Below are 72,089 nucleotides of genomic sequence, written 5' to 3' on the forward strand. Positions count from 1 at the left end.
CATTGCTCTGCTCAATATAGAGAAATGAACTGGGCTTGGTTATATGAGGCACAAGATCAAAATCTCCAGATGAGACCAAAACTGGGACCATGGCCAACTGAAGAGATCCAAGTGAGTTCAGTGTGAATACACAAGTTGTTAAATTGGACAAGGCGATGTCAGTTGAAATTTAATGGAGAAATGTGATGTGATACATTTTGGGAGGAATAATATTGTAGGAAATATTCATTAAATGGCAAAAATTTAAAAGGAGTAGATGAGCAGAGCAAGACTCTGGATCAGTTCCTATGGATTGGAGGGTAGCTAATGTAACCCCACTTTTTAAAAAAAAGGGGAAGAGAGAAAACATGGAATTCTAGACCAGCCTGACATCGGTATTGGGGAAAATGTTGAAATCAATTATAAAAGATGTAATAGCAGCGCATTTGGAAAGCAGTGACAGGATTGGTCCAAGTCAGCATGGATTTATGAAAGGGAAATCATGCTTGACAAATCTTCTAGAATTTTTTGAGGATGTAACTAGTAGAGTGGACAAGGGAGAACCAGTGGATGTGGTGTATTTGGACTTTCAAAAGATTTTTGACAAGGTCCCACACCAGAGATTAGTGTGCAAAATTAAAGCACACGGTATTGGGGGTAATGTATTGACGTGGATAGAGAACTGGTTGGCAGACAGGAAGCAAAGAGTACGAATAAGCGGGTCCTTTTCAGAATGGCAGGCAGTGACTAGTGAAATACTGCAAGGTTCAGTGCTGGGACCCCAGCCATTTACAATTAATGATTTTGACAAAGGAATTGAATGTAATATCTCCAAGTTTGCAGATGACACTAAGTTGGGTAGCAGAGTGAGCTGTGAGGAGGGTGCTAAGAGGCTGCAAGGTGACTTGGACAGGTTAGGTGAGTGGGCAAATGCATGGCAGATGCAGTATAATGTGGATAAATGTGAGGTTATCCGCTTTGGTGGCAAAAACAGGAAGGCAAAATATTATCTGAATGGTGACAGATTAGGAAAAGGGGAGGTGCAACGAGACCTGGGTGTCATGGTACATCAGTCATTGAAAGTTGGCATGCAGGTACAGCAGGCGATGAAGGTGGCAAATGGCACGTTGGCCTTCACAGCAAGAGGATTTGAGTGCAGGGAAATCTTACTGCAGTTGTACACACCTTGAATATTGTGTACAGTTTTGGTAACCTAATCTGAGGAAGGACATTCTTATGGACTGGAGGGTAGTTAATGTAACACCACTTTTTAAAAATGGAGACAGTGAGAAAGCGGGTAATTATAGCCCAGTTAGCCTGACATAGTGGTGGGGAAAATGTTAGAATCAATTATTAAGGATGAAATAGCAGCGCATTTGGAAAGCATTGACAGGATCGGTCCAAGTCAGCATGGATTTATGAAGGGGAAATCATGCTTGACAATTCTTCTGGAATTTTTTGAGAATGTAACTAGTAGAGTGGACAAGGGAGAACCAGTGGATGTGGTGTGTTTGGACTTTCAAAGGGCTTTTGACAAGGTCCCACACAAGAGATTGTTGTGCAAAATCAAAGCACATGGTATTGGGGGTAATATACTGACACGGATAGAGAACTGGTTGGCAGACAGGAAGCAGAGAGTCGGGATAAACAGGTCTTTTTCAGAATGGCAGGCAGTGACTAATGGAGTGCTGCAGGGCTCAGTGCTGGGACCCTCGCTCTTTACAATATACATCAATGATTTGGATGAAGGAATTGAGTGTAATATCTCCAAGTTTGCAGATGACACTAAACTGGGTGGTGGTGTGAGCTGTGAGGGGGACGCTAAGAGGCTGCAGGGTGACTTAGACAGGTTAGGTGAGTGGGCAAATGCATGACAGATGCCGTATAATGTGGATAAATGTGAGGTTATCCATTTTGGGGGCAAAAACCCGAAGACAGAATATTATCTGAATGGTGGCAGATTAAGAAAAGGGGAGGTGCAACGAGACCTGGGTGTCATGGTTCATCAGTCATTGAAAGTTGGCATACAGGTACAGCAGGCGGTAAAGAAGGCAAATGGTATGTTGGCCTTCATAGCTAGGGGATTTGAGTAAAGGAGCAGGGAGGTCTTACTGCAGTTGTACAGGACCTTGATGAGGCCTCACCTGGAATATTGTGTTCAGTTTTGGTTTCCTAATCTGAGGAAGGACGTTCTTGCTATTGAGGGAGTGCAGCAAAGGTTCACCAGACTGATTCCCAGGGTGGCTGGACTGACATATGAGGAGAGACTGGATCAACTGGGCCTTTATATATTGAAGTTTAGAAGGATGAGAGGGGATCTCATAGAAACATACAAGATTCTGACGGGCGGGACAGGTTAGATGCGGGTAGATTGTTCCCGATGTTGGGGAAGTCCAGAACCAGGGGACACAGTCTTAGGATAAGGGGCAGGCCATTTAGGACTGAGATGATGAGAAACATCTTCACTCAGAGAATTGTGAACCTGTGGAATTCTCTACCACAGAAAGTTGTTGAGGCCAGTTCATTAGAAAAATTCAAAAGGGAGTTAGATGTGGCCCTTACGGCTAAAGGGATCAAGGGAAAGCAGGAATGGGGTACTTAAGTTGCATGATCAGCCATGATCATATTGAATGGTGGTGCAGGCTTGAAGGGCCGAATGGCCCACTCCTGCACCTATTTTCTATGTTTCTATGAAAGAGGTGCAAGATTCGAGCTAATGCATTATCATCATAGACAGTTCCTCGGAATCGAGGAAGACTTGCTTCCACTCTTAACATGAGCTTTTAGATGGCTGATCAGTCCAATACGAGAACCACAGACTCTGTCACAGGTGGGACAGATAGTTGTTGAGGGAAGGGGTGGGTGGGACAGATTTGCCGCATGATCTTTCCGCTGCCTGCGCTTGATCTCTAGCTAATGCATTGTCTTATTAATTAGCAGGTTTGAGAGTCCAGTCTCAGCAACATTAATAGCTTAAGATAAGATGAGCAGATTCTCTGTCCTCTACCGTATCTTACATTGATCCATCAATCAGAGTAAACATGCACGTCCCACGTGTCCACAGTAACTGACATGGCTGGATGGAACCTCAGGCGCCCTGAGCTTGATCTCCGGTGTCTCCAGTCCCGACTGCCCTCTTACATCAGTATCCCCTCACTTTTATACCCTGCAGTGATCCATCTCTGGCACCGGATTCTTTGTTGTCTTTTTTGCTGGGTTTTGGTAGGAAGCTGGGAAACACAGCTGGAACTTCTGTAATCTGTGATTTACAAGGACATTTTTTCTGGTTCCCAGCAGATACTTTGCTTCTGTAATTTTCTCAATCTCTAAACTACCCTGCCTGCTGTTAATTATGTTATTTCTTATAGTTTCACAATTATAGGTATAAACATCACACACATTGTAATCTAAGCTATTCTAATACTCACTCTGGTTTAAGCTTATATTGTGGTTAATAACAGACAACCCCTGTTCTTTCCTCTGATCTGAGTAGAGTTTCCAACCAGTGGGTTCACTGGAATGGAATGTCTCACCAGTATTGCCATGGTGCCTGTTTAAGTTTCTATCTCAGACTAAACTTCTCTTTCCCATTATACATATTACATCAGCCAGTTTATGTCAATGTATTTTCATCATTTTATGTTAAAACATGTTTGTCTCTGAACATTATTGCCCCCAAACCCTACACAAACTTTAGCTCCATTGGAGATGGTTTTCAGTATTTGAGAAACCCCTTTAAAGTGTGTTTGGTAAAAGTATCCATAAACTTCACTAGAGGCAAACATAATCAGCAGTATTTTACTACCCTTTTCAGGGGCAAGCGTCAATCTGACCTTTCGCCCTTTGATTTATTTGCTATGTATCCAGAATAGTAAACTCTAGCCCAGTTATAGGGGTTATTAATATCAGCAGAAACAAACCGAAACTGTCAGAATGAGCTTGGTTCGGTCCTGGATGTGATTAACAGCAGCAGTAACAGCAAAATCCAATCCCTGCAGTCAATTGTGAACTTGCTGGTGTTTTCGCAGGTTGGATAATCGAGTGAATCCCTTCCCACACTCTGAGCAGGTGAATGGCCTCTCCCCACTGTGAACTCGCTGGTGTGTCAGCAGACACATTTTACTCTTAAATCTCTTCTCACAGTCAGAACATTTAAATGGTCTCTCATCAGTGTGAACTCACTGGTGATTCATCAGGGTGGATGACTGAGTGAATGCTTTCCCACACACAGAGCAGGTGAATGGCCTCTCCCCAGTGTGAATTCGCTGGTGCAACAGCAGGTTGGATGACTGAGTGAATCCCTCCCCACACATGGAGCACATGAATGGCCTCTCCCCGGTGTGAACTCGCTGGTGTCTCAGCAGGTTGGATGAAGTAATAAATCCCTTCCCACACTCAGAGCAGATGAATGGTCTCTCTCCAGTGTAAAGTTGCTGGTGTGTCAGCAGGTTGGTTGAATCAGTGACTCCCTTCCCATATTCAGAGCAGGTGAATGGCCTTTCCCCAGTGTGAACTCGCTGGTGTGTCAGCAGGTTGGATGATAGGCTGATGCCTCATCCACACACAGAAAATGTGTACCATTTCTCCCCTCTGTGAACAGTGCTTTTTGCTTCCATGGCCAAAGGCCGATGATATTCCTATCCTGGTGAATCGAGTAACTCCATCAGATCTTGATGTGATGTTTGGCTTAAGCTTCAAATCTACAAATCCTCCACTTTCAACACCCTGTAAAATGAATTTCAAACAGGAAAAAGGGGGGGTGAGAGAGAACCCAGAAAAACAAAGGGAGGTTGTGAAATTGAGCTTAATGAACTTGATTATTTGTGCAGACGTCAGCAGAAAAAAGTGACCATGAAAGCTGCTGGATTGTCATAAAAACCCAACTGGTCACTAATGTTCTTCAGGGAAGTGAACCTGTCAGCCGGTCTGGGCCTACACATGACTCTGGCCTCTATGGGAGGAGAGGTGGCAGGGAGGTATTTTATACATCTGCAACTCGACCAGAACTTTGAAAGAACCTCCTAAACCTGTGACCTCCACCATCTAGATGGACCAGGGCATCAGGTGCATGTGAACAACATCACCTCCAAGATCCCCAGCAAGTCTCACACCATCCTGATGGACATATATCACCATTCCTACATCGTCGCTGGGTGAAAATCCTGGAACTACTCACCTAACAGCATTGTGGGAGTACCTTCACCACACGGACTGCATGGGTTCGAGAATAAGACCCACCATCACCTTGTCAAGGAGCAAATGGAAATAGGAAATACATGCTGGCCTTGCCAGCGACACCCACATCCCAAGAATGGATTAAAACAAATGTGTATATTAAAAGTCTCTGCAGAAATACTTGTTCCTAAAACAATACACTTTTACAATGTTAGGACAGGGTCTGATTAGCAATTTAATCTCCCCTAGAATCCACCTCCGTTGACAGTCTCACATCAGAATTTGTTGGGACTTATGGGCCTCAAAAATACTTGGGGTTAAACCCAGCAACTCTACCCCAGCTCAAACTGATGCAACAAACAGACCCACACAGGATCCCAGGGACCGACTTCTAGTGCCCACCCTGATGCAAACCGGCTCTGAATTGGTCGTTCTGTGTTTCCAAACTCGGTTCTGTGAGCAGGGATTCCAACCCAGGGTCTGTACATGGGGATTCCCGCCCCGGAACTGTGCGTGGGGACTCCTGCCCCGGGACTCTCATATGGAAATTACAGCCCATGGATTGTACATGGGGATTCTAACCCTGGGACTACATGGGAATTTTAACCCTGGGACTGTACATGGAGATTTCAGCTCCTATACTGTACAAGAGGGGCCAGCTCTGAGGCTCATCTGTTACAAAAGAAAAATACTGTGGATTATTGAAAGTGCTCGTTAAGAATATATTCTTTCCGAACACTCTCCAGTTCTGACGAAGGGTCATCGATCCGAAACGTTAACTCTGCTTTCGCTCCACAGATGCTGCCTGACCCGCTGAGATTTCCAGCATTTTCTGTTTCTCTTCTGTTACAATTGTGTGGGACAGAAACCGTAAGGTCGGCACTTACTCGCTCCTTCAGGAGAGATGTTGAGAAATCCGGTGTGTGGAGAATGAAAAATAAACCAGTCAATAATTTGCTCTCCCGGGCATTGAGATCGGGTTGGGAACAGACACTGAAGCCCCACCCAGTCGTGTCCTGTACCAAGATAGTCGCACTGCTGTACGCTGAACATTCAAGTCTTCCTTCTCAAAGATGGCGGCCGTTAATCTGGGCTTGTTCTCGGGAGAAAGCCCCGAAGCTGCAAACGCGAGACGTCGGATTTTGAGGCCTACACCAGTTGTTTATGAAAACTCCCCGTCACCCGCTAAGTCCATTACCCTCCAACGCGACGTCCCCATCAGGCTCTTTCTGGAGCCCGTCTCCAGCCTGTAACCTGCTTCACCACTCACAATGCGCATGCTCCAAACACAGCCCGGTCCCGCGCCTGCACTGGGTTCCAGTATTCTGGGTGCGGCACATTCTCCCTCCCCCCGGGGAACGCTGGGTAAAAGCGCCTTTGTGAAAGTCCACGTTAGTGAATAGAAAATGATTTTCTGTGAGCTACATTAATAAACAATTGATACAGAGACTTACGTGCATGACCACTCTGTCATGATTCAGCCCTGGATGTGATTATCCCTCAGAATCGAGGAAGACTTGCTTGCACTCATAACATGAGTCCTTAGGTGGCTGAACAGTCCAATATCCCCTGTCACAGGTGGGACAGATAGTCGTTGAGAGTGGGACAGATTTGCCACACGCTCTTTCCGCTGCCTGCGCTTGATTTCTGCACGCTCTCGGCAATGAGACTCGAGGTGCTCAGCACCCTCCCGGATGTACTTACTCCACTTAGGACGGTCTTTGGCCAGGGACTCCCAGGTGTCGGTGGGAATGTTGCACTTTATCAGGGAGGCTTTGAGGGTGTCCTTGTAACGTTTCCTCTGCCCACCTGGGGTTCGTTTGCCGTGAAGGAGTTCTGAGTAGAGCGCTTGCTTTGGGAGTCTCATGTCTGGCATCGGACAACGTGGCCTGTCCAGCAGAGCTGATCAAGTGTGGTCAATGCATCAATGCTGGGAATGTTGGCCTGGTCGAGGACACTAATGTTGGTGCGTCTGTCCTCCCAGGGGTTTTGTAGGATCTTGCGGAGACATCGTTGGTGGTATTTCTCCAGTGACTTGAGGTGTCAACTGCACATGGTCCATGTCTCTGAGCCATACATGAGGGCGGGTATTACTACATTATCTGATTAACAACAGAAGTGGCTCAGTAGCACCACCACTTACTGAGCTGGCCAAAGCCTGAAGGACGTATCTGACAGACTAGGCCTGCAGCAGGTGGTGCAATACACAAGGGTAAGACCCAATTGACCTCGTCCTCACCAATCTACCTGTCGCAGATGTATCTGTCCATAACAGCATTGATAGCAGTGATCGCCACACAGTCATTGTGGAGGCGAAGTCCTGCCTTCACACTGAAGACGCTCTCCATCGTGTTGTGTGGCACTACCACTGTGCTAAATGGGAAAGATTCAGAACAGATCTCGCAGCTCAAAACTGGACATCCATGAGGCCATCAGCAGCAGCAGAATTGCATTTTACCATAATCTGTAACCTCATGGCCTGGCAAATCAACAACAACACTTGTATTTATATAGCACCTTTAAAGTAGTGAAATGTCCCAAGGCGCACTACAGGAGCATTATGAGATTTTTTTAATTTGACACCGAGCACACAACTAATGCAGGTGACCAAAAGCTTGATCAAAGAGGTATGTTTCAAGGAGCATCTTAAAGTAGGAAAGAGGTTTGCAGGCAGGGGGTTCCAGAGCTTGGGGCTTAGGCAACAGAAGGCACTGCCCCACCAATTATAATCAGGGATGCTCAAGAGGGCAGAATTAGAGGAAGCGCATACAGCTCCAATCTGCTCCTGTCTGATATAAACCAATCCCACAGTCCCAGAAAGACTAAACTCAGCCTGTTACTTGGATTGAACATGTCTCCATTCCCATGCCGAGGGGATTGCTGTACCAGACGGAGGGGCAACATTTGAGGATCTCGATTTTCCACCAATTGCCATTCTCCTTCTGTCTGGTGGGTAATGGAGGGGCCACTGAGTGTAATGTGCAAGTCAGTAAGAATTGTCAGCAAGCATTAATCAGCACTTTCTCATTGGAGATGTGCATCAGTGAAACATAGAAACATAGAAAATAGGTGCAGGAGTAGGCCATTCAGCCCTTCGAGCCTGCACCACCATTCAATAAGATCATGGCTGATCATTCCCCTCAGTACCCCTTTCCTGCTTTCTCTCCATACCCCTTGATCTCTTGAGCAGTAAGGGCTATATCTGACTCCCTCTTGAATATATCCAATGAATTGGCATCAACAACTCTCTACGGTAGGGAATTCCACAGGTTAACAATTCTCTGAGTGAAGAGGTTTCTCCTCATCTCAGTTCTAAATGGCTTACCCCTTATCCTTAGACTATGTCCCCTGGTTCTGGACTTCCCCAACAATGGGAACATTCTTCCTGCATCGAACCTGTCCAGTCCCGTCAGAATCTTATACGTTTCTATGAGATCCCCTCTCATCCTTCTAAGCTCCAGTGAATACAGGCCCAGTCGATCCAGCCTCTCCTCATATGTCAGTCCAGCCGTCCTGGGAATCAGTCTGGTGAACCTTTGCTGCACTCCCCCAATAGCAAGAACGTCCTTCCTCAGATAAGGAGACAAAAACTGAACACAATATTCAAGGTGAGGCCTCACTAAGGCCTCACTGCAGTAAGACAGCCCTGCTCCTATACTCAAATCCCCTAGCTATGAAGGCCAACATACAATTTGCCTTCTTCACCACCTGCTGTACCTGCATGCCAACTTTCAATGACTGATGTACCATGACACCCAGGTCTTGTTGCACCTCCCCTTTTCCGCCATTCAGATAATATTCTGCCTTCGTGTTTGTAGAAGAAAGAATCTATGAACACCTGGCTTAATTTAGAGGGAAGGGTTAAATTCTGTTTTTTGCTATGCTTAAAGAAATAATAAGACTAGAAAAATAGCCACGCTTTTTAGCCTTGAAACTTAGAGATGCAATTAGGTGACCATCTGGTATTAAAAGGGAGTCTCCTTTTGCCTTTGCTTATCAGACTGTGAACAGAGAGAAACTATGCAAGGACAGATAGAGTGTGTACCTCCCGAGACGACCTTTGTACTCGCGGGACTAATGAATAAGATTCTTTTTCTATTTCTGTATTCAATTTCTGTATAAAGATAAGTGCAATTTGCTTGTACGACAGAGTTTTGCCTTGGTACGGTCCAAGCAGGCTCTCCGAGATATATCTTGCTTTTTAAAATAAATTCTCTCGAAGTGCACTTCTGAAAGTCTCCGCCCGAGTTAATTTAAGCTAAATATTTCCTCGACAGTGTTTTTGCCACAAAAGTGGATAACCTCACACTTATCCACATTATACTGCATCTGCCATGTGTTTGCCCACTCACCTGACCTGTCCAAGTCACCCTGCAGCCTCTTAGCATTCTCCTCACAGCTCACACCGCCACCCAGCTTAGTGTCATCTGCAAACTTGGAGATATTAATGTTGTGTATCTGTAAAGCATGCACTCCCATGTTCCGCCACCAGGGAGCGCATCCCCTGAAGTCCCAAGGGATCCCAGCATCCCTTGGGAGAACTGTATATAAGCCGGCCCCTAAGGCCTGTTACTCACTCTGGAGCGTCTTAATAAAGACTGAGGTCATTGTTACTCCCTGTGTGCAGTCTCATCTGTGTTTGGAACACAATAACTGGCGACGAGTATACGAATCCAACGCAAAGATGCAGCAAACTGTGGGCATCCTGGAGAAGTTCTCAGAGGGTGAGGACTGGGAAGCCTATGTCGATCGGCTAGACCAGTACTTTGTAGCCAACGAGCTGGACGGAGAAGGAAGCGCTGCAAAAATGAGAGCGGCTCTCCTCACGGTCTGTGGGGCACCGACCTACAGCCTCATGAAGAATCTTCTGGCTCCGGTGAAACCCACTGATAAGTCATATGAGGAGCTGTGTACACTGGTTCAGGAGCATCTTAACCCAAGGGAGAGCATGCTGATGGTGAGGTATCGCTTCTACACGTGCCAGCGATCTGAAGGTCAGGAACATAAGAACATAAGAATTAGGAACAGGAGTAGGCCATCTAGCCCCTCGAGCCTGCTCCGCCATTCAAAAATATCATGGCTGATCTGGCCATGGACTCAGCTCCACTTACCTGCCTGCTCCCCATAACCCTTAATTCCCTTATCTATCTATCTGTGATTTGAATACATTCAATGAGCTAGCCTCAACTGCTTCCTTGGGCAGAGAATTCCACAGATTCACAACCCTCTGGGAAAATAAATTCCTTCTCAACTCAGTTTTAAATTGGCTGCCCCCATATTTTGAGGCTGTGCCCCCTAGTTCTAATCTCCCCGACCAGTGGAAACAACCTCTCTGCCTCTATCTTGTCTATCCCTTTCATTATTTTAAATGTTTCTATAAGATCACCCCTCATCCTTCTGAACTCCAATGAGTAAAGACCCAGTCTACTCAATCTATCATCATAAGGTAACCCCCTCATCTCCAGAATCAGCCTAGTGAATCGTCTCTGTACCCCCTCCAAAGCTAGTATATCCTTCCTTAAGTAAGGTGACCAAAACTGCACGCAGTACTCCAGGTGCGGCCTCACCAATACCCTGTACAGTTGCAGCAGGACCTCCCTGCTTTTGTACTCCATCCCTCTCGCAATGAAGGCCAACATTCCATTCGCCTTCCTGCTGCACCTGCAAACTAACTTTTTGGGATTCATGCACAAGGACCCCCAGGTCCCTCTGCACCGCAGCATGTTGTAATTTCTCCCCATTCAAATAATATTCCCTTTTACTGTTTTTTTTTTCCAAGGTGGATGATCTCACATTTTCCGACATTGTATTCCATCTGCCAAACCTTAGCCCATTCGCTTAACCTATCTAAATCTCTTTGCAGCCTCTCTGTGTCCTCTACACAACCCGCTTTCCCACTAATCTTTGTGTCATCTGAAAATTTGGTTACACTACACTCTGTCCCCTCTTCCAGGTCATTATGCATATTGTAAACAGTTGTTGTCCCAGCACCGATCCCTGTGGCACACCACTAACCACCGATTTCCAACCCAAAAAGGACCCATTTATCCCGACTCTCTGCTTTCTGTTAGCCAGCCAATTCTCTATCCATGCTAATACATTTCCTCTGACTCCACGTACCTTTATCTTCTGCAGTAACCTTTTGTGTGGCACCTTAGCGAATGCCTTTTGGAAATCTAAATACACCACATCCATCGGTACACCTCTATCCACCATGCTTATTATATCCTCAAAGAATTCCAGTAAATTAGTTAAACATGATTTCCCCTTCATGAATCCATGTTGCGTCTGCTTGATTGCACTATTCCGATCTAGATGTCCCGCTATTTCTTCCTTAATAATAGCTTCAAGCATTTTCCCCACTACAGATGTTAAACTAACCGGCCTATAGTTACCTGCCTTTTTGTCTGCCCCCTTTTTTAAACAGAGGCGTTACATTAGCTGCTTTCCAATCCGCTGGTACCTCCCCAGAGTCCAGAGAATTTTGGTAGATTATAACGAATGCATCTGCTATAACTTCCGCCATCTCTTTAATACCCTGGGATGCATTTCATCAGGACCAGGGGACTTGTCGACCTTGAGTCCCATTAACCTGTCCAGCACTACCCGCCTAGTGATAGTGATTGTCTCAAGGGCCTCCCTTCCCACATTCCCGTGACCAGCAATTTTTGGCATGGTTTTTGTGTCTTCCACAGTGAAGACCGAAGCAAAATAATTGTTTAAGGTCTCAGCCATTTCCACATTTCCCATTATTAAATCCCTCTTCTCATCTTCTAAGGGACCAACATTTACTTTAGTCACTCTCTTCTATTTTATATAAATAAGTAGAAGCTTTTACTATCTGTTTTTATGTTTTGTGCAAGTTTACTTTCGTAATCTATCTTTCCTTTCTTTATTGCTTTCTTAGTCATTCTTTGCTGTCATTTACAATTTTCCCAATCTTCTAGTTTCCCACTAACCTTGGCCACCTTATACGCATTGGTTTTTAATTTGATACTCTCCTTTATTTCCTTGGTTATGCACGGCTGGTTATCCCTTCTCTTACCGCCCTTCTTTTTCACTGGAATATATTTTTGTTGAGCACTGTTGTAGAGAGTAGAAATATATATAGACTTAGGCATTAGGCACCTGCTGGATATTTAAAACTCACATAAGCTTAAATGGACACACACATAAAATGGCTGCCCAGGCATTATGGGAAATCAGGTAGTCAAACTGTGAACTGTTGAACGTTCACTGACCGAGCAATAACCCTGTGAGGCCCACTGTAGGAATGCCTGGGAAGACAGAGATAAGAAGGAAACCATCTCCTGTGAACAAGGCCATGAAACCAATTATTTCAGGAAGAAAGATAAGAGGGAAACCATTTGCTGTAAACAAGGCTATATACCAATTATTTCTCCAAGAAGAAAGAACTAGTGAGAGAACCTATATCAATCAGCCCAAGCTGACAAAAGACGAACACATGGTTCCTGAGACATAAGGGGAATTCTATTGGGTTAGAATAACCTATATGTAATCTATAATCATTGTGATTGGCTTGTGTCCAGCCGTGATGGGCTGTGTAGCTGCAGTAAACTGTTTTGTAACTGTTGTGAAACATATAAAGGTACATGTAACTCTTTGTTCTGTGAAGAGAAACCTGGATACGGTCCTGAGTTTTTCCTTCCCGCTGAGCGTAATAAAAGCTGCTTCAGCATTGGAACTGACCCTGAGTGTTGAGTGATTCTTCTAAGAAAACACTAACGCTAACAATGGCGTAGTCGACGGGATTTCCCGGAGTCGCTGGACGCCCTTGGAAAAACCCGGGTGAGTATAAAAAACAATTTTTAAGTATAAAGGGTGCGGAAGGTGGAAGCTGGTTGATCGACATGAGGAGACGGTCTAATATCTCAAACGCCTAGCCTGAGCCTGAATTAAGAGGACTTTTGTCCCACGTGACGGCCAGGAACCAAGTAGGCGTAGGGAACACACTTAGACCGTGGGATCGTGATACCGAGAGACATCTTCCGGACCCAGTAGTGAAATTTGAAATACCCCGGGGTAGAACCAAGCGGTGTACAGCGGCTAACGGAATCCAAACCTGTGAACAGGGTCGGACCAACAGGCTGAGCGGTGGTAGGTAGTCGTTAAGGATACGTAGAGCACTGCGGGAATTGCTTAAACGCGTTTTTAAGAATTGTATAAGTTTGTGCAACAGCAGAACTTGTGACCTGACAGTAGCCAAGAGACAGTTTACTACAAGTCGCGCTAGAAAGAAAGCGGACCTCTGAGAGTAGATTCCTAACGGTAGTAGTCCTACCCAGGAATGGCCATGAAAACAAGTAAACTCGAGTGGGGACCAGAAGGGTCGCTTACCCGCCACCTGGCGGAAAAACAAAAGAAGCTAATTGAAAAAATGATTAAAGCAGGGTGGAATCCTCAGGAATTAGTTATGTGAGGAATTATTTAGATAAAACTACGAATTCCCTGAAAGGTCATGGATCCAAAAATAGAGCCGGCCAAAACAAGAAGAGAGACTGTTGTAAATGTCTGATCGTTGAGTGAGAAGTGTCTGTGTGATTTTTGACTGCAGAATGAATTTTTTATGTTTTCATGTTCCGAAAGCCTGGTTGGAAGAGGAATGCAAGTGTCTGTTTATTTTAGAAACAGAGTGAAAGTCTTTTTTAAACCCTTTGTAATGTTGTCCTGTATGTGGGAAGTTTTAAGACATTTAAGTTAGAAACGCAGGTGTGGATTTATTCGGATGATAAGTTACGGAGCTAGGAAAATAAACAAATAAAGAATAGGTTTGTTGAGCAAAATATTTATTTGACATGCTCACTTACTTGCCGAAAGAAAACATGCAATGATTGATTGGGTTGAAAGACATAAATTTAGTCTCGGAATGAGATAAAGAATGCTTTAAAAAAAAAGAGCTTCTAAAAAAAAGTTTTAAATAAAGATTGAAATTACAACGTTTGAATTGGGATTTTGAGATATTCAGAGAAGGCACAGGAAATACTGAGGTGGATTTAAAAAAAAAGAGAAAGATTAAATTAAATCTGATCAGGTCAAACTCCTGGGCAAGTGGCGAGCTATCTGCGAAGGTGTAAAAGGAACTTTTGGAAAATGTTAAAAAAAAACAGCAAGCTTTAGTAACGACTTTGAAACTGGAGCATTTTGAGATAACGAAAAAGCACTCAAACTCTCAAAGATGGACTTCATTCCAGTTATGGAGAAAAAGAAAAAGATAAAGACGCCACTTTGAAAGTAAACAAATGATTTTAAATTAACAACTTTATGGAGTTACGAACCCTCCGTGTAAAATACAAAACCTAATTTGAAGAAAGAAAAAAAAAGATGTAACAGACTAAATGGAAAAAGACATAACTTACTAAATACTAGTTGATGTTTGCTGTGAAAAAGATATTGGTTTAATTAGAAGAGGAAAAAAAAAAATTGGAATAAGTAAAAAAAAAACACTCTACATGGATTCGAATTTTCAATTATGAAAAAGTTTCAATGCAGTTTGAAAAGATTTCCAAAATGTCCCGAACAGTCTAAACAAGCAGGAGGGTTTTGAAGATAACGAGGAGAAAGAGAGAAATAAAAAAAAACAGAATTGAATTTCAGTAAACAAAATTGCTATTGTATGTGTGGTCTTGTTTTAAAACAATTAAAAAAAAAAAAAATTCTTTGGCAAGTACTTGAATTAGAAGTTAAGAAAACATTGGAGTTTACTCTAATGATTAATGCTGTTTTTAACGGATTCCTAATTTCGAAGCCAGTTTTGAAGGCACAAAGACTTTTTTTTCAGATGATTACGTGAAGTCACGTAATGACATCAGGTCTTCTTACAAACCTGGAAAGGAGTTAACCCTTTCCATTGACAGCCGTTTTATACTGAACATTATTAATTTGGATTTCTTAATAGAAAAAAAAAGACTCACCTAACAGAGGAAACAAAAATAAAAACAGAACTAGCTTATGTAATAATACTTGCCTGATACAATAAAGAAATAGATACTCAATGAAACAAATTGAAGAGTTAAAAGCTAAGATAAACAGGCTGGAAGAGATAACGGGTCTAGACGGATAGTGCAGTGCGCAGCCATAGCACCATCACCTCTGGCAATAGAGCCAATGTACCCCACGATGGGTAGGTGTAGTCCACAAACCCAACCTAACGGTAAAGCAGACAGCGATGTTTGGAGGAATAGCTTTGGCCTTGGTCATAATAGGAGTTTGGGTAATATTTAAGTGGGTAAAGACACAGGCGCACGCCCTACAGATTCAGCTCGAAATGGTTCGATTATAACCTTGTCCTTCTGATTTTGCAGGGTGACAGGGACACTCGTAGAGCAAAAAAACTTAACCCCTGGTGACGACCAGGCCGTCTGTTTAAAATTACAGATAATACTTACCGGAATGGGAATACGAACGGCGCTACTCGTAATATGGATAGCCCTGCGACAGGCACGTACCCTGGGCAACACCGACGGACAGCAGAGCACGCTGGAAATAAACAACTATATGAACTATGGAGTCTTGTTTAATTTAACGGACGGAATGTGCATCCCAGCAGCCAAGGACTGGAGCAAGGACAGGACTTATTTTAATAAGAATCCTAATAAGAATAAGAGTATGTGTACAGTGCTCCACGGGTATAAGGAGCAGATGCATTAAACGGAAGGATGTCAAAGGGCCTGATGAATGTACTTTCGGCATAATTTGCGCGCCTCCGGGACAATCCCAGCAATCAGTCATCCGCAAGAAGGGAATGGGGCTGTGTGGGTATTACGAGGAGGCGGGGGCGGCTGCAATATAATTGTATGTATGTTTCTCACCCCCTCCGACACCGCGCCCCATAAGAATCACTACATTGCCCGAAGAACTGCCTTGTCCCATAACTACTAAGGGACCAGAAAATGGGATTGCAATGTACAACGAAGGGGAATTATTGTATGATAATGTTAAACATGAAATTGTGCCTGTTCTGATCAATATTTCAGGCATCCAGATGCCGGAATATTGTACCGAACAGTCAAGGAAGATGTACAATGTATTAAGTAAAGTCGTAATGCAGCAGGCTGCCGATGCCATGGGTGCCAGTAAGTTCCGGGGACAGGGGTTAGCACCCAGGGTGAAGAGGGAAATAGTAAATGATGTTGCTACCGTTTTCAATACAGGAACCTCCGTAGTGAACTCGATAGACATACAAGGGCTAAATGAGAGGGTAGAACAGCTTAAAGGGGTGATGAAGGGGTTATTGGAGAGGGTGGAGCAAAACCAGGAAGACCAGGCCAACCTAGGAAAGGAGGGTGCCGAAATCCAGTTGGATGGCATCTCAGTCCTGGAAGCTCACGCTAAAACCATTAATCACCTCATTGATAGAGAACAAGAAGATACAATAAAGCAAAGACAGGGGCAACTCTGTCATGCTTATGGTCTGTGGATGGTGGGACAGATCCGCCACAACCTCGACCAGATCCAACGCGGGGAAGTACCCGATTGGATAGACAGTTCACATTTGGCTCAGTTGGCGAACCAAAGGGGGACACTGGATAATTGGACTCTGAAGGGACTGACCCGAGTATACCCCGCAATTCCAGATTGCCAGATGGGTAGGACTACCGGGATAGGGATAGTCCTGTTGATCCCCATAGCAACGCCGGACTCAGGGCCGTTCCCCTTATACCAACTAGAGAATATCGGAGTAATACGGGAAAATGTCTCCATACGCTACTACCTAACCACCACCTCTGCCGTTCGTCGAAACAACATACTTACTGGGATTTCCCTAGCAGATTGCAAGCAAAGGGGGGAAATCACAGTATGCCCTCACCCGGTGGGCCGAGGGGAACTAGACGAGTGCGGGTTTAACCGAACCAACGGGTGTGTACTAGAAATAGTGCCCGCACACATGCACTTCGCGAGGGCAGGCTACGGAGGGAGGGGAAGATACTGCGTCTCTACTACTGAGCGTTCATACCAGTATAATGACCTGCAGTGCCCTATACCGCAGCCAAACTTTTGCTTTACACCACTACGACCTGTCGCGATCGGGCAAGCGCATATCACCCAGGTTAGGCGCCGGAAGTCCGAAGTTATTGAAGTAACTGATCAGCTCCATGATCATTTGCAGGATTATGACGAGCCAGAGCAGGTCCCTATCCCACATCTAACCGAAGTATTACGGGAGTTGAGGCTCAGAGTGGGTCAATCTGTAAAACTCTATCACCAGCTACAAACTAAAATCAAAGAAGATACCGAGGTAGACTTACACAGTCAGAGTTGGTGGAGAAAGGTCTGGGACTGGGGAATAAATGTGAACATCCACCCATGGATTCGAATTATTTCACACACACTGGTCGGAATACAATTAATCTTAGCAATAACATGGGGCGTGATGGCCTGCCAGGTATGCAGGCGCCACAAACGGCGGAAACGGACCAATCACCGTTCCCTGGATATTAAACAAGCCTGTTTGATAAGGGGACGGGAGGAGCTAGCCTTTGTTAATTTGATCTAAGCAACCGGGACTCCTGAAACCGCGTGACTGGCCAGCACGTTGAGGCAAGGAGTACCGGGCAGTGCACAAATATCAGATAAAGGCAGTACGGTCGGTTAAAAGGGGACTAGGACTAGTCCCTTTACCGAAAGGGGGGAATTGTTGTAGAGAGTAGAAATATATATAGACTTAGGCATTAGGCACCTGCTGGATATTTAAAACTCACATAAGCTTAAATGGACACACACATAAAATGGCTGCCCAGGCATTATGGGAAATCAGGTAGTCAAACTGTGAACTGTTGAACGTTCACTGACCGAGCAATAACCCTGTGAGGCCCACTGTAGGAATGCCTGGGAAGACAGAGATAAGAAGGAAACCATCTCCTGTGAACAAGGCCATGAAACCAATTATTTCAGGAAGAAAGATAAGAGGGAAACCATTTGCTGTAAACAAGGCTATATACCAATTATTTCTCCAAGAAGAAAGAACTAGTGAGAGAACCTATATCAATCAGCCCAAGCTGACAAAAGACGAACACATGGTTCCTGAGACATAAGGGGAATTCTATTGGGTTAGAATAACCTATATGTAATCTATAATCATTGTGATTGGCTTGTGTCCAGCCGTGATGGGCTGTGTAGCTGCAGTAAACTGTTTTGTAACTGTTGTGAAACATATAAAGGTACATGTAACTCTTTGTTCTGTGAAGAGAAACCTGGATACGGTCCTGAGTTTTTCCTTCCCGCTGAGCGTAATAAAAGCTGCTTCAGCATTGGAACTGACCCTGAGTGTTGAGTGATTCTTCTAAGAAAACACTAACGCTAACAAGCACTATGAACGAGCTCCTTAAACTGTTCCTCAATTGTGCCACCGTTTAGTCTGTGTTTCCAGTCTACTTTAGCCAACTCTGCCCTCATCCCACTGTAGTCCCCTTTGTTTAAGCACAGTACGTTCATTTCAGACACTACTTCCTCACCCTCAATCTGTATTACAATATCAACCATACTGTGATCACTCATTCCAAGAGGATCTTTTACTAGGAGATCGTTTATTATTCCTGACTCATTCCACAGGACCAGATCTAAGATAGCTTGCTCCCTTGTAGGTTCTGTAACATTCTGTTCTAAGAAACAATCCTGTATGCATTCTATGAATTCCTCCTCCAGGCTACCCCGTGCGATTTGATTTGACTAATCGATATGTAGGTTAAAATCCCCCATGATTACTGCCGTTCCTTTTTCACATGCCTCCATTATTCCCTTGATTATTGTCCAACCCACCATGAAGTTATTATTTGGGGGCCTATAAACTACGCCCACCAGTGACTTTTTCCCCTTACTATCTCTAATCTCCACCCACAATGATTCAACATTTTGTTCATTCGAGCCAATATCATCTCTCACAACTGCCCTGATATCATCCTTTATTAACAGAGCTACCCCACCTCCTTTCCCTTCTTGTCTATCCTTCCGAATTGTCAGATACCCCTGTATGTTTAATTCCCAGTCTTGGCCACCCTGCAACCACGTTTCTGTAATGGCCACCAAATCATACCCATTTACTTTATTTCTAATGCTGGCGTGCGTTTAGGTCGAGTGTTTTAATACTAGCTTTTAAACCATGATTTTTAGTTTTGACCCCTCCTGCGGCCCCTTTATATTCATGCATATTTTTCCTTCTTATCACCTTGTGGTTTACCCTTACCCCAGTGCTACTGTGCTCTGTTGCCTCCTGCCTTTTGCATTCTTTCTTGGGGTCCTGTTCATCTGAGCTCTCACCCACACTAACTAGCTCAGAGCCCTCTCCTGGGTTCCGAATACTCCTCGCATTGAGGCACCGAGCTTTCAGGCTTGCCTTTTTATTACACTTTGACCCTTTAGAATTTTGCTGTACAGTGGCCCTTTTTGTTTTTTACCTTGGGTTTCTCTGCCCTTCACTTTTCCTCATCTCCTTTCTGTCTTTTGCTTCTGTCTCCATTTTGTTTCCCTGCAATGGTTCCCATCCCCCTGCCATATTAGTTTAAACCCTCCACAATAGCACTAGCAAACACTCCCCCTAGGACATTGGTTCCGGTCCTGCCCAGGTGTCCGGTTTGTACTGGTCCCACCTCACCCAGAACCGATTCCAATGCCCCAGGAATTTGAATCCCTCCCTGCTGCACCACTGCTCAAGCCATGTATTCATCTGAGCTATCCTGCGATTCCTACTCTGAAGTGGCGAGCTACGTCACTGAGCTAAGACGACTTGCAGGACAATGTGAGTTTGATGGCTACCTGGAGCAAATGCTCAGAGACATTTTTGTACTGGGCATTGGCCACGAGACCATCCGACGAAAATTTTTGACTGTGGAGACACCGACCCTCAGGAAGGCCATTACGATAGCACAGGCGTTTATGTCCACCAGTGATAACACCAAACAAATCTCTCAGCACACAAGTGCTAGCAATGTTCATAAATTAACTGGGTTTGCGAGCAGAGTCTGCAACTGCCAGCAGTCCTCAGGTGACCCAGATGACTCAGATGCAAGGCAATTCACACCTTGTTGGGCGTTGTGGAGGCTTCCATTCAGCCTATTCATGCCGCTTCAAAGGATATGTTTGCAAGAGCTGTGTAACAATGGGGCACCTCCAACGAGCTTGCAGACTGCAAGCTGCAAGCTCTGCAAAACCTGCTAACCACCACGTGGCAGAGGAAAATCGGTCCTTGGTGGATCAAAGCAATTTCGAGCCTCAGAGAGAGGAGGCAGATGCTGAAGAACACGGGGTGCACACATTTTCGAGGAAATGTCCAGTTATAATGCTAAATATAAAATTGAATGGCTTACCCGTAGCCATGGAACTAGACACTGGCGCTAGCCAATCCATCATGAGTAAAAAGATGTTTGAGGGACTGTGGTGCAACAAGGCAATCAGACCAGCGCTGAGCCCCATCCACACGAACCTGAGAATGTACACCAAAGAGCTTATCACTGTCCTGGGCAGCGCCATGGTCAAGGTCATCTACGAAGGCACAGTGCATGAACTGCCACTCTGGATTGTCCTGGGCGATGGCCCCACACTGCTTGGAAGGAGCTGGCTGGGCAAAATCCACTGGAACTGGGATGACATCCGAGCGCTATCAGATGTCGATGAGGCCTCATGTACCCAGGTTCTTAACAAATTTCCTTCCCTTTTTGAGCCAGGCATTGGAAACTTTTCTGGGGCGAAGGTGCGGATCCTCTTGGTCCCAGAGGCACGACCCATCCACCACAAGGCGCAAGCGGTACCTCACATGCTGAGGGAGAGAGTGGAAATCGAGCTGGACAGGTTGCAATGCAAGGGCATCATCTCCCCAGTGGAATTCAGTGAGTGGGCCAGCCCGATTGTTCCAGTGCTCAAAACGGATGGCACGGTCAGGATTTGCGGCGATTATAAAGTAACGATGAATCGTTTCTCGCTACAGGACCAACAGCCGCTACCTAAGGCAGACGACCTATTTGCAACGCTGGCAGGAGGCAAGACGTTCACCAAGCTCGACCTGACTTTGGCCTACATGATGCAGGAGCTGGAGGAGTCTTTGAAGGGCCTCACCTGCATCAACACGCACAAGGGACTGTTCATCTACAACAGATGCCCATTTGGAATTCGGTCGGCTGCAGCAATCTTCCAGAGAAACATGGAGAGCCGACTCAAGTCGGTACCATGCACGGTGGTTTTTCAGGATGACATATTGGTCACAGGTCGGGACACCGCCGAGCACCTACAAAATCTGTAGGAGGTCCTCCAGCGATTGGATTGCATAGGGCTGCGGCTGAAGAGGTCGAAATGCATCTTCATGGCAACAGAAGTGGAGTTTTTGGGGAGAAAGATCGCGGCGGACGGTATTCGGCCCACAGATGCCAAGACAGAGGCTATCAGGAATGCGCCCAGGCCACAGAACGTCACGGAGCTGCGGTCGTTCCTGGGACTCCAACTATTTTGTTAACTTCCTATCGGGCTTAAGCACCCTCTTAGAGCTCCTATATGTGTTATTGCGTAAAGGTGAGAACTGGGTATGGGGACAAAAACCAAGTAATTGCTTTTGAGAAAGCCAGAAACATTTTATGCTCCAACAAGCTGCTTGTATTGTATAACCCGTGTAAAAGACTCGTGCTAGTATGTGATGTGTCATCGTACGGAGTCGAGTGTGTATTACAACAAGCTAACGTTGCGGGGAAGTTGCAACCTGTCCCCTATGCTTCCAAGAGCTTGTCTAAGGCCGAGAGTGCCTACAGCATGATTCAGAAAGAGGCATTAGCGTGTGTGTTCGGGGTAAAGAAAATGCATCAGGACCTGTTTGGCCTCAAATTTGAGCTAGAAACCGATCACAAGCCCCTCATATCCCTGTTCGCTGAAAACAAGAGGATAAATACTAATGCCTCAGCCTGCATACAAAGGTGGGCGCTCGCGCTATCAGCGTATAACTATACCATCCGTCACAGGCCAGGCACCGAGAACTGTGCGGATGCTCTCAGTTGGCTACCATTGCCCACCACAGGGGTGGAAATGGCGCAGCCTGCAAACTTGTTGATGGTGGCGCAGCCCGCAGACTGGATTATGGTCATGGAAGCATTTGAAAATGATAAATTACCTGTCACGGCCCGCCAGATTAGGACTTGGACCAGCCAAGATCCTCTGCTGTCCCTAGTAAAAAACTGTGTACTGCATGGGAGCTGGGCCAGCATCCCCGTTGAAATGCAAGAGCTAATCAAGCTGTTCCAGCGGCGAAAGGACGAGCTGTCCATTCAGGCAGACTGCCTGTTGTGGGGTAACCACGTAGTGCTACCCAAAAAGGGCAGGGAGATGTTCATCTCGGATCTCCACAGCACACACCCGGGTATAGTAGTGATGAAAGTGATAGCCAGATCCCACATGTGGTAGCTCGGTATCGACTCTGACTTCGAGTCCTGTGTACGGCAATGCAGCGTATGTGCTCAGTTGAGCAATGCGCCCAGAGGGGCACCACTACGTTTGTGGTCGAGGATCCATGTCGACTATGCGGGCCCGTTTCTCGGTAAAATGTTCCTGGAGGTGGTGGATGATTTTTCAAAATGGATTGAATGTGAAATAATGTCGGAAGCACCGCCACTGCCACCATTGAAAGCCTGAGGGCCATGTTTGCCACCCACGGCCTGCCTGACATACTGGTCAGTGAAAACGGGCCATGTTTCACCAGTGCCGAATTTATAGAATTCATGACCCACAATGGGATCAAACATGTCACCTCAGCCCTGTTTTAACCAGCCTCCAATGGGCAGGCAGAGCAGGCAGTACAGACAATCAAACAGAGCCTTAAACGAGTCACAGAAGGCTCACTCCAAACCCGCCTGTCCCGAGTACTGCTCAGCTACAGCACGAGACCCCACTTGCTCACAGGGGTGCCCCCGGCTGAGCTACTGATGAAAAGGACACTTAAAACCAGACTCTCGCTGGTTCACCCCAACCTGCATGATCAGGTAGAGAGCAGGTGGCAGCAACAAAATGTAAACGATGGTCGCTAGCCACAGGAAATTGATCTGAGTGACCCTGTGTATGTGCTAAATTATGGACATGGTCCCAAGTGGATCGCGGGCACGGTGATAGCTAAAGAAGGGAGTACGGTGTTTGTAGTCAAGCTAGACAAGGGGTACATTTGCAGAAAGCACCTGGACCAAACGAGGCTGCGGTTCACAGACTGCCCTGAACAACCCACAGCAGACACCACCTTTTTCGAGCCCACAACACACACCCAAAGGATCAACGACATCAACCCGGGCCAGAAAAACGAACCCATCACGCCCAACAGCCCAGCAAGGCCAGGCTCATCTACAGGGCCAACTACTCGCCAGCCCAGCGAGGGCACAGCCAACACACCAGAACAGACATTTGTACCAAGGCAGTCCACCAGGGAAAGAAAGGCTCCCAACCACCTCACCTTGTAAATAGTTTTCACTTTGACTTTGAGAGGGAGTGATGTTGTGTATCTGTAAAGCATGCACTCCCATGTGCCGGCACCAGGGAGCGCAAAACCTGAAGTCCTAAGGGATCCCAGCATTCCTTGGGAGCTCTGTATATAAGCTGGCCCCTAAGGGCTATTCCTCACTCTGGAGTGTCTTAATAAAGACTGAGGTCACTGTTACTTTAACCTCCCTGTGTGCAGTCTCATCTGTGTTAGGAACACAATAGCATCAATGACCACTAAAAACATTTTTCCCAAGAATGGGCCTGCACAGTTGACATGAACCCTAGACCACGGTTTGGAGGGCCAAGATCATAAACTTAGTGGCGCCTCCCTGGATGCATTGCTTAACTGGGAACATGTATTACATTTGTGCACACAGGACTCTAAGTCTGCATCGATACTGGGCCACCGCATGTGGGATCTGGCTATCGCTTTCATCATTACAATGCCTGGGCGGGTACTGTGGAGATCACTAATGAAAGTGTCCCTGCCCTTTCTTGGCACAACTACCTGATTACCCAATAGGAGGCAGTCTGCCTATATAGACATTTCATTTTTACACCGCTGGTACGGCTTTATTTCTTCCTGCATCTCTAATGGGACACTAGACCAACTCCCATGGAGCAACACAGTTTTTTTACTAAGGACTGTAAGGGGTCCTGGCTCATCCAGGTTCTAATCTGTTGGGCGGTAACAGGTGATTGCTCACACTCAAATGCTTCCATTACCATAACTAAATCTGCAGGTTGTGCCATCTCCACTCCGGTGATGGGCAATGGCAGCCTACTGAGAGCATCGGCACAGTTTTCTGTGCCTGGCCTGTGGCGGATGGCATAGTTGTATGCGGACAACGTGAGCGCCCATCTCTGGATGCGGGCCGATGCATTCGTATTTATCCCCTTGCTTTCAGAAAAGAGGGATATAAGCGGCTTATGGTCAGTCTCCAATTCAAATTTCAGCCCGACAGATATTGATGCATTTTCTTTACCTCGTAAACACACACTAACGCTTCTTTTTCGATCATACTGTAGGCCCTCTTGGCGTTAAGACAGACTTCTGGATGCATAAGCAACCGGTTGCAATTTCCCAAATTCATTAGCTTGTTGCAATACGCACCCGACCCCCTATAACGACGCATCACATGCTAGTACCTAACGTTTACATGGATCGTACAACACAAGCAATTTGTTTGAACATAACAGCTTCCTAGCTTTCTCAAAGGCATTTTCTTGGCTTTTGTCCCATACCCATTCATCTCTTTTACACAGTAAAGAGTGCAGGGGTTCTCACAATGTGCTAAGACCTGGTAAGAAGTTACCAAAATAGTTCAGGAGTCCTAGAAACGATCGTAGCTCCGTCACGTTCTGTGGTTTTAATGGAGTGTCTTAATAAAGACTGAGGTCACTGTTACTTTAACCTCCCTGTATGCAGTCTCAGCTGTGTTAGGAGCACAATAATTACACTCAATTCCTTCATCTAAATCATTGATGTATATTGTAAATAGCTGGGGTCCCAGCACTGAGCCTTGCGGCACCCCATTAGTCACTGCCTGCCATTCTGAAAAGGACCCGTTTATCCCGACTCTGCTTGCTTCCTGTCTGCCAACCAGTTCTCTATCCACGTGAGTACATTACCCCCAATACCATGTGCTTTAATTTTGCACACCAATCTCTTGTGTGGGACCTTGTCAAAAGCCTTTTGAAAGTCCAAATACACCACATCCACTGGTTCTCCCTTGTCCACTCTACTAGTTACATCCTCAAAAAATTCCAGAAGATTTGTCAAGCATGATTTCCTTTTCATAAATCCATGCTGACTTGGTCCGATCCTGTCACTGCTTTCCAAATGCGCTGCTATTTCATCCTTAATGTTTGATTCCAACATTTTCCCCACTACATCATGTCAGGCTAACCGGTCGATAATTACCGTTTTCTCTCTCCCTCCTTTTTTAAAAAGTGGAGTTACATTAGCTACCCTCCGGTCCATAGGAACTGATCCAGAGTGATAGACTGTTGGAAAATGATCACCTATGCATCCACTATTTCTAGGGTCACTTCCTTAAATACTCTGGGATGCAAACTATCAGGCCCCGGGGATTTATCGGCCTTCAATCCCATCAATTTCGCGCCTATTAAGAATATCCTTCAGTTCCTCCTTCTCACTAGACCCTCGGTCCCCTAGTACATCCGGAAGGTTATTTGTGTCTTCCTTCGTGAAGACAGAACCCAAATATTTGTTCAACTGGTCGGTCATTTCTTTGTTCCCCATTATAAATTCACCTGAATCCGACTGCAAGGGACCAACATTTGTCTTCACTAATCTTTTTCTCTTCACATATCTATAGAAGCTTTTGCAGTCAGTTTTCATGTTCCCTGCAAGCTTACTCTCATACTCTATTTTCCCCCTCCTAATTAAAACCTTTGTCCTCCTCTGCTGAATTCTAAATTTCTCCCAGTCCTCAGGTTTGCTGCTTTTTCTGGCCAACTTATATGCCTCTTCCTTGGATTTAACACTCTCCTTAATTTCCCTTGTTAGCCACAGTTGAGCCACCTTCCCCGTTTTACTTTTACTCCTGACAGGGATGTACAATTGTTGAAGTCCATCCATGTGATGTATAAATGTTTGCCATTGCCTATCCACCGTCAACCCTTTAAGTATTATTTGCCAGTCTATCCTAGTCAATTCACACCTCACACCGTCGAAGTTACCTTTCCTTAAGTTCAGGACCCCAGTTTCTGAATTAACTGTGTCACTCTCCATCTTAATAAAGAATTCTACCATATTATAGTCACTCTTCCCCAAGGGGCTGCGCACAACAAGATTGCTAATTAGTCCCTTCTCATTACACATCACCCAGTCGAGGATGGCCAGCTCTCTAGTTGGTTCCTAGACATATTGGTCTCGAAAACCATCCCGAATACACTCCAGGAAATCCTCCTCCACCGCATTGCTATCAGTTTGCTTAGCCCAATCAATATGTAGATTAAAGTCACGCATGATAACTGCTGTACCTTTATTGCACACATCCCTTATTTCTTGTTTGATGCTGTCCCCAACCTCACTACTACTGTTTGGTGGTCTGTACACAACTCCCACTAGAGTTTTCTGCCCTTTGGTATTCCGCAGCTCCACCCATACAGATTCCATATCATCCAAGTTAATGTCCCTCCTTACTATTGCATTAATTTTCTTTTTAACCAGCAACGCCACCCTGCCTCCTTTTCCTCCTCACCCACAGTCGCCCTGCCTCCCGTTCATTATCAGCACAAACTTAACGGCAGCTAAGGACCAATAGGAAGAGCAGGGCGGAGCTCTGGGAGCGAGTGGGCGGTTGGTCCTCCAACTAATCGGGGTGTTTGAGTGATGGGACTTGTGGCACCCAGTGGGCAGGGCTGAGCCTGGATCTCCCTCATTGGCTGAAACTCTGCATTATTTTTAAAGCTAATTTCTCTCAAACTCCAGGAGAAAACTCGACCTCCCTGATGTGGCTTTAAACAGATGAAACCCTGTGGGGTGGAGCAAACATTGTAGCATTTGGTAGTGAAATGGATTCATTTAGAACAGACAGCAGGGATTATTTCAAGAAATAACACAGCGCAGGGAAAAAAGAAATGCAGTGGATGTTGTGTAGATGAATTTTCAAAAGGTATTTGATAAGTTGCAGGACAGGAGGCTTCTTGATAAAATTAAGGCTCACGGTATTAAAGGGAGTGGGGCAGCGTGGATAGGAAGTTGGGTAAAGGGTAGAAAACAGAGAGTAGTGGTTAATGGATGTTCTTCAGACTGGAGGGATGTAAACAGTGGAGTCCCCCAGGGCCAGTGTTGGGACCATTGCTCTTCTCAATATAGAGAAATTATCTCGACTTGGGTATATGGGGCACAAGATCAAAATCTCCAGATGATGGCAAAAGTGGGACCATGGCCAACTGTCAAGAGGAGATCAGTTATTTCAGTGTGAATATACAGGTTAGTAAATGGGGCAGGTAGATGTCAGATGAAATTTAATGCAGAGAAATGTGATGTGATAGATATAGGGAGGAAGAAAAAAGGAAGAAAAAAGAAAAAAGAGCAGACAGACTTTGGGGTGTAAGATTCTAGCTAATGCCTTGTCTTAGTAACGAGCATATTAATAGGGATTTGGAGTACAAAAGGGCAGAGGTTATATAAACCTGTACAAATCATTGGTTAGACTGCAGTTCGAATATTATTGTCAGGTTTTGGGGCATCTTACATCAGGAAGAATTTCAAGGTCATGGAGCGGGTGCAGAGAGATTCACTGAGATGGTACCAGGGAAAAGAGCCTTTAGTTATCAGGAGAGATTGGAGAAACTGGGGCTCTGTTCATTCGAACAAAAAGGTAATTAGAGATCTGAGGGAGGTGGTCAAAATTTGATCAGGTAAATGAGGAAATAATATCTCCACTACTCGGTGAGTCAGTAACTCGAGGGCATCAAATTCACCAAAAGATTCAGACCCAGGGATGAAATATTGAGCACACTGTGCAAAAATGTTCAGACATTTACTGTTCCTCTGGATCTGTGTCCGGGAAGAAAGTGATAGGTTTCTCTCCTCTTTCGGATGTCAATGCCGATATTCTGAGTCCCTAGTGTCTGCCATAAATTCTCTCCCATCAGATAAAGCACAGGTTAGATAAGAGCACTGCCTCCATCAAATACTCCCAGAGCAGGCACAGCACAAGTTAGATATAGAATAAAACTCTCTCTACACTGTCCCATCAAACACTCCCAGGGCAGTGTAAAGGGTACTTTACTGACATCGATCACCTTGATGAGCTCAAAGATTCACCTACAGAAAGAGAACACAAACCCATCAGCTTCTCCCCCGACACAGATACTGAGGGACAGGGAATGTCTGGGACAATAACATTTCTCACTCAATAAAGGTATAAATTGATCCTGTATCACTCCCCATTAATCCTGGGCTCCACACGGGCCGAATCCTGCTCCTGTTTCCCTTCCTGTAACAGCACTGAGCTAAACCCAGCCCATAATGAGCAGGGCTCAGGGAGGTTGGTTGCTAGGCACTGCAGTGATGTCACAAAGCAGGGCCATTCAGCCCAGCTAGTCCTCTCCTTGTCCCTTTAAAGGTGGAGAGCTGGGACATCCTGTCTCAAAACACATCTCCCTGTTCATACTGAGAATCCCCAGGGAAGGGCCAAGGCCCAGAGTGTGGAACACAACCAAGGGGGGAAAGAGGAGAGAAGGGAAGGTAAATCAAGGAGTCGGGACTGAGGGACACCAAGCTTCAGTTTTGGAACTTGTAGACTTCAGGAGGGAAAGAATGAGTTCAGGATCTATGGAGAGAACAAGGAGCAGAAGCGGAGATGAGTGGGGATTTCAGGACAGTGAGGATATAGGGGGAGGGAGATTGTGTAGGGCCATGTATTAGGGGTATAAGAGGGATAGGAAAGGTCAGAGGAGCAATTACTGCAGCAATGTCCATAAATAGTGAATGAGAGAGAAGATGGGGGTTAGAGTGGACCATGGGCAGTCTGTTAAACTGTTTGCTGTGACCAGCTTTCCTTCTGTTAAAAAATAGCCTCCTGTAGCCCAATGATACAAACAGCCCATTAAACTCCACCAATGTCCTTTGGTCTGTTGAGGTCTCTCTTTGCAAAACATCACCTGTTGTTAAAGCTGCTCATTCTGACACACTCAGTGAGAAATGAGCTGCAGAACTGCCGATACCCTCAGCTTGAAGGAGACGTTTCACCTTGCAGATTGGATTGCCCATTGAGTTTGATTAAATTGATAAACTAACAATGCTGCTTTGCCCCGTGACAATAACAGAATATCAGAATATTTCCCATAGGTTGAAAGCCAATATTACAGGACTCACTACCCTGGATGGTTGAAGTGGACCCTGTGATATAATAGAATTTTCTGACCTGTCAGACTTGGAAATCTCGTAGATCCATCTTTCAAAAAGTTGTGGGAGCTCAGTTCTCAGATGGTCTTTACAGTTTGTAACAAGTGCTCAATCAGCTCAATCTGATCGAGATGTCACGAACTCGACACACTGCATGTGTTTGAAACAAAGCTCATTTATTTGACATCGATACAGATTAAACTCCGGCCCATTTATAGGGGTTACTAACATCAGCTTTGCCAAACCCCAACTGTCAAAGTGAACATGGTTCAGTCCTGGATGAGATTAAATGCAACAATAACAGCAGAATCCAACCTGTGTACTCACTTGTGAACATACTGGTGTCTCAGCAGGCAGGATGAACGGGTATATCCCGACACACCGAGCAGGTGAGCAGCCTCTCCTCAGTGTGAACGTGCTGGTGTGTCAGCAGGTAAAATGACACAGAGCAGGTAAATGCCCTCTCCCCACTGTGAGTGTGTTGGTGTTGCATCAGATGCTTTCTGCTTTTAAAGCTCTTCTCACAGTCAGAACATTTAAATGAACAAGTTGGTGTGCAGTGAAGCTGGAGGTGTTAGTGAATTCCTTCCCACATAGGGAGCAGGTGAATAGCCTCTCCTTTGTGTGACTGCGCTGGTGTTTAATCAGTTCCTTAGGGCTTTTAAACCAGTTCCCACAGTCAGAACATTTAAACAGTGTGAACTTGCTGGTATTTCAGCAGGTTAGGTGATTGCGTGAATTCATTCCCACACACGGAGCTGGCAACAGTGTGAACTCACTGGTGTCTAAGCATGTTGCCTAACAGACTGAAACTCTTCCCACACATGGAGCAGACAAACGGCCTCTCCATACTGTGAATACGCTGGTGCATCAGCAGATGGGATGATTTAGTGAATTCCTTCCCACAATCGGAGCAGGTGAACAGCCTCTCTCCACTGCGTCGATGAGTTTCTAGCTGCAATGAGTAACTGAATCTCTTCCCACATTCCCACGGCTTTTGCGTGGTGTGGGTGTCCTTATGTCTCTCCAGGTTCGACGATCAGTTGAAGCCTCGTCCACACAAAGAACACGTGTACGCTTTCGCTCCACTATGAATGGGTGCGATGTTTTTTCAGGCTGTCTAACTGGTTAAAGCTCTTTCCACAGTCAGTGCACTGGAACACTCTCACTCGGGTGTGTGTATCTCAGTCCTGGTTCTGGACTTCCCCAACATCGGGAACATTCTTCCTGCATCTAACCTGTCCAATCCTATCAGAATTTTATACGTTTCTATGAGATCCCCTCTCATTCTTCTAAATTCCAGTGAATATAAGCCGAGTCGATCCAGTTTTTCTTCATATCTCAGTCCTGCCATCCCGGGAATCAGTCTGGTGAACCTTCGCTGCACTCCCTCAATAGCAAGAATGTCCTTCCTCAGATTAGGAGACCAAAACTGTACACAATATTCAAGGTGTGGCCTCACCAAGGCCCTGTACAACTGCAGTAACTCCCTGCTCCTATACTCAAATCCTCTCGCTATAAAGGCCAACATGCCATTTGCCTTCTTCACTGCCTGCTGTACCTGCATGCCAACTTTCAATGACTGATGTACCATGAAACCCAGGTCTCGCCTTTTCCTAATCTGTCGCCCTTCAGATAATATTCTGACTTCCTGTTTTTGCCACCAAAGTGGATAACCTCACATTTATCTGCATTATACTGTATCTGCCATGCATTTGCCCACTCACCTGACCTGTCCAAGTCACCCTGCAGCCTCTTAGCATCCCCCTCACAGCTCACACGACCACCCAGCTTAGTGTCATCTGCAAGCATGGAGATATTACATTCAATTCCTTTGTCCAAATCATTAATGTATATTGTAAATAGCTGGGGTCCCAGCACTGAACCTTGCGGTACCCCACTAGTTACTGCCTGCCATTCTGAAAAGGACCCGTTTATTCCTACTCTTTGCTTCCTGTCTGCCAACCAGTTCTCTATCCACGTCAATACATTACCCCCAATAACATGTGCTTTAATTTTGCAGACTAATCTCTTGTGTGGGACGTTGTCAAAAGCCTTTTGAAAGTCCAAATACACCACATCCACTGGTTCTCCCTTGTCCACTCTACTAGTTACATCCTCAAAAAATTTGTCAAGCATGATTTCCCTTTCATAAATCCATGCTGATTTGGACCGATCCTGTCACTGCTTTCCAAATGCGCTGCTATTACATCTTTAATAATTGATTCCAACATTTTCCCCACTACCGATATTAGGCTAACCTGTCTATAATTCCGTTTTCTCCTTCCCTTCTTTTTTAAAAAGTGGGGTTACATTAGCTACCCTCCAATCCATAGGAAATGATCCAGAGTCGATAGACTGTTGGAAAATGATCACTGCTGCATCCACTATTTCTAGTGCCACTTCCTTAAGTACTCTGGATGCAGACTATCAAGCCCTGGGGATTTATCAGCCTTCAAACCCATCAATTTCCCTAACACAATTTCCTAATAAGGATTTCTTTCAGTTCCTCCTTCTCGTTAGACCCTCAGTCCACTAGTATTTCTGGAAGATTATTTGAGTCTTCCTTCGTGAAGACAAAACCAAAGTATTTGTTCAATTGGTCTGCCATCTCTTTGTTTCCCGTTATAAATTTACCTGATTCTGACTGCAAGGGACCTACATTTGTCTTCACTAATCTTTTTCTCTTCACATATCTAGAGAAGCTTTTGCAGTCAGTTCTTATGTTCCCTGCAAGCTTACTCTCATACTCTTATTTTCCCCCTCCAAATTAAACCCTTTGTCTTCCTCTGCTGAATTCTAAATTTCTCCCAGTCCTCAGGTTTGCTGCTTTTTCTGGCCAATTTATATGCCTCTTCCTTGTATATAACACTATCCCTAATTTCCCTTGTTAGCCACGGTTGAGCCACCTTTCCCATTTTATTTTTACTCCAGACAGGGATGTGCAATTGTTGAAGTTCATCCATGTGATCTTTAAATGTCTGCCATTGCCTATCCACCATCAACCCTTTTAAGTATCATTCGCCAGTCTATCCTAGCCAATTCACATCTCATACCATCGAAGTTACCTTTCTTTAAGTTCAGGACCCTAGTCTCTCAATTAACTGTGTCACTCTCCATCTTAATGAAGAATTCTACCATATTATGGTCACTCTTCCCCAAGGGGCCTCGCTCAACAAGATTGCTAATTGATCCTCTCTCGTTACACAAGACCCAGTCTTGGATGGCCAGCTCTCTAGTTGGTTCCTCGACATAGTGGTCTAGAAAACCATCCCTTATACACTCCAGGAAATCCTCCTCCACTGTATTGTTACCAATTTGGTTAGCCCAATCTATATGTAGATTAAAGTCACCCATGATAACTGCTGTACCTTTATTGCATGCATCCCTAATTTCCTGTTTGATGCCATCCCCAACCTCACTGCCACTGTTTGGTGGTCTGTGCACAACTCCCACTAATATTTTCTGCCCTTTGGTGTTCCGCAGCTCTACCCATACAGATTCCACATCATCCAAGCTAATGTCCTTCCTTACTATTGCGTTAATCTCCTTTTTAACCACCAATGCTACCCCATCTCCCTTTCCTTTCTGTCTATTCTTCCTGAATATTGAATACCCCTGGATGTTAAGTTCCCAGCCTTGGTCACCCTGGAGCCATGTCTCTGTAATCCCAATTATATCATATCCATTAACAGCTATCTGCGCAGTTAATTCATCCACCTTATTACGAATGCTCCTCGCATTGAGACACAGAGCCTTCAGGCTTTTTAAAAACACTCTTTGTCCTTTTAGAATTATGTTGTACTGTGGCCCTTTTTGATTTTTGCCTTTGATTTCTCTGCCCTCCACCTTTCCTTATCTCCTTTCTACCTTTTGCTTCTGCCCCCATTTTACTTCCCTCTATCTCCCTGCATAGGTTCCCATCCCCCTGCCATATTAGTTTAACCCCTCCCCAACAGCACTAGCAAACACTCCCCCTCGAACTTTGGTTCCGGTCCTGCCCAGGTGCAGACCGTCTGGTGTGTACTGGTCCCACCTCCCCCAGAACCGGTTCCAATGTCCCAGGAATTTGAATCCCTCCCTCTTGCACCATTCCTCAAGCCACGTATTCATCTTAACTACCCTGCTATTTCTACTCTGACTAGCACGTGGCACTGGTAGCAATCCTGAGATGACTACCTTTTTAACTTAACTCCTAGATCCCTAAATTCAGCTTTTAGGACCTCATCCCTATGTCGTTGGTACCTATATGCACCACGACAACTGGCTGTTCAATATCCCCCTCCAGAATGCCCTGCAGCCGTTCCGAGACATCCGTGACCCTTGAACCAGGGAGGCAACATACCATCCTGGAGTCTCGATTGCGGCCGCAGAAACGCCTATCTATTCCCCTTACAATAGAATCCCCTACCACTATCGCTCTCCCACTCTTTTTCCTGCCCTCGTGTGCAGCAGAGCCACCCTGGTGCCATGAACTTGGCTGCTGCTGCCTTATCTCCCCCAACAGTACCCAAAACGGCATTATCCACTTTACACACACCCCGTGTTGGCCCTGAACAAGAACCTCCGGGTCCTGCGTTTGCCCCGAGCGCGGCGGCAGCTGCGGGCTTTCTCCCGGTGACAGGCCCGGGTTACCGGCCACCATCTTGAGAGGCTCAGGGTGCAGCAGGGCGCATGCACGGCCCCCTTGGGCAGGAACCAGGAGGAGAGAATGTTGTGAATTTCTATCCTGGACTCTCAGTGATGGCTTTTGTAAACTCCTGTTACAGGCTGTGAGAGGGGCAGCATTTACAGACCGCAAACTTAACCAAACATCACATCAAGATCTGACAGTCACTCCATTCATTGGGAACTGAATATCATCGGCCTTTGAATGTGGAAGGAGAAATGTTTGTCTGTTCTGTCTGTGGGAAAAGATTTCAAACATCAGTGTGACTGGAAAAGCACCGGGACACACACACCCGAGTGAGAGTGCTCCAGTGCACTGACTGTGGAAAGAGCTTTAACCAGTTACACAGCCTGGAAAAAGCATTGCACGTTCACAGCGAGGAGAAACTGTGCACGTGTTGTGTGTGTGGACGAGGCTTCAACTGATAATCCAACCTGGAGAGACGCAAGGTCACCCGCACCACGGAGAAATCGTGGGAATGTGCGGACTGTGGGGAGGGATTTCATTACCCGTGTGAGCTGGAAACTCATCGATGCAGTCACACTGGGGAGAGACTGTTCACCTGCTCCATGGGTTGGAAGGGATTCACTCGTCCATTCTCCAGACACATCGGCGAGCTCACATTGACGAGACCATTCAGCTGCATGCACTGGGAAGAGGCTCTCGCAGTCATCGTACCTAGTTCTACACCAATGAATCACTAACACCTGGGACTCACTTTCAACTACCGTCTGTCCAACCTACATTGAACTTAAGTCATCTGAGCACTCATTTTTAATTTGGAAGCAAGTCATCCTCGATTCCAAGGAACTGCCTATGATGACACCAGCGAATTCACACTGGGGAGAGGCTGTTCACCTGCCCCATGTGTGGGAAGGGATTCACTTGATCATCCCACCTGATGACACACCAGCAAATTCACACTGAGGGGAGGCTGTTCACCTGGTCAGTGTGTGGGAAGGGATTTAATTGACCATACACACCAGCGAGTTCACAGGTGAGTGCACGGGTTGGATTCTGCTCTTAATCATATCCAGGACTGAAGTATGTTCATTCTGATAATGTTAATATTCACTACTACTGGGCTGGTGTTTAATATTCTGGATATATAGCTGATTGTAGTCTCGGACCTGCAGTGTCCCTTTAAGAACTGCTGTCTGGGATCTTTCCCCTTAATTTCTAATGAGAGTCCATAAATGGTTTTACAATAAAATTATGAACTTTTACTTCAATCTTATATTGATCTGTGGTACAAAATCTACAATTCAGTGTCTGAAACGTTCCACAGACAACACCTTCAATTGAAAAGTGGTGCTTATTGACTTGCACATTACACACAGTGGCACCTCCATTCTCCAGCATGATGATGACCTCCATTATCCACCAGAATCAAGAGTCCCCAAATGTTGCCCCTTGCATCCAGTACAACAATCCTCTTGGCACGGAGACAAGTCCAGTCAAAGTAACAGGATGAGTTAAAGGTATTTACTGACACTGGCAGAAATGGTGTTCCACAGGGATCGGTGCTGGGACCACTGTTGTTCACCATTTACATGATTGATTTGGACTTGGGAATCAGAAGTACAATTTCAAAATTTGCAGATGGCACAAAATCGGGAGATGTAGTTAACACTGAGGAAGACAGATAGCATCCTTGTAGAATTATTTTGTTGTGTTAAGGAAATAGCAGCACCTCTTAATTTGCTTTGACTGATCACATCACCATATAATGTGTAAAAATAAATATCATTATCAGCTCCCAATTTCAGAATTGTCAGATTCAAACTCAACTATTTCCAAGTAGTCCAACATTTCAAAAATTGTAATGGATGTAGGCGAGATATTAGGACTTCTTCAATATTAGGACTTTTGTCTAACACAATCCAAACACAGTGACACGCAGACAGATGGACAAGTGTAGCTTCACAGTGAATCCTTTCAAGCCTCATTAAAAACTGGCAGACTGGCAATCCATTGTTAAATAATGGCCTTGTGACACTTTTCCATGCATTTCCTTTCTTAATTGTACAAAGAATTCATTAACAAAAGTGGGGCATCATCTCCCTTTAATTTATATTTTTGACACCAGGCAACAGAAAAAGGTAATTACAACATGACATAAACAGACTCTTCAGGTGTGAGACATCACACTTCAGAACAACATGTCTGCCAGCTGTTGCCACAAACCTCAGAACAGTCAGCCTTTCAGTAGCTGCAGCCCTGATTTAAGTAACTATTAGTTTAACATACGTAGTACAGAATTTGTATTTCTATTCACAATAGAAAAAAATCTATTTGTGACACACACATAATTAATAATTAAATCATAATGTGATTGTGAGAATCGATCGTCACCTCGATACCTTCCATTCCCACTGGTCGCGGAAGGTATCAAGCGTTTGATTAGGCAGAGTCAACATGGTTTTATGAAAGGGAAATCTTCTGAAATTTTTTTGAAGATGTAACTATTAAGATGTTTAAAGGGGAACCAGTGGATGTAGTGTACTTGGATTTTCAAAAAGCATTCGATAAGGTGCCACACAAGAGGTTATTACACAAAATTAGGACTCATGCCTTAGAGGGAGTGCAACAAAGGTTCACGCGACTGGTTGAGGGGATGGATGAATGAGAGGTGATCTAATGGAAACATATAAAATTCTTAAGGGGCTTGACAGGGTTAAAGCTGAGAAAATGTTTCCCCTGGTTGGGGAATGTAGAACATGGGGTCACAGTCTCAGAATAAGGGGCCGGCCATTTAGGACTGAGATGAGGAGAAATTTCTTCACTCAAAGGGTTGTGAATCTTTGGAATTCTCTACCCCAGAGAGCTGTGGATGCTCAATCATTCAGTATATTCGAGATAGAATGTGATCATTTTTTGGAAATTAAGGATAGGGGGATAGTGCAGGAAGGTGGAGTTGAAGTAGAGTATCAGCCATGATCTTGTTGAATGGCAGAGCAGGGCCTACTCCTGCTCCTATTTGTTCTGTTCTTATGTACTGGTGGACACCGCATGCTCTCTCTCCAGGGCCACCCGGGCACAGACAAGACCGTGGAAGAGAGGCAGACAGCCAGAGTGACCACTCCACCCCCACCCCACCCCCCCCCACCCAGGGCCCTGCCCATCCTGGACCAGCAAATTGATATGTCAGCCAGGTCCAAGAGCAGGTCCAGGAGAAGATCCTCCGTCTTACCCACCTCCCCCTCTTCACACCGGGTGGCCAAAGATTAGGAACACGGGCCTAAAGTGTAACCAAACATTGAGGAGCAGACCCTTCAGGTTAACTATACAGGGACTGCAACTCTCTCACACTGAATATATACATGGGCCGGGGACTCCTCAAGGCCACAAAAACCGCATCTGGTCTTGGAGTCCGGAAAGGCGCTTAAAAACTTTTGCACACGACTACTTCATGCAACACTCTCCACCTCTGATCCCCAAATGGAGCAGGGAAGGAGTCCCGTGTAGCGAGCCCTCCATTTTGGACCCAGGCCTCCGCCGGACAGCACGACGACCCGACCGTCCAATTGAGACTGGGCAATAAACAAATCATCAATAAATGATACAGAAACCCAAGTACCCGGGTCCTCAGCCCTGGTACGAAGTACAGTGACCACCAATTTTCCGTTACTAACTCGCACCTCAGGCCCCGCCCAGTCTGGTTTAATTACTAAATGTTTTCTAACTCTGGTTCAGGCCTGTCATCCTGGGGGAAACTTACAAGGCCTCGTTTCTTGGTGTGCCCCACCTGAGAGGCTGTTAATGGCTTTAATAAACTGACAGCAAAGTTTTTTTTAAATAAAAAAAGTGGAAAGTGGTGAAAAACGCCATGAACAATGCCTCAAAACTTGCGGACAGAGCAATACACTTCATCGCCCCTGTCACAGGACTCAATATCCACCCCCTCCACCGTGCACAGTTTGTATGGTCCACAAGATGACCAAGCTCAGGCCGTGTGGAGTCAACGATCAGAATGGGTGGAAAAGTCGCTACAAACTTCCCTTAACTCCAACCCTCTGATTTGTTTTGTAGGCACCTTTCGATCCATTCTACTGCCTGGCCCTTCACTCCACACGGCCTGACCTTGGTCATCTTGTAGATCTTACATACTGTTATGGAAAGCAAGTTGGTTACAAAGCAGAAGAGAGTAGGGGTTAAGAGTAGCTACTCAGACTGGCAAAAGGTGGGAAGTGGTGTTCCACAGGGATCGCTGCTGGGACCACTGTTGTTCACAATGTACATAACCGATTTGGACTCGGGAATCGGAAGTACAATTTCAAAATTTGTCGATGGTATCAAATTTGGAGGTAGAGTTAATACTGAAGAAGACTGCGACAAAATGAGAGATGACATAAATAAGCCTACAGAATGGGAGGGTAATTAGCAAATGAATTTTAAGTTAGGTGATGGATTTTGGTAAGAATAAGTAGGCCACACACTACATGGAAAATAAGAGTCTAAATGGGGTAGAGGAGCAAAGGGCTACACAAATCACAAAGTAGCAATGCAGGTTAATAAGGCCATAACAAGCAAATCAAGCACTGGGGTGCATTTCTAGAGGGGTAGAATTGAGAAGCAGAAAAGTTATGTTCAACTTGTATAGGACCTTGGTTAGAGCACACTTTACGTACTGTGCACTGTTCTGATCACCATATTACAAAAAGGATAAGGTTCTATGGTTGATAATAAAGAAGAAAGCTATACATTGCAGGAAGATATCAATCAACTGGTCGGTGCGCAGAACAGTGGCAAATGGAATTTAATATGGAAAAGTGTGAAGTAATGAATTTGGGTTGGGCTAACAAGGCAGTACACATTAAATAGTCATCAGCAAAGGCAGTCCCTCGTATTGAGGATGACTTGCTTCCATGTTAAAAAGGAATGAACTCTCAGGTGTTTCATTGAAGGACCTAATATTCCAGGTCCCGAACTACATGTTGAAGGGTGGAAGATGCCTGAGCATGGATTTTTTTTTAAAACATGTGGTGGCCGTTGGTCCAGTGGCAAGGATTAACCAAGACAACTGGATACCAGTTGCTGCACGGACCCAGTGCGCACACATATTGCAGTGTGGGCTGGCCCGTGCTGCCCTGGGCTCTCGCCTCTCCTGGGCCCCGATCATGTCGCTCCACAATCACTCGCCATTCCTGCACCCCAACCTCGCCTCTCCTGCTGTAGCTGGCCACACTCCAATCAGCAACCTGGACCTTGGTGACGTACAATCCAGTCGCCCTCTTCACAGCCATCGCTCTCCAGCACACGCTGTACCTTGAAGTGGTGTGCTTCTCTGAAGGCCCCGACCTGCTGATGATCCTTGCAGGTCAGGGTCGCCGCACTGCGCCGCACATCTACACAGCACTGTTAATATATTAATGTACATTAAATGGTAGGACACTGAGAAGTGTAGAGGAAGATATCAATCAACTCGTCAGGTGGGAGTGCATGTCCACAGATTCCTGAAGGTAGCGCGAGAGGTGGGCACCGGAGGGACTGGAGTGCATCATCACGCCCGGCAACCAAATTTTAATTTGATTTTACGTTTTAAAGTTTAATTTGTTTTAATTGCCGGTGCTTTTAGTGTCCCCCTTCCCTTTTATAGGGGGCACTGGGGAAAATTGTGATTTTAGTGCCCAAAAAAAGGGGGGAAAAAAAGGGCCTTGAAAATGTCTGGAGTGTCACCCAGGTCGGGTGGCACCGTTTATTGTTTTTATGTTTTCACAGGTGAACTCAAAAGAGTTTCCTGAAGGTAGCAGGCCAGCTAGATAAGGCGATTAAGAAGGCATATGAATGCTTGTCTTTATTAGCCGAGTCATAGAATACAAGAGCAGGGGATTATGCTTGAACTATATAAAACACTAGTTAGGTCACAGCTAGAGTACTATATGCAGCTCTGGTCACCGCATTACAGGAAGGATGTGATTGCACTGGAGAGGGTACAGAGGAGATTTATGAGGATGTTGCCGGGAATGGAAGTTCTCAGCTATGAGGACAGATTGGATAGGATGGATTTGTTTTCCTTGGGCCAGGGGAGGCTGAGGGGAGAACTCATTGAGGTGTATACAATTATGAGGGGACTGGATATAGTGGATAGAAAGGGCCTATTTCATAAGAACATAAGAAATAGGAGTAGGAGCAGGAGTAGGCCATACGGCCCCTCGAGCCTGCTCCGCCATTCAATAAGATCATGGCTGATCTGATCACGGACTCAGCTCCACTTCCCTGTCCGTTCCCCATAACCCCTTATTGTTTAAGATACTGTCTATTTCTGTCTTAAATTTTATTCAATGTCCCAGCTTCCACAGCTCTCTGAGGCAGCGAATTCCACACATTTACAACCCTCAGAGAAGAAATTTCTCATCTCTGTTTTAAATGGGCGGCCCCTTATTCTAAGATCATGCCCTCGAGTTCTAGTCTCCCCCATCAGTGGAAACATCCTCTCTGCATCCACTTTGTCAAGCCCCCCTCATAATCTTATACGTTTCGATAAGATCACCTCTCATTCTTCTGAATTCCAATGAGTAGAGGCCCAACCTACTCAACCTTTCCCATAAGTCAACCCCCTCATCCTCGGAATCAATCTAGTGAACCTTCTGTGAACTGCCTCCAAAGCAAGTATATCCTTTTGTAAATATGGAAACCAAAACTACACACAGTATTCCAGGTGTGGCCTCACCAATACCCTGTATAGCTGTAGCAAGACTTCCCGGCTTTTATACTCCATCCCCTTTGCAATAAAGGCCAAGATACCATTGGCCTTCCTGATCACTTGCTGTACCTGCATACTATCCTTTTGTGTTTCATGCACAAGTACCCCCAGGTCCCGCTGTACTGCGGCACTTTGCAATCTTTATCCATTTAAATAATAACTTGCTCTTTGATTTTTTTTCTGCCAAAGTGCATGATCTCACGTTTTCCGACATTATACTCCATCTGCCAAATTTTTGCCCACTCACTTAGAAGAGGTGTCAACAACCAGGGGGCATACATGTAAAGTAATTGGTAGAAGGTTTAGAGGGGATTTGAGAAGAAGTTTCTTCACCCAGAGGGTTGTGGGGGTCTGGAACTCACTGCCTGAAAGGGTGGTAGAGGGATAAACCCTCAGCACATTTAACAAGTACTTGGATGTGCACTTGAAGTGCTGTGATCTGCAGGGCAACGGACCAAGAGCTGGAAAGTGAGATTTAGCTAGCTGGCTGGCGTGAACACGATGGGCCGAATGGCCTCCTTCCATGCTGTAGATTTCTATGATTCTATGATGGAGTAGGTGGAAAAGGGATTTGCAAGGATGATCCTAGAACTGAGAGGATATACTTATCAGGAAAGGTTGAACAGGCTGGGCTCTATTCTCTAGAATAAAGAGAAGACCGATGGGTGACCTAATCAAGGTCTTTAAGATTAAGAAAAGGTTATAGAAGGTGGACATGGAGAAAATGTTTCCACTTGTGTGGGAGTCCAAACTGCAGGTCATAAATATCAGATGGTCACTAATAAATCCAAGAGCGAATTCAGGAGAAACTTTTTTCCCCAAAGCGAGGTAAGAATGTGGAACGCACTACCACAAGGAGTAGTTGAGGCGAATAGCATAGATGCATTTAAGGAGAAGCTAGATAAGCACATGAGGGAGCAAGGAATAGAAGTTCATACTAATAGGTTCAATGAAGAGTGCTGGGAGGAGGTTCGTGTGGAGCGGAAACACCGGCACAGACCAGTTGGGCTGAATAAGAACATAAATAGGAACAGGAGTAGGCCACATGGCTCCTCGAGCCTGCTCCACCATTTAATACGATCATGGCTGATCTGATCATGGACTCAGGTCCACTTCCCTTCCCTCTGAGAGAAGAAACTCCTCCTCATCTCAGAATAAGGGGCCGCCCATTTAAAACTAAGATTATGCCCCCTAGTTCTAGTTCTCCCAATTAGTGGAAACATCCTCTCTGCATCCACCTTGTCAAGCCCCCTCATTATCTTGCACGTTTTGATAAGATCACCTCTCATTCTTCTGAATTCCAATGAATAGAATGAATTCCAACCTACTCGACCTTTCCTCATAAGTCAACCCCCTCATCTCCGGAATCAACCTAGTGAACCTTCTCTCAAAAGCAAGTATACATTTTCTTAAATATGGAAACAAAAATTGTACGCAGTATTCCAGGTGTGACTTCCCTGCTTTTATATTTCTTCTCCTTTGCAATAAAGGCCAAGATTCCATTGGCCTTCCTGATCACTTGCTGTAGCTGCATACTAACCTTTTGTGTTTCATGCACCAGGACCCCCAGGTCCAGCTGTGCTGCAGCACTATGCAATTTTTCTCCATTTAAATAACAACTTGCTCTTCGATTTTTTTCTGCCAAAGTGCATGACCCACACTTTCCAATATTATACTCCATCTGCCAAATGTTTGCCCGGAGTCACTTAGCCTATGTCCTTTTTCAGGTTTTGTGTGTCCTCCTCACACATTGCTTTTCCTCCCATCTTTGTATCGTCAGCAAACTTGGCTACGTTACACTCAGTCCCTTCATCCAAGAATGACCTGTTCCTGTGCTGCACACTTTATGTAAATCTATGTAGCTCTATGTAATTATGTTTTCTGACTTGTGACGTAGCTGGAAAAGCTTTTGTTATTACCACAATTATGCACTATCTTCATTTCCAAATATCTCTGAGCTTCTCTAATGGCTGCTTTTGACTCCCTCAATTCTGGGTGATATTTGTTCCTATTCTCCAATAAACTGAATTCATCTTGTTCCAAACTGGGCTCAATGAAAGACAGTTCAGTGAGTCAGGAATCATTCACTCCGAGACCTATGCTGGCAGGTAAAACCCGACTGTTCCTTAGTAAGAATTCCTCTGGTTCCTTGGCATGTATGTCAGGATATCAAAACCCAGCTTTCTTACAGTCCACTCCTGGAGGCCCCAGTCCCCGAGCCTACAACCTTCAGCAGGGTCAGCGGGAGTGATGTCGGGATCGCACCCCCGTGGATGTTCCGGGTCGTGTATTTTTAGTTATCCTGGTGCCTAACACGCAACACATCAATAAAACAGGGAATTCCTGGAAACACACTGCAGGGTCCTTCTTTATCTGGAAATTAAAATCTGTTGTATAATTATACTCGCAGTTAACGGGCTCCTGTGAACTTCCTCTGCTATTTTAATGCAGACTTAACAAATTTATTTTAAACGGATTTATTTTAAATGAGTTAACGCCTGCCTTAAAATAGTAGACTCAGGACTGTACCACATACACGTTAAATCTGCGTGGAATAATTACCAGTCATTTTTAGACAGGAAAGTGTAAACTGCCGTTTCACTTTCAGTCAGGAACAGATCGCAGTTTTACACCAATCTGTGATTTGACAACACGTTTCCAGCATTCACCGTTGATCTTCCTGACTCTAAACATAGTTGTAAAGGAACCTTCTGTTCCATGCCTAGGAGCTCTGAACCATGGAAGAGAGCGGCCTGGACACACTTCTTACACACCTCAAATTAACCCACACGGGGATTTTGCTGTCAGTGAAGAGAGACGAGAAAGACCAAAGTGCTGTTTGCCCCTCTCAGTGTGGCCCTGAGAACTGTGTCCAGGCTGAAGTTCTGTTCCCATCATACGATCCTCCCAGCAGATTGTCCTTTGAGCTCCAGCCAGGTAATCCTAAACACTTAGTTGAAGTTATTATCAGCAGAAACAAATCCCAACTGTCAGAATGAACATGGTGTAATCCTGCATGTGATTAATAACAACAGAATCTAACCGTTACAGTCACTTGTGAACTTGCTAGTGTGTCAGCAGGGCAGATGACTGAGAGCATCCTTTCCCACACTCGGAGCAGGTGAATGGTCTCCCCCAGTGTGAACTCGCTGGTGTGTCAGTAGGGTGGATGATTGAGTGAATCCCTTCCCACACACAAAGCAGGTGAACGGCCACTCCCCAGTGTGAACTCGCTGGTGTCTCAGCAGGTCAGATGACTGAGTGAATCCCTTTCCACACACAAAGCAGGTGAATGGCCTCTCCCCAGTGTGAACTCGTTGGTGTGTCAGCAGGTCAGATGACTGAGTGAATCCCTTTCCACACACTGAGCATGTGAACGGCCGCTCTCCAGTGTGAACTCGCTGATGTCTCAGCAGGTGCGATGATCGAGTGAATCCCTTCCCACACTCAGAGCAGGTGAACGTTTTGTCCCCAGTGTGAGCACGCTGGTGTGTCAGCAGGGTGGATGACTGAGTGAATCCCTGCCCACACACGGAGCAGGTGAACGGTCTCTCCCCAGTGTGAACTCGCTGGTGCCTCAACAGATCGTTTTTGCTTTTAAATCTCTTCTCACAGTCAGAACATTTAAAAGGTCTCTTATTAGTGTGAACATGCTGATGACTCAGAAGGTGGGATGACTGAGTGAACCTCTTCTCACACACGGTGCAGGTGAACGGCTTCTCCCCAGTGTGAGTGCGCTGATGTGCAATGAGGTCAGATGATCGCCTGAACCCAGTCCCGCAGTGAGAACATCTGAACGGTCTCTCCCCAGTGTGAACACGTTGATGTGTCAGCAGGTGGGATGAATTAGTGAAACCCTTCCCACACTCAGAACAGGTGAACGGCCTCTCCCCAGTGTGACTGCGCTGGTGTCTCGATAGGCCAGAGGATCGGCTGAAGCCTCGTCCACACACAGAACACGTATACAGTTTCTCCTCACTGTTAACGGTGCTTTTTGCTTCCATGTTCAAAGGCTAATGATTTTTAGGTCATACTGAATCGGTCAGATCTCGGTGCGATGTTTGGTTTGAGTTTCCACTCTGCAAATCCTCCCCTTCTAATTCACTGTAAAATGAGTTTAAAACAGGAAAAAGGGAGTGTGAGAAAGATCTTACAAAAAGACGCAGGTTGTGAAACTAAACTTAATGAATCTGGTAATTTTTGGGAACAGTACTAGAAAAAAAGTGACCATGAAAGCTGCCGGATTGTCATAAAAACTCAACTGCCTCACTAATATTCTTCAAGGAAGGGAATCCACCACCACAAGACTCTGGCCTCCATGGGAGGGGGGAGAGGGAGGGGGCAAAGGAGAGGGACTTTATATATTTGGAACTCAACCAGAACTTTGACAGAACCTACAAAACTTGCGACCTCCACCACCTAGGTCAAGAGCAGCAGGTGCATGGGAACACTGTTGCCCCCAAGTTCCCTTCCAAGCCACACATTTTTCGAGTGAAGGGTTATGGGGAGCGGGCAGGGAAGTGGAACTGAGCCCAAGATCAGATCAGCCATGATCTTATTAAATGGCGGAGCAGGCTCGAGGGGCCAAATGCTCTTATTTCTTATGTTCACACCATCCTGACTTGGACATATAATCACCATTCATTGATCATTGCTGGGTGAAAATCCTGGAACTCCTTACCTGACAGCAATGTGGGAGTTGCTTCACCGCACGGACTGCAGCGGTTCAAGAAAAAGGCCCACGATCAGCTGCTCAGCGGGAAACTGGGAATTGGCAATAAATACTGACTTTGCGAGTGGCGTCCAGTGCCCAATAATGAATTAAAACAAAACAGTATGTGCAAAGTGGATTAAAAGCCTCCACTGAAATACTCGTTCATAAGATCGCCCTGGACAGTCCCACATGGGAAATTGTTGGTTTGACTGGGCTCAGAAGTACTGGTGGTTAAACCCAGCAGCTTCTCCTCCATCCCCACTGCAGCTCAAACTGATGCAACAAACCTACACAGGAGGCCAGGGAACGACTTCCGTATCCAGCGCCCACCCCGATACAGAGCGGCCCGGAATTGCTGGGCCTGTTTTCCTTGTGTGGGGGAGGCGCTGTCCCTTGGATTTTCTGGGGCCAGGCCCGGCGGCTCAAACTCAGGGCCTGAGACCCGCACTCAGTGTTGCTCAGGCCGCACTCAGCCCGCTCAGTCTCCCCGAGCCACACCACGCATGCTCCGCGCAGGGAAGCGCTATCCAGGGACCAGTCTTTCCCGCCCCTGTTGATAGAGATAAGGCGTATTCCACCCCGCAGAGCATTGTGGGTAAGAGCAGCCGCCATGTTTCTTTTGGTGTTTTTTTTTGCCACATTGTGTTTTCTTGGAGTTCCTGTTATGAGTTTCAGACAACTCTTTTTGGGGGAGTACAAATCAACATTAGATCGAGTGCCCCCCGATCTGGGGGACACTCCAGACACTTATAACAGCCCTCTTTTTTTTGTTTTTTTTTGTGTTTTTTTTAATGAGTTTCAGACACTCCAGTGCCAAGTGGACCAGGTGTTTAAAGATCATTCATTTCCCTCTTGTCATGTCCTTGTTAGTTAAAAGGTACAAAGATTGCTTTATCCTCATTATACATCCATTTGTGATAGGTAGAGAATGAAAGATTTCCATTTATATGGTGCCTTTCACAACCACCGGACGTCCCAAAGTGATTTACAGCCAATGCCGTACTTGTTGAAGTATTGTAATGTAGGAAATGTAGCAGCCAATTTGTGCACAGCAAGCTCCCACAAACAGTAATGTGATACTGTCCAGATAATTTTTTTTAGTGATTTTGATTGATGGATGAATATTGGCCCGGACACGGCGGATAACTCCCCTGTTCATTGTGATTGATAGCCATTCAAAGTGGGTCGATGAAGGGGAACCAGTGGATGTAGTGTATTTGGACTTCCAGAAGGCATCTGACAAGGTGCCACATAAAAGGTTACTGCACAAGATAAAAGTTCACAGGGTTGGGGGTAATATATTAGCATGGGTCACAATCACAATCACTAAGAAGATGGTACTCAGTAAGATAATGGGACTAAAGGCAGATAAATGCCCTGGACCTGATGGCTTGCATCCTAGAGTCTTAAGAGAAGTAGGGGCAGGGATTGTGGATGCATTGGTTGTAATTTACCAAAATTCCCTAGATTCTGAGGAGGCCCCAGCAGATTGGAAAACTGCAAATGTGATGCCCCTATTTTAAAAAGGAGGCAGACAAAAAGCAGGAAACTATAGACCAATTAGCCTAACATCTGTGGTTGGGAAAATGTTGGAGTCCATTATTGAAGAAGCACTAGCAGAACATTTGGAAAAGCAAAATTCAGTCAGGCAGAGTCAGCATGGATTTATGAAGGGGAAGTCATGGTTGACAAATTTGCTGGAATTCTTTGAGGATGTAATGAACAGGGTGGATAAAGGGGAACCAGTGGATGTGGTGTATTTGGACTTCCAGAAGGCATGTGACAAGCTGACACATAAAAGGTTACTGCACAAGATAAAAATTTATGGGTTTGGGGGTAATATATTAGCATGGATAGAGGATTGGCTAACTGACAGAAAACAGAGAATCGGGATAAATGGTTCATTCTCGGGTTAGCAATCAATAACTAGTAGGGTGCCGCAAGGATCAGTGTTGGGACCCCCAACTATTTACAATCTATATTAATGACTTGGAAGGAGGGACAGAGTGTAATGTAACCAAGTTTGCTGATGATACAAAGATGGGAGGAAAAGCAATGTGTGAGGAGGACACAAAAAATCTGCAAAAGGACATAGACAGGCTAAATGAGTGCGCAAAAATTTGGCAGATGGAGTATAATGTTGGAAAGTGTGAGGTCATGCACTTTGGCAGAAAAAAAATCAAAGAGCAAGTTAATATTTAAATGGAGAAAGTTTGCAAAGTGCTGCAGTACAGCGGGACCTGGGGGTACTTGTGCATGAAACACAAAAGGATAGTATGCAGGTACAACAAGTGATCAGGAAGGCCAATGGAATCTTGGTCTTTATTGCAAAGGGGATGGAGTATAAAAGCAGGGAAGTCTTGCTGCAGTTATACAGAGTATTGGTGAGGCCACACCTGGAATGCTGCATGCAGTTTTGGTTTCCATATTTACAAAAGGATATACTTGCTTTGGAGGCAGTTCAGAGAATGTTCACTCGGTTGATTTCGGAGATGAGGAGGTTGACATATGAGGAAAGGTTGAGTAGGTTGGGCCTCTACTCATTGGAATTCAGAAGAATGAGAGGTGATCTTATCGAAACGTATAAGATTATGAGGGGGCTTGACAAGGTGGATGCAGAGAGGATGTTTCTACTGATTGGAGAGACTAGAACTAGAGGGCATGATCTTAGAATAAGAGGCCGCCCATTTAAAACTGAGTTAAGGAGAAATTTCTTCTCTCAGAGGGTTGTAAATCTGTGGAATTTGCTGCCTCAGAGAGCGGTGGAAGCTGGGACATTGAATACATTTAAGACAGAAATAGAGAGTTTCTTAAATGATAAGGGAATAAGGGGTTATGGAGAGCGGGCAGGGAAGTGGACCTGATTCCATGATCGGATCAGCCATGATTGTATTAAATGGTGGAGCAGGCTCGAGGGGCCGTATGGCCTACTCCTGCTCCTATTTCTTATGTTCTTATGTTCTTCAACAAAGTAGATATTTTATGTCCATCAGAGAGAGCAGACGGGATCTCAATTTAACATCTCATCCGAAAGATGGCACCTCGGACAGTGCAGCGCTCCCTCTGTACTGCATGAGAGTGTCAGCCCAGATTTATGTGCTGAAGTCTCTGGAGTGGGATTTAAACCAACAACCCTTCTGACTCAGGAGAGGGTGCTATCAACTGAGCCATAGACTGACACATGGACAATGTCACATCTCTCTGCACCTTTAGTAGTTAAAGTAACATCCTTCCTGTAGTTACGAGTCACATTCTGTGGGGAGACTGCTTTCTATTTTGGTGGCTGCAACCTTTAAAATTCTCATTCTTCAGACTTACACCCCTCTGGGACCCCTGCTCTCCTCCAACTCTGGCCTCTTGTGCAACCCCCACATTGTTCGCTCCACTATTCGTGGCTGTACCTTCAGTGCTGAGGCTCTAAGATCTTTGACCAAGCTTTTGGTCGCCCATCCTAATGTCTCCTTCTTTGGCTCGGTGTCGGTATTTGCCTTATTACACTATTGTGAAGCACCTCGGAACACTTTACTACATTAACCCCCCCATCATCATCATCATGACATTAAAGGCATTATGTAAATGCATGTAGTTGCTGGGGTGCTACTATAGGCCTCAGCTTTGCCAGACAGAATCAGTCAGGGACAGCAGCTGTGCTTTACTCTGTATCTAACCCATGTTGCTCCTGCCCTGGGAGCATTTGATCACACTGTGTAGAGGGAGTTTTACTCTGTATCTAACCTATGTTGCTCCTGCCCTGGGAGTGTTTGATGGGGCAGTGTAGAGGGAGCTTTACTCTGTATTTAACCCATGCTTTACCTGTTTGGAGATAGTTTGATGCTGACCGAAGGTGCTCCCATCTCCTCTTATCCTCTTTGTTCGAATCAAAAAAAAAAACAGTTTCTCTAATCTCTCTCCTCATAACTAAATCCTCTTGTCCCTGGTATCAACTCAGTGAATCTCTTCTGCGTCCTCTCCATGGCCTTGACAGACGTCCAAGAGTAGAATGCCCAAAACTTGTCACAATATTCTAAGTGCAGCCAAATCAATGATTTCTACATGATACCCCATTTATAAAACCGAGGATAACATTTTTAAACAAATTGATCAACTTGTTCTCCCACTAGAAATCAAATAGGGAATTAAGAAAAATTGATTTTATCCAAAAAGTGGTGAGAATGTAGAACTCGCTATCACAGGGATTGGTTAAAGTGAGTAGTATAGACGCATTTAAGGGGAGGCTGGATAACCATATGAGAGAGAAGTGAATACAGGGTTATGCTGATAGAGTTAGATGAGGAAAGACAGGAGGAGGTTCGAATGGAGCATGCACTGGTTGGGCCGAAAGGCCTGTTTCTGTGCCATATATCCTATGTAATCCTATGTAAAACTATTAAAGATTTGTGTAAGTGAACTCATTGTAGGTTTCAAATATATCAACATAACATGGCTAAAATACATTGCCATAAAATGTCTGATATAATGTGATTTATGGGTTAGAAATTCAAACAGGAACTTCACTGCAGACAGGTCGCCATGGCAACACTGATAAGACATTCCACAGAATCGGCTAGTTGAAAACTGTAATCAGATCGGGGAAAGAGCAGCATTTGCCGTTATTAACCACAATATAAGCTTAAGCCAGAGTGAGTAATAGATTAAATTATGTGATGAAAGGTGTAGTGTATGGAGAAAGTCAGACTGAACACTGTGAGCTCAAAGTAAAGTGTGACCTTAGTCTTTTATTGCAGGTCTCCAGAGAGCCTCTCCAACCTTGAAGCCTTCTTAAATACCTGTGCTCCCAAGGGATTATGGGATCACTTGGGACGCCAGGGGAATGAGCCCTCTGGTGACTGTACAGAGTAAATATAAGTCCACATATATAACATTCCCCTCCAAAGTCAATAGTGTAACTATTTACAGTGTGAGTCAATCTGGGGCCCTTCTTGCCCTGGTTGATCGTCTCGGTATGAAAGCTGGTGTTGTTGAATCATTTGTTGGGCCCTTGCGGGGCTGCTGTGCAGCTGACCTTGCTGGGCTGCCTGGTGTTTTGGGCCTTGCAGGACTGCTGTGGATGATGGTTCTGCTTCGTGGTCAACCGTGGTGTCGGTTGTCACTGGTGTGTGTGTTGGGGGATCAAAAATGGTAGGGTCCAAGGTGGATTGCTCAGAATAGTCCGTGAATCGGAGTTTGATTTGGTCCAAGTGTTTCCGATGAATGAGTCCATTTGAAAGTTTGACCCGAAACACCCTGCTCCCCTCTTTGGCCATGACAGTGCCGGGAAGCCACTTGGGACCTTGTCCATAATTTAATACAAATACAGGATCATTGACTTCAATCTCGCATGACACAGTTGCGCGATTATGGTATGCACTTTGTTGAAGCCTCCTGCTCTCTACCTGTTCATGTAGATCAGGGTGAACTAACGAGAGCCTTGTCTTAAGTGCTCTTTTCATGAGCAGTTCAGCAGGTGGGATCCCAGTGAGTGAGTGGGGTCTCGTGCGGTAGCTAAGCAGGACTCGGGATAGGCGAGTCTGCAGTGAGCCTTCAGTTACCCTCTTCAAGCCTTGCTTGATGGTTTGCACTGCTCTCTCTGCCTGACCATTGGACGCTGGTTTAAACGGGGCAGATGTGACATGTTTGATCCTGTTAGGGGTCATGAATTCTTTGAACTCAGCACTGGCAAAACATGGCCTGTTGTCGCTCACCAGGACATCGGGTAGGCCGTGTGTGGCAAACATGGCCCGCAGGCTTTCAGTGGTGGCAGCGGACCTGCTAGCCGACATTATCTCACATGCAATCCAATTGGAGTATGCGTCTACAACCACAAGGAACATTTTACCCAAGAACAGGCCTGCATAGTCGACGTCTACCTTAGACCACAGTTTGGAGGGCCAAGACCATAAACTTAGCGGCGCCTCCTTGGGTACATTGCTTAACTGCGAGCATGTATTACATCTGTGAATACAGGACTCTAAGTCCGCATCGATACCGGGCCACCACACATGGGATCTGGCTATCGCTTTCATCATTACGATGCCTGGGTGGGGACTGTGGAGGTCATTGATGAAGGTGTCTCTGCCCTTCTTGGGGACCACGACTCGATTGCTCCACAGGAGGCAGTCTGCCTGTATAGACATTTCACCTTTGCGCCGCTGGAACGGCTTTATCTCTTCCTGCATTTCCACTGGGACACTGAACCAGCTCCCGTGAAGCACACAGCTTTTGACTAGAGATAATAAGGGGTACTCGCTTGTCCAGGTTTTGATCTGCCGGGCAGTGACAGATGATTGCTCACTCTCAAATGCTTCCATAACCATGGCTAGATCTGTGGGCTGCACCATTTCCATCCCCATGGGTGGACACTGGCAGTCTACTGAGAGCATCGGCGCAGTTTTCTGTGTCTGGCCTGTGGCGGATGGCATAGTTGTATGTGGACAATGTGAGCGCCCATCTCCGGATGCGGGCCGATGCGTTGGTATTTATCCCTTTACTCTCAGAAAACAGGGATATAAGTGGCTTATGGTCAGTTTCCAATTCGAATTTTAGCCCAAATAGGGATTGATGTATTTTCTTTACCTCATAGACACACGTTAATGCTTCTTTTTCAATCATGCTGGAGGCTCTCTTGGCCTTAGACAGACACCTGGATGCATAAGCAACTGTTGTAGTTTCCCGAAATCATTAACTTGTTGCAATACACACCCGATGCCATATGACGATGCATCACATGTTAGTACCAAATGCTTACATGGATCATACAACACAAGCAATATGTTTGAGCATAACAATTTTCTCGCTTTTACAAAGGCATTTTCTTGGCTTTTGCCCCAAACCCATTCACCCCCTTTTCATAGTAAGACATGCAGTGGTTCTAGCAGGGTGCTGAGTCCCGGTAAGAAGTTACCAAAGTAGTTCAGGAGTCCCAGAAATGACCGCAGCTCTGTCACGTTCTGTGGCCTCGGTGCATTCTCGATTGCCTCCATCTTCGCGTTGGTGGGCCTGATGCCATGCGCCGCAATCCTCTTTCCCAAGAACTCCAGTTCAGATGACAGGAAAATGCACTTTGAGCATTTTAACCTGAGCCCCACGCGGTTGAGTCGGTGAAGAACCTCCTCCAGGTTCTGCAGGTACTCGACTGTGTTCCGACTTGTGACCAAGATGTCGTCCTGAAAGACCACGGTGTGCGGGACCGACTTCAATAAACTTTCCATGTTTCTCTGGAATATCACCGCCGCTGATCGGATTCCAAACGGGCATCTGTTATAAACAAAAAGATCTTTGTGTGTGTTGATACAGGTGAGGGCCTTCGATGACTCCTCCAGTTCCTGTGTCATGTAGGCTGAAGTCAGATCCAGCTTCGTGAACATCTTTCTTCCCGCCAGCGTTGCAAAGAGGTCATCGGCTTTTGGTAGTGGGTATTGGTCCTGCAGGGAGAAACGATTGATTTGTAATCGCCACAGATTCTGATGGTGCTGCCTCCCTTGAAGACTGTGACAATAGGACTGGCCCACTCGCTAAACTCGATCGGTGAAATGATGCCCTCTCGTTGTATCTTGTGTTGGATGGGTCATGCCCCCGGAATTAGGTGGATCTGCACTTTTGCTCCTTGGAATTTCCTGATGCCTGGTTCGAACAGCGAAGGAAATTTGTTTAAGACCTGGGCACATAAAGTGTCGTCAGTGGGCAATAGTGCTCGGACGTCATCCCAGTTCCAGCGTATCTTTCCCAGCCAGCTCCTGTCGAGCAGCATGGGACCATTGCCCGATACCACCCAGAGTGTTAGCTTGTGCACCGCTCTATCGTAGGACACTTTACGGTAGCACTGCCGATTACAGGAATCAGTTCTTTAGTGTAAGTTCTTAGTCTCATGCGAACTGGAGTTAAGACTGGCCTTGAGGCCTTGTTGCACCACAACCTTTCGAAAGTCTTTTTGCCCATGATGGACTGGCTCGCGCCCATGTCTAGCTCCATTGACACTGCGAGTCCATTTAGTTCAACATTCAGCATTATCGGGGGACAATTCGTTGAATGTGTGCACCCCACAAACCTCTGCCTCCTCTATCTGAGGCTCTGGTTCATAGTGATCCTCCGTAGATCTGTCCTCCTCTGCAACGTTTGCAGGTTTAACAGGCTTAGCAGCTCGCCTGCACACTTGTTGGAGGTGTCCCATTGTTCCACAGCCCTTGCAAACGTATCCTTTGAATTGGCATGAATGGAAACAATGATCACCCCCACAGCACCAACAAGGTATTAATGGCCTTGCATTCATCACCCTTGATGGTGGACTCAGACATCTGCGGATGTGTAGCTGCAGGTATGTGTGACCTCTCCTGTACGTTATGATTCAAAAACAACATCACTTTGTTCACAGTACTTATAGCAGCACTTGTGTGCTGAGAGATTTGCTTAGTATTGTCACTGGTGGCAATGAACGCCTGGGCTATTGCTATGGCCTTACTCAAGGTTGGGGTCTCTACAGTCAAAAGCTTGCCAAGTATGGTTTTGTGGCCAATGCCAAGTACGAAAAAGTCTCTGAGCATGTGCTCCAAATGTCCTTCAAATTCGCAAGGCGTCTCAGCTCAGCGACATAACTCGCCACTTCTTAGCCTTCAGACCTTTTGTAGCTGTCGAACCGGTACCTCGCCATCAGAATACTTTCCTTTGGGTTCAAATGCTCTCGGACCAGTGTGCACAAATCATCGTATGATTTCTCCGTGGGTTTTGCTGGAGTGAGCAGATTCTTTATGAGGCCATACGTTGGTGGCCCACCGATGGTGAGGAGGATCGCTCTACGTTTGGCAGCGCTCTCTTCCCTATCTAGCTCATTGGCCACGAAGTATTGGTCGAGTCGCTCCACAAAAGTTTCCCAATCATCTCCCTCCGAAAGTTTCTCCAGGATGCCCACTGTTCTCTGCATCTTTGGGTTCGCCATCTGTATCTTGTCACCAGTTGTTGTGTATGGAGAAAGAGTCAGACTGAACACTGCGAGCTCAAAGTAAAGTGTGACCTTAGTCTTTTATTGCAGGTCTCCAGAGTGCCTCTCCAACCTGTGAAGCCTTCTTAAATACCTGTGCTCCCAAGGGATTATGGGATCCCTTTGGACTCCAGGGAATGAACCCTCTGGTGGCTGTACAGAGTAAATGCAAGTCCACATATATAACAAAAGGTTCTGATGAAATGTCACTGACCTGAAACATTAACTGTGTTTCTCTCTCCACAGACGCTGCCTGACATGCTGAGCATTTCCAGCATTTTCTGTTTCTAATACAGATTTCCAGCATCCGCAGTATTTTGCTTTTGTCATTGGATGGCTCTTTCAGAGAGCCGCACAGGCATGGTGGGCTAAATGTTCTTATGTTGTGTATCATTCTATGATTCTATGAGGTGTCAGTTTAATGCAATTTAAGAAGCATCACAGGGTTTGCGTAAGAATTTAACTGAGTAGATTGATATATAGAGGTTGATTGCTGTGATTAGTCAACAAATCCATTATCGTTGTACCATGGGACTACCAGGATGGTAGAAGGCCAATTAGATGAGAACTGAAATAATCCAGAGTAAGAAAAGAGAAAATACCCCAAAATGGAACAGTCAGTAACAGGACACCAATTAGTCACCTCTTATCAAGGAGACATGACAGACTCCACACAAAGGGCTCAAAATTGGCCAGGAGTTGCTCCGTTTTTTTTTTGGAGCAACTTGATTTTTCTGGAGTATCTTAAAAATCCACATTTTTCACATTCAATTTGCACCAGTGTAAGTGAGTTAGTTAGAATTTTTTTAGGTTTAGTTTTATTTTTTTCAAAAGGGAGCATTACCAGCCACCTACATTAGGCCACTTTGGCCAGCTAATAGTTACTCCAAACTAACTTAGGCCAGCGTATGTGGCCACTTATAGCTGCTTGTGAAAACCCTTGCGGAGAGTTAAGAAATCTTGCGCAGGTAGGTACATCGGAGGCCAGCAGAACTTAATGACTTGACTGAAAAATGTGAATAGGATCAAACATCTATACAGGAAATCATATGACAAACTTCGCAAAGTTGACTTACTATACAACAGAAGCATTCATGGAAGCTTAAACTACAAAATAAAAGAAGTAAAAGATAGTTGAATTAGATTGTCCTAATCTCACAACTAATTTAAACAACTATTTGTTTGCAATGATTATACTGGGCCATAATTGAGCCCTATTATCTAAATAAAGACTACTTCAATAAATAAGATATTCTCTCAGTGTTCCTCCATCACTTATGTTCTTCACCCCCACCCCCACCCTCTCCTGCCCATCGGGGGAATGGGAGGTTACAACTGAGGCCATTGATACTACACCGACATTAAACACTGCCTCAGACCCACGTTTTTAGGGATTCGCAAAGTGGTAATGTTGTCTCCCTCCCCTCCCCGAAATTAATCCAGTGATTCTGCTACACGATAATTAAAGAAAGTGATTCGGCACAATGACGATCCTACAGCAAACCCCTACGGACTTCAGCCCTTCCCGTGTATAGTGTGATTTCTGCCCCATGACTATAATTCTGCAAAAAGTTCCAAATGGAGAGGATATAACAGTTTCTGTATGGCAGCACATCATTGCTTGTGCCAACAAATCATTACTTGCCACAACAAATCTTTGCAAACATTAACATAATGAGCAGCAAACAGCAATGCTATTCAAACAAAGCCCAAGAGATAAAATGCTAAACTGGAGCTTTCAAGCTGGCTTCAAAGTGGAGAACTGCATAGTGCCAGTCATACTTGGAATCGCATTTTAAAATAACCAAACACCAGCTAACTGCTTCCCATATTCTGCAATAATTATGGAGTTATGTACTTAATTATAAACGTATTACAGCCACACGATCTCGCTGTCCGGTCCGAATGAGGCATTTTCTCCTGCAGTGGGCCGGCCTGTGCAGTCGGCCACTCGGCCACTTGGCCTGGGATAGGGGCGGAACAAATCAGGTCCCATGCTGCAGCACACACACAGAGGCTGAGGACAGGAGCTACTGCGCATGCGCGCACACTCCAACGCGCATGCGCAGACGTCCCGTCAGTTTTCAGCATGGGACGCTGACTCCGCTCCCAACCCGACTGGCCACGCTGCGCGAAGACCAGGAGAGGCCGGACTGTGGCCAAAGTGGGGACCGATTTTTTTTGGAGCAGTTTTCCACGTAGAAAGTCGCCCCCGTGAGTGCGCCGAAAAAAACAGTGGGCCAATTTTTGAGCCCATAGTGTGTTTGAAACAAATCTGATTTAATCAATAGTTATCCAGAATATTAAACACCAGCCCAGTTATTGGAGTTATTAACATCAGTAAAAGCAAAACCCAACTGTCAGAAGGAAAATGGTTCAATCCTGGATGTGATTAACAGCAGCAATAACAGCTGAATCCAACCCCTGCTGTCACTTGTGAACTCGCTGGTGTCTCAGAAAGGGGGATGACCGAGTGAATCACTTCCCAAACACGGAGCAGGGGAACGGCATTTCCCCCAGTGTGAGTGCGTCGATGTTAAATCTATTCTCACAGCCAGAACATTTAAAGGCCACTTCTCAGTGTGAACAAGTTGGTGTGCAGTGAGGTGGGCGAAACAAATGTATCCCTTTCTACACACGGAGCAGGTGAACGGCCTCTCCCCAGTGTGACTGCGTCGATGAGTTTCTAGCTGGGACGGGTAATTGAATCCTTTCCCACAGTCCCCACAATTCCACGGTTTCTCCATTATGCGGGTGTCCTTGTGTCATCGGGAGAAAGCCCCGCAGCTGACGCCCCGCTCGGGGCAAACGCCGGACCCGGAGGTTCTTGTTCGGGGCCTGGGGCCCACACCGGGTGTGTGTAAAGCGGATAATGTGGAGTGTTTTCTCTCGGGCCTGGGCCCACACTCGGTGTGTGTGGAGCTCGCGTCCCCTCGGCGGAGTTGTTCAACCGAGGCCCCATCAGTCCTCAACCAATATCACTTGAACAGATTATCTGGCCATTGCTGTTCATGGCAGCTTGCTGTGCGCAAACTGTCTGCTGCATTTCCTATACTACAACAGTGAATGCACTTCAAATGTACTTTGATGTTGTTGTACTTCATTGGCTGGATAGCACTTTGGGATATCCTGAGGTCGTGTAAGGACAAGTCAATATTGAACAAAGGAGAAAAGGCCCAAAAATGGAACAGTCGGTAATAGGATATAAATTAGTCTCCCCTTACCTTGGAGAAATCAAGGATTCAACATAAACCAAAGCTGATTTATTTGTCAGATATCCATAAAATTAACCTCCAGCCCAGTTATAGGGGAGACAAAGTCAAATTGTCAGAATGAAAATGGTTCTGTCCTGGATGTGATTAACAGCAGAATCCAACCCCTGCAGTCAGTTGTGAACTCGCTGGTGTCTCAGCAGGTGGGATAGATCAGTGAATCCCTTCCCACACTCAGAGCAGGTGAACGTTTGCTCCCCAGTGTGAGTACGTTGGTGTCTCATCAGATCATTGCTGTTTTTAAAGCTCTTCTCACATTCAGAACATTTAAAAAGCCACTTATTAGTATGAACAAGTTGGTGTATAGTGAAGTGGGATAACTGAGTGAATCCCTTCCGACACACGAAGCAGGTGAACGGCCTCTCCCTGGTGTGACTGGTTCGATGAGTTTCCAGCTCACATGGGTAATTGAATCCTTTCCCACAGTCCCCATATTTCCATGGTTTCTCCGTGGTGCGGGTGTCCTTGCGTCTCTCCAGGTTGGATGATCAGTTGAAGCCTCGTCGATACAGAACACATATACGGTTTCTCCCCGCTGTGAATGGTGCCATGTTTTTCAGGCTGTGTAACTGGTTAAAGCTCTTTCCACAGTCAGTGCACTGGAACACTCTCACTCGGGTGTGTGTGTCTCGGTGCTTTTCCAGTCACACTGATGTTTGAAATCTTTTCCCAAAACCAGAACAGACAAAAATTTCTCCTTCAACTGTTCAAAGGCCGATGATATTCAGGTCCTGATGAATCGAGTGACTCTGTCAGACTTTGATATGATGTTTGGTTGGAATTTACAATCTGCAAATTCTCCCATTCTAATATCTGTAAAAAGAGTTTACAGAAGTCATCACTGTAAGTACAGGACAGAAATTGAGAACAGACAATTCTAGTTTCTAGGGAACATTGTTCCCTGTCATGTTCCCCCAAAGCTGTAAATCCCAATCCCACTCACTCTCCCTCCTCCCTGTGCTGAAATCCAAACTCATCACACCATCTCCAACATTTTTTCCTTCTCGCTGAATTTTCTCCCTCCCCTGAAGGTGCTGACTCGGGCTGGGTTCAGTTCTACACTCACTGGGCCCCCTCCCTCTCCTCCCCTGAAAGTGCTGACATTGGCTGGGTTTACTTCTACACGGTATTCTGAGCACCTAGTGTCTGCCTGAAACATGCTCCAGTGAAGTACAGCACGAGTTAGATACAGAGTAAAGCTCCCTCTACACTGCCCCAGCTAAATATTACAATGCAGGTACAGCACAGGATAGATGCAGAGTAAAGCTCCCTCTACATTGTCCCATTGAACACTCCCAGGGCAGGTACAGCACGGGTTAGATACAGAATAAAGCTCCCTCTACACTGTCCCATCAAAACACATCCCCCCTGTTCATACTGAGAATCCCCGGGGAAGGCCCAAGGCCCAGAGTGTGGAACACAACCAAGGGGGAAAAGAGGAGAAGAGAAGGGGAGCTAAATCAAGAAGTAGGACCGGAGGGACACCAAGCTGAAGTTTTAGAGTCTGTAGACTTCGGGAGGGGAAGAGTGAGTTCAGTAGTTTTAGGATCCAGGGAGAGAACAAGGCACAAGGCACTTTGGATAAATTGCTACTATTTTACCCTTCTCTCCTCCCCTGTAGGTGCATGCTGTCACTGGGTTCAATTCTACACTCACTGGTTCCCCTCCCTCTCCTCCCCTGAAGGTGCTGACTCTGGCTGGGTTCAGTTCTACACTCACCAGTTTCTCTCCAATATGTGACCCATGTGCCCAATCTCCATGTGTGATCCTCGACAGCGAGTGTCGACAGACTATTCCACTGTCCTCACCTGAGGCCTCACACATGCATTTTCCAGCAGGGTCACTGGATCTTCCTCCCAATGGCTCAGTGGGTAAAGGCACTGCCCAGTGTGACTGAGTCATAGGAACAGGAGGAGCCCAGATTTAATCTCATCTGCCCATATCCTCAGCATCTAACCCCTTGTAAAAAGAGTTTACAAAAGTCATCACTGTAAATAGGAACATACGAACAGGAGTAAACCATTCAGACCCTTGAGCCTGTTCCACCATTCAATAAGATCTACTTTCCTGCCCTATCCCCGTATCCCTTGATTCCTTTAGTATCCAACATCTATCTCAGCCCTGAATATACTCAAAGGCTGAGCATCCACATCCGCCTGGGGTAGATTTCCAAAGATTCACAACCCCCCCCCCCGAGTGAAGACATTTCTTATCTCAGTCCTAAATAGCTGACCCCTTATCCTGAGACTATGCTCCCTAGTTCTAGACTCTCCGCCAGGGGAAACAGCCTCTCAGCATTTGTCTGAGGAAATGCTTCCTGACATCACCCCTGAACAACCTGGCTTTAATTTTATTTAAAGTTCTGTCTCCTTCACCAGAGGAAATAGCTTCTCTCTATCTACCCCATCAACTCATTTAATCATCTGAAACCCCTCAATTAGATCACCCCTTAATCTTCTATATTGAAGGGAATTCAATATTAGTCTATGCACGCCAGCTTCATAGTTTACAAAAGTCATCACTGTAAGTACAGGATAGAAATTCTGAACAGACAGTTCTAGTTTCTCTGGAACATTTTTTCCTCTCTTGCCCCTCCTAAGCTGTAGAATTAGTCCCACTCCCCTGCTCTTGCCTCATAACCCTGCACATTTTTCCAACTCACGTATTTATCTCTTTTGAAAGTTACTAGTGAATCTGCTTCCACCACCCTTTCAGGCAGTGCGTTCCAGGTCATAACAACTCACTGTTCATTTTTTTCCTCATGTAGTATCTGGTTCATTTGCCAATCACCTTAAATCTGTGTCCTCTGGTTATGACCCTTCTGACACTGAAAATGGGTCATTTATTAAGAGGGTTGGCGGGCTGGAGCAGGTTACAGAGATAGGGATGGGCGAAGCCTTGGATGGATTTGAACAAGAGGCTGAAGCCACTAGCCATCTTCCCCAATGCCGAATGTGATCATTACTAACAGGAAAGATGTTACTTTAACTACTACAGATGTATAATGAGGGAAATCAATCTCTGTACCTTTATCTAACCGTGACATGGAAAGAGGGAATTGAATGGCCTTTAAACACCTGGTCCACTTGGCACTGAAGTGTCTGAAACTCATAATAGGAACTCCAGGGAAACAAAATATTGACAAATGTTAAACAGTTTGGCTGACAAAAAGAAATCCTGATTTAACTTTTAAAAGATAAATTGTTTAACAGGGGTTCACACTGACTCGTCTGACTGGCCGACTCAGGATCCACCCCTCAAGCACCGCGATTGGTTGCAGAACACACTGCTCCCTTGGCCCTCCAGCCTCTGAGCTCTCTTTCTGTTGGATCCCAGAGCAATCAATCATCACTCGCCAAAAGTAGGCTGCCAGGCTGAGGAAGAAGTAAAATAAGGCCGTGAATCTGAAATAAGAAATAAAATTAAAGAAGCATGATTACATTTATAAACGAAACTATTTAAAATTAAATGAAATGAATTGTTGCAATTAATATATTTATTTTGGGTCAAGTGGGAAACAAGAGATGTCTGGGCTGTGCAGAGTGTTTGTGCCCAGTTACACAGCGTGTCTCTGGCTCTCCGCTCCAAGTGTGCTTCTTTCAGCTCGCTGTCTCATTTATATAACCAACTGACTGGATAAACCTCACCCTTCCAAAACCATCACAGAAATATCAACATTTGATGTTTAGTTATACTAAACCTTTATAAAGCACTGATTAGTCCTCAGCTAGATTCTGAATCGGATTGACAAGGTAGATGCCGAAATGTTGTTTCCCCAAGCTGGAGTGTCGAGAACTAGAGGTCACAGTCTCAGGATAAGGGAAGGCCATTTAAGACAGAGATGAGGAGGAATTTCTTCACTCAGAGGGTTGGAAATCTTTGTAATTCTCTGCCCCAGAGGGCTGTGGAAGCTGGGTCTCTGAATATATTCAAAGCCGAGACAGATTTTTGGAGTCTAGGAAAATTAAGGGCTATGGAGATTGGGCGGGAAAGTGGAGCTGAGGTCGATGATCAGCCATGAATGGCGGAGCAGGCTCGAGGGGCCATATGGCCTACTCCTGCTCCTCTTTCTTATGCTCTTATTGTGTTCAATTCTGGGCACCACACTTTCGGAAGAATGTCTATACCATATAGAGGGTACAGAAGAGATTTACTAGAATGGTACCAAGGATAAGGGACCTCAGTTATGTGGAGATACTGGAGAAGCTGCAGTTATTCTCCTTGGAGCAAAAGAGGTCAGTAGGAGATTTGATAGAGTGTTCAAAACCATGAACGGTTTTAATAGATTAAAGGAGAAACTCCAGTGGCAGAAGGGTTGGTAACCAGAGGTCACAGGTTGACGGTGTGTGGCAAAAGAAGCAGAGGTGGCCTGAGGAAAACCTTTTTATGCAGCGAGTTGTTGCAATCTGGGATACACTGCCTGACAGGGTGGTGGAAGAGGATTCAATAGTAACTTTCAAAAGTAAGTTGAATAAATACTGATGGGAAAATATTTGCAGGCTATGGGGAAAGAGCAGGGGAGTGGTATTAACTGGATAGCTCTACCATAGAGCCGGCACAGACTCGATGGGCCGAATGGCCTCCTTGAATGCTGTTTCATTCCATGAAAATGGTGGATGAGCTTACTCAGAATGCTCCGACCACATATCCACAGCATAACCAAGACCACCTATTTCCACCTCCGTAACATTGCCCGTGTCAGCCTCTGCCTCAGCTCATCCAGTGCTGAAACCCTCATCCATTCCTTTGTTAACTCTAGACTTGACTATTGCAACGCACTCCTGGCTAGCTTCCCATGTTCTACCCTACATAAACTTGAGCTCATGCAAAACGCAGCTGCCCGTGTCCTAACTCGCACCGAGTCCCATTCACCCATCATCCCTGTGCTTGCTGACCAACATTGGTTCCTGATTAAGCAACGCCTCGATTTCAAAATTCTCATCCTTATTTTCAAATCCCTCCATGACCTCGCCCCTCCCTATCTCTGTAACATGCTCCAGCCCTCACAATACCCCTGAGATAGCTGCGCTCCTCTAATTCTACCTCTTGAGCATCCCTGATTATAATCACTCGACCATTGGTGACCGTGCCTTCTTTTCCCTAGGCCCCCAGCTCTAGAACTCCCTCCTTAAACCTTGTCGCCTCTCTTTCCTCCTTTAAGCTGTTCCTTAAAACATAAGAACATAAGAAATAGGAGCAGGAGTAGGCCGTTTTGCCCCTCGAGCCTGCTCCGCTATTCAATAAGATCAACCTACCTCTCTGACCAAGCTTTTGGTCACGTATGCTAATTTCTCCTTATGTGGTTCGGTGATAATCGCTCCTGTGAAGCACCTTAGGACATTTTATTGGCTAAAGGTGCTGCATAAATACAAGTTATTGGAGGCACGACCACACCGCGCATGCCCATTACACCACCCTCCCCCATCCACCTGGCTTTCTCTCTCCTGCACCTCTGCGCTGGCTACCTCTGCCCGGGACTCCACGGTGGAGCTTTACCCTGTATCTAACCCGTGCTGTACCCGCCCTGGGAATGTTTGATGGGACAGTCGAGAGTGAGCTTTACTCTGTATCTAATTTATGCTATACGTGCTCTGGGATTGTTTGATGGGACAGTGCAGAGGGAGCTTTACGCTATATCTAAACCGTAGCTGCCCTGGGACCATTTGATGGGACAGTGCAGAAGAAGCTTTACTCTGTATCTAACCTGAGGTGTACCTGTCCTGGGAATGTTTGACGGGAAGGTTTCAACACTCACAGTCAACAAGCTCCCCGCTGGAGTGGAACTAAACTACAGAACCAATGGGAAGCTGTTTAACCTTCGCCGCCTCCAGGTCAGGTCCAAGACCACCCCAACCTCTGTCATTGAGCTACAGTACGCGGACGACGCCTGCGTCTGCGCACATTCTGAGGCTGAACTCCAGGATATAGTCGACGTATTTACTGAGGCATACGAAAGCATGGGCCTTATGCTAAGCATCCATAAGACAAAGGTCCTCCACCAGCCTGTTCTCGCCGCACAGCACTGCCCCCCAGTCATCAAGATCCATGGCACGGCCCTGGACAATGTGAACCATTTCCCATACCTCGGGAGCCTCTTATCAATAAAAGCAGCCACTGATGAGGAGATTCAACACCGCCTCCAGTGCGCCAGAACAGCCTTCGGCCACCTGGGGAAGAGTGTTTGAACCAGGCCCTCAAATCTACCACCAAGCTCATGGTCTACAGGGCTGTAGTACTACCTGCCCTCCTGTATGGCTCAGAGGCATGTATCATGTACAGTAGACACCTCAAGTCGCTGGAGAAATACCACCAACGATGTCGCCGCAAGATCCTACAAATCCCCTGGGAGGTCAGGCGTACCAACATCAGTGTCCTCGTTCAGGCTAACAACCCCAGCATTAAAGCACTGACCATACTCAATCAGCTCCATTGGGCAGGCCACATAGTCCGCATGCCAGACATGAGCCTCCCAAACCAAGTGCTCTACATGGAGCTCCTTCACGGCAAATGAGCCAAAGGTGGGCAGCGGAAACATTACAAGGACACCCTCAAAGCCTCCCTGATAAAGTACGACATCCCTACTGACACCTGGGAGTCCATGGCCAAAGACCGCCCGAAGTGGAGGAAGTGCATCCGGGAGGGCGCTGAGCACCTCGAGTCTCAATGCCGAGAGCATGCAGAAATCAAACGCAGGCAGCGGAAAGAGCGTGTGGCAAACCAGTCCCACCCACCCCTTCCCTCAACGACTATCTGTCCCACCTGTGACAGAGTCTGTGGCTCTCGTATTAGACTGTTCAGCTACCAAAGAACTCACTTCAGGAGTGGAAGCAAGTCTTCCTCGATTTTGAGGGACTGCCTATGATGATGATGAGAGGAAACTTTACTCTACACCTAACCTGTGCTGTACCTGCACTGGATGTGTTTCGGACAATATAGAGGGAGCTTTACTCTGTATCTTAGCTGTGCTGTACCTGCCCTGTTTGATGGGCAGTGCAGAGGGTGAAACGTATAAGGTTATGAGGAGGCTTGACAAGGTGGATGCAGAGAGGAAGTTTCCACTGATAAGGGAGACTAGGTCGAGAAGGCATAATCTTAGAATAAGGGGCCGCCTATTCAAAACTGAGATGAGGAGGGTTATAAATCTCTGGAATTCGCTGCCTCAGAGGGCTGTGGAAGCTGGGACATTGAATAAATTTAAGAAAGAGATAGACAGTTTCTCAACCGATAAGGGATTAAGGGGTTATGGGGAGCGGGCAGGGGAGTGAACCTGAGTCCATGATTGTATTAAATGATGGAGCAGGCTTGATGGGCCGTATGGCCTACTCCTGCTCCTATTATGTTCTTATGCAGGGAGCTTAACTCTGTATCTAACACATGCTGTACCTGCCCTTGGAGTATTTGATGGGACAGTATAGAAGGAGCAATACTCTGTATTTAACATTTGCTGTACCTGCCCTTGGATTGTTCAATGGGACAATGTACAAGGAGTTTTACTCTGCATCTATCCTGTGCTGTTCCTGCATTGTAATGTTTTTCTGGGACAGTGTAGAGGGATCTTTACTCTGTATCTAACCTGTACTGCATCTGCCCTGGGAGTGTTTAGACCAAAACGTACGCAGTATTCTTGGTGTGGTCTCACCTGTTACCTCAGCTGGTGGGTTGAAACAACCCCTCTCCAGTATCAGTGCACTGATGCAACAGTTGCTTTGAAATTTGAAAGCTTTTCTCAGAGTCAGAGTATTTAAAGCCATGACCGTACTGAATAGCGGAGCAGGCTCGAGGCATGGATGGCACAGGTTAGATACAGAGTAATCCTCCCTCTACACTGTCCCATCAAACACTCACCAGGGCAGGTAAGCACGGGTTAGATACAGAGTAAAGCTCCTTCTACAGTTGTCCTATCAAAGGGCCCAAATTCCCGATATCCGGTAGAATGACGTACCTCGGAGAGGCCCGCCTATTTTCCAGAACTCAAAAGTGCTTAAAATTTACCTCGCGATTCTCTGATATCTGTAGGCCCATTTACAGCTTAGCGTGGCGCAGCAGGAGCTGCTGGGGGTGAAGCAAACGCCGTTCTGAGCACGCACTGCCAGCAGGGGGCTAGGGCCCAGCTTCAGTTTGAGTGCCGGCAGAGTTGTGCATGCGCATTGGAGCGTGCGCGCATGTGCAATGGCACACAAACATTGGCAATCAACCATTTTTAAAGGGACATGCAGAAAATTGATTTTGGGTGTGTGGAGCTGTGCAAAGCCTTCAGAGTGATTTTTTAATGCCTGAAGGAGTGCTGTTAGCAGTAGTGTGGAATAAATCAGCTGCTGGAATCAGTGAGTGCTGTTTGTTGCTGCTAAACTTCCAGAAGGAGTGCTGCATAGGTGCATGCAAAATAAGGACTGTGTGTTTTAAAAAATCACTGAGTGTCAATTCAATGCAGCAATGGAACAATGTCCACCAAGAACGAAGAATTTCTTGCATGAGGAAGTGGAGACACTAGTTAATGTGATTGAGCAGAGGTGGCAGGAGCTGGATACCAGCAACAGAGGTCACACAAAAGTGCCACCCAAAGAATTGAAGAAATGCTGGAAACTAGTTGCAGAAGATTACTGTGCAGTGGTGCATAGCAGGAGATCTGGAAGCCAGTGTAAAAAGAAATGGCACAACCTTGGTCAAGTAGTTAGTGTCAGTAATATTTTCATTTTTCAATGGAATCTCAATTGTCAATGTGACCATCTGTATATGTCCCACCCTGCAGAAAGACGCACTCCGTAAAACGTTATATTTTAATCTTTGCAGAAGAAATTGGCCCACAACAAAAGGGAAAGAACTTGAGCAGGAGGAGGCGTGTCAAATCTGCATCCACTGATACCCTTGGAACAGAGGATCGCTGCTTTGATAAGTCGTACCTGGAGAAAAACAATCAGTACAGCACAAGCTGGGCCCACGCACGAGGGAGAGGGCAAGTCCTGAAAATGCATCGTGGCCCTTCAAATCAACCTGCTGCCTGGCCTGCTTTTGTGTGAGAGTACTCATGCCACCCATCCTGTCCCCTCCTGTGCTGCTAAACATTTGACTGTTCGGTTATATTTTGCAGAACATGATGCCAATCCTGAAGATACAGAAGATGCAGAAGAAGAACCAAAAGAATCAGATGCGAACGATCTAGACCAAGGGAGAGTGCAGGGGTTGACTGAAATGTCTTCAGGGGAGACTTTTGAACTTAATATGTATCATTCCACATTGATGGACATCAGTTTTTCAAACACTTGCATAGGTTCTGGTCCGACATTCGATGGTTTCACAGATTCTGAGGTTGCGGGTCCCAGTGGTGCTGGTGGTGTAGTACAGCATTTTACACCCAGTGCCCCACCATCCCAGAGTGCGCTTCCCACTGGAGGGGTGCTGCCTGCAAGACCCAGGGCCTCACCGTCCCAGAGTGTGCCACCCACTGGAGTGGTGCCCCCTGCAAGACCCAGGGCCTCACCGTCCCAGCCTGCGCCTCCCAGTGTAGTGGTGCCGTGAGGCAGACCCAGGCTGGTGGAGAAAGAGAATCGAAACACGCTCTCCTGAGATGCAGCGTGCAACAGATGTGGGTCAGGTTGTGGCATTGGGTGTGGAGACCAATGACCTTACCCGATTACTCGTGGGCAGCATCAGTGCAGTGGGTCAAGAGGTAACGGTACTGACGGGAACGGTAATGACACGGGAAATGAGGGAGGGAATATCAGAGGGAGTGCAATCGACGGCACAGGCCATCAGGGAGGGCATGCATGTGATGGCACAGGCACTCATGGAGGTAGCTGCTGCAATAAGGGCACACAGCCCCGCCAATCATGAAGAAGTGAACATTCACCGAGATGTGGATGAGAGATGGTTGCAGCCTTTCTTTGCTGCTGTTGTTCATGTTCTTATTGTAACTGTAGTAACTTTTTTCAAATTGAAATTGTTTGTAAGTTTTGTAACTTTACAACTTATAAGTGATCTTAGTGTTTTTAAGTGACCTTAGAGTGTAAATGTTCTCACATTTTGTAAGTTATTTAATTTCGCACCTAAAAAGTGATCTTGAAGTTGAAGTAATCTTAAGAGTTTAAGATTTTTCACATTGAGATTGTTTTGTAACTTTTGTAAATCTACAAGTTTATAAGTGATCTTAAAGTTTTTAAGTGATTTTAAAGAGTCATATTAAAGTAAAGTTTGATACAACAAATATTTTATTACACTAACGTGCAGTACATTGTGAACTTTTCAATAAAATATTTTTTCATTAAAACTGAATCATGTTCCATTTACACAGCACATCGTAGGAACAACTCCAAAAAATAAACATGTCCATGCGGAACAGTTGTCGCAGAGCCCTCAAGCATCAGTGATTGAAGCGTTCATGGATGAGCTGCTGGTGCAGGGCTTGAGCAATCGTTAAAGGAGCACAGTGGACTGCCTGCCTCCGATGTCGTGCTCCGGCATCAGGCACTTGCATGGTTTCCTGATCGTCGTCATCATCCTCATCCTGTTCTTCCAAATTACTATCATCAGGTATTCTCACCTCATGTGGGCCTTCTGGTTCCACTACCAGCTCCTGCTGCCTCATGATGGCTAAGTTATGCAGCATGCAGCACACAACAGAGAAGTGACCGACAACCTCAGGGGAGTATTGCAAGTAGCCTCCGGAATGACCCAGGCATCGGAAACGCTGTTTCAAGATGCCAATGGTCCTCTCTATGATGCTGCATGTCGCAATATGCACCATGTTGTATTGATGGTCAGCTTCCGTCCGTGCTACACGTAGGGACATCATGAGCCAGGTGACGAGGCTGTGCCCTTTGTCACCCAGTAGCCAGCTCTGCCCTTCTGGCTGCTGCTGCTGAAAGATGGAAGATATAACGCTGTCGCGTAGGATGAACACATCATGGGTGCTGCCAGGGTATCTCGCATCGACTGACATGATGCGCTGCATGTTGTCACACACAAGCTGCACATTAATGGAGTGGAAACTGTTTCGATTCCTGAACTGCTCGGCATCCTCCACAGGTGCTCGCAAGGTGATGTGGGTACAATCAATGCAGCCCTGTACCTTTGGGAAGCCAGCAATCTTTGAGCACCCCAGAACCCTGTCACGCATTGCTTGGCCAGTTATTGGGAACTTGATAAAGTCATTCCTCCGCGCATACACTGCAGCCGTGACCTGGTAAACGCAGGCATGTATTGCATGTTGAGAGATGGCGCACACATCTCCAGTTGTAGTTTGAAACGATCCAGAGGCATAGAAGGAAAGTGCAGCTGTAATCTTCACTTCAACAGACAAGGAAGTCAGCGTTCTGCTTCTCGGCTGTAAATCTGCTCTCAACAAATCACAGATCTCAACGACAACTTCTCTGTGGAAACGCAACCTTTTGACACAATCAGCCTCACTCATGTCCAGGTACGAACGCCTGACTCGATATTGCCGACGTGGGTAAGTCCTCCTGCTCATCAGCCTACGGGCTATGACGTGCAGTGAGCTCCAATCAATTCTCCCCTATACAGCGAATTGATGGAGAACCATTGCATAATCCGTGGCGTTGATAATACAGCACCCATACTTGAAATAAAACTTAAACTTTCAAAGGTGTGTGCTGGCTGGCTGGCTGGCTGGTTGGCTCGCCCTCCCGCTGTTTCCCAGGCTGCCCCTATACCCTGGCCGAATGGCCGAAAGGTCGCAGCTCGGTGCCTGCTGCCTGCATGCGTGCTCACCCTCTCGGTGTTCTCCAAGCCGCCCCTATCCCCTGGCCGAACGGCCGAAAGATCGCAGCTCAGTGCCTGCTGCTGCTGCTTCGATGGTGAGGTAGGAAAATTACATTTTTTATTTGTTGATTTATTTATCATTTATTATTGATGATGGCTCTTTATTGGTAAATGAACTTCCCTTCCCCCCACCCCCCCCGCCACTGCCTCGCTACCTGCGCCTAATTTATAAAGTGTAGGCAAGGTTTTTCTGAGCGTACAAAAATCGACACTTACTCCGTTCTAAGTTAGTTTGGAGTAACTTTTCGGTGCCTAAACTTGCAAAACAGACGTAAGTGGCTGGTAACAACTTGTTTGAAAAAAAACTGAACTAAAACAAAACTAAACTAACTCACTAGAACTGGAGCAAACTAAATGCTGAGAATTGCGATTTCTAAGATAGTCCAAACTAAACTAGTTGCTCCAAAAAATAGGGGCAACTCCACCTGAAACTTGGGCCCGTTATTTCTTGCTAGTTTACTTTCATAAGCTATATTCTTTCTCTTTATCATTTTTTTAGTCTTCTTTTGCTAGTTTGTAATAAGTTCCCAATCCTCTGGCCTTCGACTGTTCTTCACAACATTCCTGCTTTCTCTCCATACCCCTTGATCTCTTTATGCGTAAGGACCATATCTAACTCCCTCTTGAATATATCTAACGAACTGGCCTCAACAACTTTCTGCGGTAGAGAATTCCACAGGTTAACAACTCTCTGAGTGAAGAAGTTTCTCCTCATCTCAGTCCTAAATGGCTTACCCCTTATCCTTAGACTGTGAACCCTGGTTCTGGACTTCCCCAGTATCGGGAACATTCTTCCTGCCTCTAACCTGTCCAATCCCGTCAGAATTTTATATGTTTCTATGAGATCCCCTCTCATTCTTCTGAACTCCAGTGAATAGAGGCCCAGTCGATCCAGCCTCTCCTCATATGTCAGTCCTGCCATCCCGGGAATCAGTCTGGTGAACCTTCGCTGCACTCCCTCAATTGCAAGAACATCCTTCCTCAGATTAGGAGACCAAAACTGAACACAATATTCCAGGTGAGGCCTCACCAAGGCCCTGTACAATTGCAGTAAGACTTCCCTGCTCCTATACTCAAATCCCCTAGCTATGAAGGCCAACATGCCATTTGCTTTCTTCACTGCCTGCTGTACCTGCATGCCAACTTTCAATGACTGATGAACCATGACACCTCCCCTTTTCCCAATCTGTCACCATTCAGATAATATGCTGCCTTCGTGTTTTTGCCACCAAAGTGGATAACCTCACATTTATCCACATTATATTGCATCTGCCATGCATTTGCCCACTCACCTAACCTGTCCAAGTCACCCTGCAGCCTCTTAGCATCCTCCTCACATGTCACACCGCCACCCAGCTTAGTGTCGTCTGCAAACTTGGAGATATTACACTCAATTCCTTCATCTAAATCATTGATGTGTATTGTAAATAGCTGGGATCCCAGCACTGAACCCTGCGGCACCCCACTAGTTACTGCCTGCCATTCTGAAAAGGACCTGTTTATCCCGACTCTCTGCTTCCTGTCTGCCAACCAGTTCCCTATCCACGTCAATACATTACCCCCAATACCATGTGCTTTAATTTTGCACACTAATCTCTTGTGTGGGACCTTGTCAAAAGCCTTTTGAAAGTCCAAATACACCACATCCACTGGTTCTCCCTTGTCCACTCTACTAGTTACATCCTCAAAAAATTCTAGAAGATTTGTCAAGCATGATTTCCCTTTCATAAATCCATGCTGACTTGGACCGATCCTGTCACTGCTTTCCAAATGCGCTGCTATTTCATCTTTAATAATTGATTCCAACATTTTCCCCACTACTGATGTCATGCTAACTGGTCTATAATTCCCCGTTTTTACTCTCCCTCCTTTTTTACAAAGTGGTGTTGCATTAGCTACCCTCCAATCCATAGGAACTGATCCAGAGTCGATAGACTGTTGGAAAATGATCACCAATGCATCCACTATTTCTAGGGCCACTTCCTTAAGTACTCTAGGATGCAGACTATCAGGCCCTGGGGATTTCTCGGCCATCAATTTCCCTAACACAATTTCCTTACTAATAAGGATTTTCTTTAGTTCCTCCTTCTCGCTCGACCCTCGGTCCCTTAGTATTTCCGGAAGGTTACTTGTGCCTTCCTTTGTGAAGACAGAACCATAGTATTTGTTCAATTTGTCTGCCATTTCTTTGTTCCCCATTATAAAATCACCTGATTCTGACTGCAAGGGACCTATGTTTATCTTCAGTAATCTTTTTCTCTTCATATATCTATAGTAGCTTTTGCAGTCAGTTTTTATGTTCCCAGCAAGCTACCTCTCATACTCTATTTTCTACTCCTAATTAAACCCTTTGTCCTCCTCTGCTGAATTCTAAATTTCTCCCAGTCCTCAGGTTTGCTGCTTTTTCTGGCCAATTTATATGCCTCTTCCTTGGATTTAACATTATCCTTAATTTCCCTTGTTAACCACGGTTGAGCCACCTTCC

At 45.8% G+C, this 72,089-nt stretch overlaps 2 pseudogenes; both read right to left on the bottom strand.

Annotated features, from left to right (window-relative positions):
* Nucleotides 1-3,977: 3,977 nt before the first annotated feature.
* On the bottom strand, nucleotides 3,978-34,839 carry LOC139228669 (zinc finger protein 551-like; annotated as a pseudogene).
* Nucleotides 34,840-43,375: 8,536 nt separating this feature from the next.
* On the bottom strand, nucleotides 43,376-45,701 carry LOC139238013 (zinc finger protein 436-like; annotated as a pseudogene).
* Between the last annotated feature and the right edge of the window lie 26,388 nt (nucleotides 45,702-72,089).

This window comes from Pristiophorus japonicus, chromosome 2, assembly GCF_044704955.1.
Source record: "Pristiophorus japonicus isolate sPriJap1 chromosome 2, sPriJap1.hap1, whole genome shotgun sequence".
Taxonomy (NCBI): domain Eukaryota; kingdom Metazoa; phylum Chordata; class Chondrichthyes; family Pristiophoridae; genus Pristiophorus; species Pristiophorus japonicus.